Source organism: Anas acuta, chromosome 9 (genome assembly GCF_963932015.1).
Source record: "Anas acuta chromosome 9, bAnaAcu1.1, whole genome shotgun sequence".
In the NCBI taxonomy this organism is placed as follows: domain Eukaryota; kingdom Metazoa; phylum Chordata; class Aves; order Anseriformes; family Anatidae; genus Anas; species Anas acuta.
The window spans coordinates 7,830,795-7,892,590 of record NC_088987.1 but is presented as its reverse complement, the minus strand read 5'-3'; the positions used below and the strand labels follow the sequence as shown (position 1 = coordinate 7,892,590).

Sequence of the window (61,796 nt, the reverse complement as noted above, 5' to 3'; positions counted from 1 at the left end):
GAAGAGTGTACTTGTCTAGGCCATGGGCAGCCATTTTCCTCAGGAGAATACAAAGCCATGTCAAAGGCTTTGCTGAAGTCTAAGTAGGCTACATCAACAGCCATTCCCTCAACTACCAGTCTGGTCACTCAATGATAGAAGGAGATGAGCTAGGACAAGCAGAACCTGCCTTTCATGAACCCGTGCTGGCTGGGCCTGCTCCCCTGGATGCTCGTCCTCCTGCCTTTCCTCACAGCAGTCCACCAAGAAGCAGAGTTCTTCCTACATGAAAACCAGATAACTTTACATGTTTTGGGAAAACTATAAACTTACAACATTGCAGACACATCATGATGTGACTGAACACGTGTTCGACTGATGCCAGCCTTGCAGCAGCACCTTTATCAAATAATCCTGTCAAGGCAGAACAACTGAAAGGGTTGTATACAAATTATTTATTGTCCATTATGTAGTCAACAGGATCGTGTTTTCCAGGCTTGGAAAATTTCAATTAATTCAATAAGTGAGTTGAAACTATTTCAGGACTATCCCTATGAAGTTTTTCTTTATCTGCAGGCCTGATTGTATGCCTGCTAGGCCTTGCAGCAATCTCCCTGCCTGAGCAAAAGCCTCCCTGGACTTTGCTGTGCTTCTTTCACTCCTTTCTTATCCTGCCTGCAGTCTTGAATCTTCTCTCGAAATGTCACCAGCTGCTTTTAAAGAAAAGGAACAAACTCCTCCTTCTGGAAGGTTCCACCTAACTCAGTGATTCTGTGTAGTGGAACATAAAAACCAAACGCAAAACACAAAACCAGCGCTGCCCATTACTGCTTCCATCACCCGTACCTGTGCATTACAGTTTCAGATTCAAATTTCAACCTCATCACCACCACCAAAGCTGCAAAACCCTCCATAATCTCCTCAGAAGAACACTTAATGCCTAGAGAAAGCTTCTTATAAGCCATGGGTGAGGAGTGCTGTTACAGCCTCCTCCAGCGCCCATAGCTGTCTCCTTCCTCCTCTGCTGCCTTCCGTGCTCTGCACTGCTCAAGTTTTCCTTCCTGGCTGATAACACTGACACTTCAGTTGTCATCTTTAGGTAGGAGTTAGGATGCACAACTGAACCCACAGTGTATAAAGGGACCAAGGCCTATCTGACAGGCAGATGGTTTAGGCCTTGATCCTGTGATAATCTCCAAGTGGGGGAAACCAAAGATCAAGACCTTCATTGTGAGGAGATACTGATCACTACAATTCATTAAGGCAGCGCAAATAAAGGCTTTACTCAATTTATTTGCCAAAAATGGCACGAGCTTGTTTTTGTAGTACTTAATAGAGCTTCACAGCACAGACACACACGTTTCAGCACCAATACTGGCAGAATACGTATTTCAAAAGGAAAGCTTGACAGTAATAATCAACACAAAACCAAAAATAATATAATGTCCCTGGTAAACACTTCAGTATTATCTCATTGCTTTTTCCCCTGTGGAGAAGCATATAGCAGGATACCATGCGTAAAAGATGGTAAGTATCAAACTTGACTTTAGAAACTTTTGAGAGAGAAAGTGCACATGTAGATGCTGCATTCCTTAGTTAATCTTCAGTGAATTTTGTGACTAATTTACTAACAATTACAGACCTTGCCTCTCCGTTGCTTTCCTACAACCTTGTCTGATTTTTAATTAAGCTGGGAAGCCAAATAATGCCACTGCAAGACAGATTCTCTTATGATTGTTGTGAACACAGATGTGCTACCAGCCACACATACACACTTCATAGCTGGTGTCGAATTACAGTGCAATCCTGCTTTGTTTGATTTTAAGAAGCCCATAACAATCCTTATCAAGTGAGTGAATCTCAGTTTGCAATTAGTGTCATCCACACTATGCTCTAATAATTATGATTATCAATTTAAAGACAAAGTGATGCTAAAAACATCAAGGTAATTTAGCCACAGGTGAGACAGCACAGCATTGTATTCTGGTACAGATGTTTAGGACACAAGAAATAATGCAATCTCAAAAAGGATAAACGAGAAAAAGAAAGGAGATGTGAAACATAACTGGCAGACTAGTATAGCCAAAGAAAGTAGAGAATGGGAAAAAAATAGAAAAAAAAAGCTTGGAGAAAAGAAAAGAAACAAGAATTTCTACCTATTTTTATTATAAGTATATATTAAAATATAAAAAAAAATTGCATTCTAAAACCAAAGAGGATAAAACATTTAAAAGCACCTAAGAAATTCTTCACCTCGGCGCCCCAGGGTGAGCCTCTGAACAGCTTGGTGCAGCCACAGCAAGCAGCACGGAATGGCTACAGCCTCAAGCAGCAGCAAAGTACAAGGATCAGCTGTGCAGAGGACAACAGCTGCAGCACATAACCTTGTTTTTCACTTACAAAAATGTTTAGCAGCCTTACATAGATGTTGAACAGGTATATCACAAACCTTCTTAATGCACTGCTATTTGACCTGCTGTCCAGTTTGTAGAAGGCATGGTTAAGTATTTATTACCAGGTTTCTGCAGAAATGGTCTATTTTAATTGAGAAGTTTGCTTATGTTCTATATGTGTCTGCTTTGGATGGTCCAATAAGATAAAGATTATAAAAGGAAAATCATCTTCTATCAGAAGGTATCTTAGCTGAGTGGAAAACCTTAAGACAGCACTAGGATGAAACTCTGGACAGAAGAAACCACAAAAGCTTCAGGGTTTCTCTGAAAAATATAAAGGAAGCAGTTTAGAAACACAGTAAGTGAAATAAAAAGTTGTATACTCCAGCTGGGAGGATATTTTTAAAAAACTCATTAGTTTTTCCTTCCTTCTGATTTCAAAAAACAAACAAATAAACAAACAACAGACATTCTTCAAAAGGGATAAAAACTGCAGTGTACTTATTTAATTTGTGCCCATTAGAACTTATTCCTTTTTCCCTGTGAATGATCCTCTGCACAACAGCACAAGGTTGACAGAGAGAAGACCTAGAGGAATAAGGTGCTATAAAATGAACCCATAAAGCAAACACAGCAGAATTCCTATTTCTAAATAAATGGAAATTCCAACGGCAAAAGAGAGCATTTCCAGCTCTGTTTGTGGAAAACAAGGTTCTATGAGGTTTTCTGCATTCTCTGCTTTTGTTTGATTGTGATACTCCTTATGATGCCTGCTTCCTAATTCCTAGAAATCAGCAGTAATAGCTGTGATTTCAGCAGCATGCCGCAGTGTCTATATGGCCACCAGCATGTCCATAAAGCTCTAGCTGTATGCTATATAGCTGTAGTAGTTTGAAGGACCAAGGCTTAAAATACACCAAGCTACCTGTTGTGTAACAAATCACCTTAATATTTATGTACAGAGCCTGCACAAAATCAAGTTTCAGCATTTGGCAAGACTTAAGACACCATTTGCCAACAGGGGCATCTAGACAAGTAGTTTCTGGAGAGTACAACCTATATTTAAATAAAAATTCATAAATCTTCCAGTTTCAGAAACAGGTCTGATCCTTCAAGCACTTGTTATCAAAAATATTCATACACACAAGGACTTACTGATTTTGTGTTTAAATGTGAACTGACAGCATTTAAACATCCAGTCCCTTACTGTACTTCACTCAGGTTTCCTGAGCAGCCAAGGAGGAAAATGAAACAGATCTGGACTAGCCTCAGAGCAGCTATTTGCAGACTTCTGCACAGAAGACTTCTTAACTCTGAGGCACATTCGGAAAGCTTAGTGGCAGCAGTTCGGTACCTTGGCCAGGACAGGGCTACAACAGCTGCCACCCGTGCCAAAGCAGTCTGGAGACAGGCAGTGCCAAGGAAGGGCAAGCAGTGGTTCTTCCTTTGGCTTCTCAGATGGAGAGGAGTATTTAATATATCCCGTACCACCTAGAGGCACGTGGCTGCTACAAAAGTCCAGAGAAGAGACCATATTCAGAAGGTGGCAGGAGGCGCCCCCCAGATATCATCTTCCATAGCAAATGTGGCATTTTGTATCGCTGGCTCTAAGTCTTCGTCCCATAAAACGTGCCCATGTGCCATCAGCTGGAACACCTCTAGCACTCTCTTTGGCTCTGATAGGGAACTCAGAACAGTGGGAAGAGATGAAGTTTGGATCCTCTCAGGGAGTAAAAACAGAATAGAAAGACCCAGTAGGTATAAACCTGCAACACCCCATCTGTGACCAGTTTCCAGTCCTTCCCAACATGAGCTGGGCAAAGTGAGGGAAGAAAGACAACAGCAGTCCCATTTGGGACAGCTTTCTCTCAAAAGCCACAAGGATCTGCACCCCACGAAAGGTTCTGTCACAACATGGAAACCAAACCTCATGTAATATATTACAGGAAAGGATTCCCACTCTCTTACTTGTTTTAGATGATAGGAAAAATGAAATCACTGGTAATGCCTCAAGAAAGCCACTAGCTTGCACTGCTCTACACCCTTTTTGGATAGAGAATGGACAAAAAGAGGATTTTAAAACCTAATTTTTTTCCCTATATGAAGAAACTCTAGTTGGCTACCAAGCCTGTAGTTGCCTACATCTTTTATCTTTTTCTGTTTTTGTTGTTTGTTTGTTTGCTTGTTTGTTTGTTTGTTTGTTTTTTAAATATATAAATATATATAAAGCAAACATCGAGATGTTTTTCAGTTGCTAGGTCCCTGTCCCATATTTGAAAAGTTTTCACAGCCTGGCAGGGGCCTTGTGCTCTGCAACAAGAGGACTCCATCACTTTATCAAAGTTTCCTTTTATTTCCATCTCATGAGAGTCTTAGAGATGCTTTGTGGAAGCACCTTATGCATCCAAAACCTTTTTTCTATCATCTTTAAAAGCGAGCAGATTATTTTAATGTATTGTTGCCTGAATAACAGGGAAGGGAGGAAATAGACCACCCCCAAACATCTCAGAAGACATTGTGTCAGGCACTTGAAATTTAAGTGAAAAAAACAATTCACACTCAAACTGAACTTACAATGTATTCAAAGTGCACTCAGCGCTCATAAGAGCTAAAATAGGAGAAGAAAAAATATTTTCCACTGCAAGAACCAGCAAGATTACAAGCGTCTTAACCAGTGACCAGCTCTTAGACGACACTGCAAATTCATTTCCCAGGTGCCTCTGAGAACACCAACACAGGAACTGAGGTAACACGAAAGCTTCTAATTCCTGCAAATTAAACACGAAACAGCTGTACTTAGAGCTGTGACCCATTTGAAAAAGCAGCTCAGTGCTGAAGGCTGGCATGTTCCTGCAGGCCAAGTTATTCCATTTCCAAAACCATGGCTTCTGACTGGAACTCCTGACAGACACTCTGCTACGTGCAGCGCTATGCTGTTAATACAGTGTCACCGTTATGTTATCAGTATTATTCAAATACAAGAACCAGATGTGCAGTTCACCCTCACTGTGTGGTAATCTTCAACAATCAGCCTAGTGAGATTGTCTGGAGCCAGGGCCTGCATTAATTTCCCCGGCTGTCCCCGTGGCCAGTCCTTCCCGTGCCAGCCCAGCAGGGCGAGCGCCATTTGAGTGGAATTGCCACGAATTTGGCGGCAATGCTCGGGGACCGAGAAGGAGCAGGCCGGAGCTCAGTGGGACGGACAGAAGACAAGGAAAATGGGACGGGGCACACGCTCCTCACAGGGACGGGCGATAAACCATGGGTTTTTGTAAAAAACGAGTCTGGCACACGTTATCTCGAGCACATCACCGCTCGTTTATACAAGAGCCGCCTGTCACCCTGCAGGGACAGCCCCTGCACCAGGCCCTGCCTCAGAGCCGCCATTCTCGGGCCGCCCTCGCCCCGCGGCCACCTCAGCGCCCGGCCCGGCCCCGGCGGGGCGGTCACCGCCGCCGCTCCGCCCCGCTTTACGACAGCCGGTGGCGGCTGTGCGGCGGGGCCCGCGGCCGAGCAACCAGCCTCGGCCCTCCGCCAGCTCGGCCCGGCCGTCGGAAGCGCTGAGGGGCCTAGGGCCGGGCGGCGGCCATGGTGAGTGCGGCGGGGGCCGGGCCCGGCCGCGCTGCGGGAGCCGCGGGGGCTCCGGCCCTTCCCGAGCCCCGGGAGGGCGGCCCGGCCTGCAGGGAGCCCGCTGCCCTCGGCACGGCCCTGGAGGATGGGTACGAGGGGCTGCGGCGCTGGGGATCACCCCCTGGATCCCTCCCGGCCCCGCTGCCCCCGTCCCGGCTCCCCGCGGAGCCCCGCCGCAGCCCTGCCCGGCGGCTGTGGGCTGATGGTGCCCGCTTCCAGAGACAGCCTTTTTTTTTGTGTTTTTATGTTGTCTTGTTTCGCTTTCTTTGGTAAACAAAGACTTTTGTTTCCTGTGTAGGCCGGTACCATGGTGGCGGTTGGCCTGACCATCGCAGCAGCTGGATTTGCAGGTTTGTGGATGTGTTCAACTCCTGCTTCAGCGCCAGTGCACTGTAACACCTGGTACTGGACACTGCCGAGAGCCTATAATGAAAAATATGGCAGTAGTTAAACAAAAAATAAAATTTCTTCAATTTTTTTTGTCCAAAAAAATCCTTATTCCATATTTTAATCCATAAGTTACTAGTCAAACTGAATTGCCAGGCCTTTATGAAACACCATACTTAGTCTTGTTCAACGCTAATTTCTTTCAGGTCGTTATGCACTAAAAGCTATGAAGCAAATGGAGCCCCAAGTAAAACAAGCACTTCAGAATCTACCGAAACCTGTAAGTTTTTATCAATGGCATCTTTTTATTTGAAAGTGTACTCAATGAAGTAGCTGCACTGTTGTCTCTGTATAGTATTGCATCTTCTAAAATTAAACATAATTTTGTCACTAATAACAATCTGTGATTCTGATGGTAGTTCACTAATAGAGGTTATTCTGGCAAGTTTAAGTATTAATTTAAGTTACAGTACTCTGCTTCACCTAAATTTCTTATTGCAAATGCAAAGGAAGCTTCACAAAAAGCTCAGCAGCTGCTAAGGCAATCATGAGTTGTTTTAGCTGATGTAGTTAAGCTTACATAATCATTGTATTCTAAACTAACACACTTTTCCTTCCAGGACTTCCGTGGTTATTACAGAGGTGGATTTGAACCCAAAATGACTAAACGAGAAGCAGCTTTAATACTAGGAGTGAGGTAAAAGGAAATTTGTTATAAATGAAAGGTAAAAAGGAGGATGCTCAGTGCTCAAGACTGTCCTATGCCATTTCCCCTAGAAATGTCACTGTCAAGCCAGGAAATACGGAGTGTCTTCTCAGGACTTCTTGTACTTATTTGCGATTCTCTGCTGCATGGTAGTGTGCTTCAAGCTAACTCTAATTAGACTTCCATACATCTGTAAATCCCAAGCAGAACATTCAATTTCCACTTTGAAGCCGTTTTCATGAAGACCTGGGGCTGATTCTGTGTGGGGAACAGGGTTGTGCTGCTCACTTGTGGTTGCTGTCACTTCCGTTAAATTTCAGATCCTGTGTGAAAGTGCTGCACACCTACTTCCTGCGTGTAAATTCATCACTTATTCTAGAATGTCTGAGAGAGGAGTAGCTTTCCCTGCCAAAACTTAGAGTCTAAGACCAAATACACAAGTTTATCTAGTAAGAGAGCAAGTAAGAATCATTTCTCTTTGAAGGCAACTTTCAGCTGGGAGGTTTATACACAAATAGTTAAAAACAATCAATTAAGTTTTTCCTTTGTTCAAGAGCCCTCTATGAAATTTGACCCTATAAAAATGTTACAATGTAGTTTTGCTCCTTTCTGATTGAATATTGAGTTCAAATTCACACAGGCATTTGAGAGAGCCATATCTGGGACATACACTGTAAGATTTTGAGGTGGCTAGCTACTTCTACAAGATAGTGTAATTCTACTAGATTTCAGTGGGAGCTAAATAGCAAAATACACTTTTAAGTACTGCTGTGTCAGTATAAATGCTGGTAACTTGGTTGTTACCAAAATATTCTTGAAAATTTGCCCCTATTTTTATTTGTTTCATCTCCAGATATGTGTGGATGTCTTTATAGCATGTCTTCTTGAGCATGCAATATATTGGAAAAAAAAAAAAAAAAACCCTGCCCAGAACTTAAATGTTATATGTAATAATAGGAAAAGAAAAAGTGTACATGTAAATCAAAGATTTCTTTGGGCAAGGCAGAGTGCTTATTGTTCTGAGATACCTTTTTAATCTGGGGGATTTTGTGAGGTTACCTCAAGTTAGTTTTTCTTTGTCTTTTAAACTAGCCCTACAGCAAACAGAAGTAAAATTAGAGAAGCTCATAGACGCATCATGCTTCTAAATCATCCAGATAAAGGTAAGTAAAAATAATTCACGTTGATCAACTAACACATATTTTTACCCATGAACTGAACTGTGTGGGAAGTGACATTTCAATACGCTGGCTACTAAAAGGAAAAAAAAAAAGTGAAAACAGATTTTAAGAGTGCCCAAATTCATGCAGTTTTGGAACATATTCTTGTGTTTGAATGGTTTAAAGCAAGCAGACAGATTCAGCAAGTCAACTGATGCTTGCACTTTCCTGTGTGTATCTGATTAAAATAAGACTTGTTAAACTGAGACTTAAAATCACCTTAATTTTAGGTGAAAGACCAGAGTATTTTGTGTACTTTATATTTAGCATGTGAGTTTGAGTTGATTCATTGGAAATTGGTCCTATATAGCAAGAACTGAGCCTTCTGCTTCTGTCGAAGACTAAACTACAAAACACTGCTGCCTGTGGCATTCTGAAGGCTCAGAATCTAGTTATGCTTAAAGTAGGCACCTCTGCCTATTCTGAATTCTGTGTTCTTCATTGAGTCAGAATTGTTTGTTACTGCTTGGCATTTAACATTTTAATCCCTCGCTTAAAAGGTGAAATGGCCTCCTTGAAAGTGACTTCATTATTTGTTGTATGCACCAAAACCCAAAATACTTGTTTCATCTAGTGTGACATGAGGTTATCTTTCTTCTAGGTGGTTCACCATATGTAGCAGCCAAAATCAATGAAGCTAAAGATTTACTGGAAGACCAAGCTAAAAAATGAATTGGAGATTAAAGTCATAGGGTTTGTTTGTTCAAGTGATTTTTTTTTCTTTTATAAACAGCTTAAGGCAAGTTCTGATGTCAGTCTTTGACTTGACACAAATGAGGCTTGAAAAATGAATGTGGGGAGGTATTTCCCTCCCTGATCAATTCTTAGTTGCTTTTTGGGAAACGTCTGAGGGAGTGAGGCTTAAAGGTTTTCCAAAGCTGTTCATTAGTATGTGGTAGAAGCTGCCACTGATGTGGTTTGGCCAAAATTTCTTGCATGTTACTGGATGCTGACATGCCATTACCTAATTTTTGTTAATCTAGTTATGTTTAAAATTCATGCTGCTGTTCTTTCATATGCCAAAGTTAGCATGATGAAAACAGTCTAGGGAGAGGGTGGAAAAAAACAGGAGGAATTATTTGACAGGAAGATACAGGACAGATACGTGGTTGTTTCTAATTGAAGAAATAAAGTTGAAGAAACTGAATGTACTCAGTTGTTTTGCCTTGTGAAAAACAAGGTTGGTTCAGCTCTTAAGTGTTACTGATGGATCTGGAAGATCCCAGATTTTTTGTTAGTTTCCAACTTTTAATGGATTTTATGGCAATAAATTACAAATCTGTAACAAGTACTATAGTTTTACACATTATTAACTACAAAGTTATGGTTCATGTGATAAAGTTTGCATTTGTCACGTAAGGAAAAAGGATGTTTACATCACTGGTATTGACCCTGCTAATGACCACTAGGGCTGGTTCTGTTTGATGTTTTTATCAGTGATCTGGATACAGAAATTGAATGCCCCCTTGGCAATTTTGCTGGTGATACTCATCTGGGAGGTGGCTGGAGGGAGGAGAGGCCTTGCAGTGGATCTCGGTATGTCTGCACATTGGACTGCCATCAACACCTTGACGTTCATGGAAGATGAAAGCCAGGTGCTGCACAGGGCAGAGCAATGCCAGGCACAGGCTGGGAGACAAGTGGCTGGAGAACAGCTCAGCAGGAAGGGACCTGGGGGTGCTGGTGGCAGCAGGCTCAGTGAGAGCCAGCAGCTGCCCTGGCAGCCAGGAGGGCAAGTCACACTTGGGGTGCATTAAGCACACCACTGCTGGCCTAAAGAGGCGACTCTCCGACTGTGTTTAGTGTTGATGCAGCCTCACCCCAAATATTGTTCTTGAGAGCATCCAGAGGAGGGCAGCAAAGCTGGTAGAAGGGCTGCAGGGCAGGTCTGTGAGGGGAGGCTGAGGACACTCAGGTCCTCTTCTCTGGAGAAGAGGCTGGGAGGCGACCTCACTGCTCTCTGCCACGTCCCGAGGAGGGGAAGCGCAGAGGCAGGCACTGGTCTCTGCTCCCTGGTCACTGAGGACAAGGGTGCATGGGAATGGTACGAATCTGCACCAGGGGGGTCAGACAGGACCTTAGAGAAAACATCCTTACCAAGAGGGTGGTCAAACACTGGAACAGGCTTCCTAGAGAGGTGGTCGATGCCCCAGGCCTGTCAGCATGCAAGAAGCATTTGGATTGGGCTCTTAAAAAGAGCCCATGCTCCAACTCTGATGTGGTCAGGCAGTTGGACTAGATTGCTGTAGGTCCTGTCTCACAGAACTATTCTAGTCCAATTACATAAAACCAGGATACCTGAGCTGGATTTACCAGGCTACATGAAGCCAAACGTACTAGCAGCTGTCTTATGTATCTGAATTGGGGCCAAAGAGTTCTGTCACGCTCCAGGAATCTTTCCAGCCTTTCTGCAACTACGGTAAAACTGCTGTACAACATATGTAATCATTAACACCATCTGCTCATAAATATACAGTGGAATGTGGAGCTTTCATTTTTTCCAGAACCATGCCCCTATTTCAATGAGGGGTGTTAAGTAGTCTCACATCCTCTGCCTGAACTTTGGCTACTCTGTAGCTGTATTGCTCTACACTACTTCTAGGCCACTTTGTAATACCAGAACACCACTACAGAAAGATTGTACATTTTTAAAACAGAGGCTCAAGATCAGTAAGGGAAGAGTATGAAAAAGAAAATGTTTGGAACTTAAAGTAACAGAAAAGGATATTTTGCTTTACTATAGAACTTAAAGCAGGGTTAAAAAAAAAAAAGGAAACCACCACACACACACAGCTGGAACATTGCCATGCAGCAGCTTCACAATTTGCATCTGTCAAGGCCTACAAAGAATGAAAGCTACTTCAGTTCTCTCGTGCCAAGTAACATTGACTGTTTTTAAACAGCTTTTTTTTCCCCTCTCATTTGTTTTCCACTCTTGTGGCTGCTATCATTGAGGACTCTTCTGTTTACTTTAGAGTTCTAACACTTTGTTCTCCAGGAGGGAACACTCTTGACAAGTCAACACTAAGTCATACTAAAACTATATATCCTTAAATGAAGTAAATACCTAAGCCTAGTTAGTACAACTCTGCTCTAGCTGTACGAAGTACAGCAGCTGGAAGCATGTACTGTGCAAAGTGTTTGTTTTTTTTCCTTTCTCACTTTTAGCCAAATCAGGTAAAAGAATTTTCCTTTCAAATAAGTATAGCTTCAGCAGTGCTCTCTCTGGCTTCTTACAACTCCATTGCTTCCCAGATTTTTTTCTGCTTCTGGTTTCTACATTATTGCTCTTGCTCATGCACCTGAAAAGATTTGTTAGCATATCATGCTTCTAGCTTCTCAAAAACTACACCTATGTTAGCTCCTATGTTAGTCATGCTAAGCAATTCTTAAGGTAAGTTATTTTAGATACATTAACTGATGTTTTACATCATCTTAATGCAAGGTTAGCATGTTAGAAAGCTTTTTTTTTTTGGTAAGAATTAAAGGTTCAAGCTGCCTGACAGGTAAGTTTCAACAGTTAGTGTTAACAGCTTGAAAACCTTAAGTCAATAGCAATTTAAATTTCTGATAGAAACAGTCCACAGATGGAAGATCAAAGTTTATTTTCTTTTACTACCAGCATACAAAAAAAACATATTGCACATCAAACAACCAAAACAAAAATAAAAATACTCTACTAAGGACTAACATATGTAGTTTATACAGAATAAACTTTCTGGAAATTGATCTTTTCAGTAGTTCAGGTTATGTCTTAATGGACATGACTAATTCAGCTTAGTGTTAACTAAAGCTATGTTTGATTTTTAAATACTGTACAGTTTAATAAATAAACCAAACAAAGCCTCAATGTAGAACAGTCACTGCCAATGTCACCCAGTATCCCTGCAGAGTATGAGAATTTAACAAATGTATTCCAGTGGTCTGCAGATTTTTCCTCTACATACAGCATTTAAAAAACATGTATTAAAACAGACCAGTTTCCAGACTAAACTAATGGAGAAATTACATTTCAGTGCAAAATATTTTAGACTGCATTTCTTTCTAGTATTCCTCAGGTGAAGAAGTGGTTGCATATTATTAAAAATGTAACAAAAGCAGCTAATGCTTTCATAAAGAGTATTATGTTAGGGATCCCCCTCACATCTCTGCCGTATTTTGAAAACAAAATAACATTTCCTATAGCCAGCAATTTTGTTTATTTAAATGTTACATATACTATCTCAAGGCACATCTGATGATATATTTATAACACAGTAGGTGTCAAAGTATGTTTAACATATGATTTCTTCAGGATCCCTCCCCTTTCTGTATTCCAAAATGGAGGAACTGAAAGTGCGGTGTCAAGACTGGCGATCCATATTCTATCTTTGGCAAGCTTATACAAGCACTATTTTAAATGTAATGTAGAAGAACTGTAAACTAGGAACTTCAGTTTATGAAACACCATTCAGCACTGCTTCTTCCTGATTATTTCCCTCCTCTTGAACAGTAACTTTCTTTTCATCAGGACTGTGCTGTAATTTAGAAGGCTCATCCCCAGCAGTTGTAGCAGGACCATTCACTGCCTTTTCGGAAGGGCAGTTTTCATCAATTGCGTCTTTTGCCTTAAAGAATAAAAACAGGATATTAAAAATTCAGTAAAAACACAATACAACATCAAAATAAAGTGTTAATTTCCCTCTGACTCACAGCAAACTTGCAACAGGAATGTTTGCATTTTATCATGCAATGCTACTTTAGTAAATATAGTATTTTAGAATACCTAAGTCCTTTAATTTGAACACTAAAACAGTTACTCAAGTCTCCTCTGCTTTCTGCAAATTAACACTATATTCTGTGAGCTACTGCTTGATTCTGTTCACTCTCAACCTTTCCATGATGTATTCTTGAACTCAGAGTACTCTAACGGAAATGACCTAAATCGAGCATTCTTTACTGTTTCACTGCAAGGAAAAAAAAAAGGAAGTAAAGGAAGTGTACATTTAAAATCCTCTTACCGCTTCTTTCTTGGTTTTGGCTAGCGTCTCCTTCGGGGGGTTTCTCTGTCTACTTTGAGATTCAGCTCGCGATATATAGTCAGCTACTGTTACTGTACAAGGAAAAAAAATTAGTGACGCTCATATTAGAAATTTAACTTAGCATTAAGCTTCATATCTTTTTTCTGCACAAGTTACGCTATAACTGGGAGATATCTCACAAAAGGCCTTCACTCTTACAGGTTATCAACTACATAGCAAGGATCAGTTCTTTTATGTTAATAAAGTTTTCAACAAAATCTGTGGTAGCTAGTTATTATCTGAAGGCAGAATCTTAAAATTAGAAGAACAGTAATTTTGGCCTGATGGCGTAAAAAGAAGGGATTTCTATACCCATCTTCAAGAGATCAAAACTGCAGGCTCTTTAACTATAGACAGTTTATTATTGGGATTTAACTATCTTCACTAGTGAAAAATTTCACAGTAATAAAAATTAAGGTAGGTTAAAATACAAAAAGAATTAGGGGAGGTTTAGAATATTGCATCACTTACGATAAAAGTAGCATTCAAATCCTTGTTACTTTCATGAAGCCACTGGCAAGAGAACTCACCCTCCTGGTACTCAAAAGGCAATCCACACTGTCAACTCTGGCTTGTGGGTGGGTGGATTAACTGTGATGTGCGTACAGGCACTCGAATAGCTCTGTATGAGCGAGCCTGTACCCAGCAGCAGGACAGCCATGCTTACACTGCTATGGCTACACTTACTGGATGCTGGCCAGGGGCTTTCTGACCTCTTTTCTTCTTACCACCTCAGCACATGTTCTTGTAGCTTGGTTTTGTCTTATCCCGCCCTCTCGTAACCACAACAATTGAGAGTCAACTCTATTTTTAGAATACACAGTACTACAAATTTAAATATGCATTTGTATCTTTGATGAACTAAAGCATATTAAGAGTTGGCAAGCATTATCTACTGAACAGTAGTCAATTATATTTAGTATACCATGCATTCAGGTGAACTATTTTCCTGGGTTTAGCAATGACTGTGTAAGAAACAAATTATCAGCACAGGAAGTGTAACACACAGGTTTTCTGTTACATTAACTGGACTTTTCACAACTGGGTCCCTGCGTAACTGTTGAGACCAAGTGAGTTTACACACAAGGGGACTCATTTCTCTAAAATGATGTTCCGTACCCAACTCCTCTAATATAAAGAGGAAGCATGTTTTTACACACAGTGTAAGAGGCCATTTAATAATAATAATCTTAATAATTATGTACATAGTAGGAACCCAAGAAGTATAGTGACATAAATAACACAACTGAATGACTGAAGTCCGCTGTTAGTATTTAGGAGGAGTAATTCCTTCTCTCAATTTCACTCACTATACACTTATTGAGTATTTATGAAGAGATTAAATTATTAGAGCATTTTCCAAGGAGTATAACTACCAATGCTCTTAAGGTTGTTTTCAAAAATATTTATTATGGAAATTGGAAGTGGTATTTTGAACAAAGAAATCAACAGGAAAAAAAAAGTGAGAAAACTTTGGGGATTTGGTTTTGTTTGTGGGATACTTTCATTTCAAGAAAAATACTAGAGGTTTTTGTAGAGATGACCAGCATCTCTTCCACCCCTTTATAAACTATCATTTTTCAACAAAACTACAGAATGCTGAAAAATAAGGTTATTTTTTTCTTAAAGTTTTAATTATTAGAAGAAAAAATGTTGTTGCTTTACAAGTCAAATATTGAATGAGCACCACAGATATACAGAAAACAAATATGGGTGAAGTTTTGAGCCTGTCAGTCTAGAAGACCTTCTGTTACTACCTTATGGCACAGATGTACAAGCATTTTCTGAACAGGGCATTATACTGAGAATTAGCTAGTTCACCTTTAACATTTCAAGTGTTAGTACACACAAAAGTGCAACAAGCCACAACAACAAAAAAAATTGAAAACATGCAACTTCATTTAAATTCCTCCTCCTTCCCACCCTCAATTTGTGGATGATTTACAATGTTCACAAAAGCTGAAGACTGATAGCAGAAGTCTGAATTAAGCTCTGGACTGGCAGATACCATGTAGGTTCCCTCACAGTGCCTTGCCAGGGCACCTACAACCTGCCATTCCAACTCTGCTTCTCAGCCAGTGCTGAAAAGGTTGTGTCACATTCAATGCAAGTGCGCAAATGCAAGTGAGTGCAGATCATGAACTTTTTATATGTCTTGATCCTGGACCACTGAAGTCAACAGAAGTTTGGCTATTGACTTCAATGAGAACTGGATCAGAAGCATAAATTGTATTTCCAAGCAAAACGTTAGACATTATAAATTAGTTTCATTAGACAGATTAAGAACTTTATAAAAGTTCTCCTAGTGTAAGAAATGTTTTTCATCTTTATCTAGTAGTCTTATTAGTTATTAACCTTTATATATTATGCAGCTATATGTAAAACAGCAGACACAACATTCTCTCATGCTTTTGACCTGAGAATACCCACAGCTTCACTCGAATTACCTGGCTGTCTATCTTCTGCCTGACCCCTGAAGCGACGCCTGCGGCTACGATTGCGTCGCTGGGGTTTTTTGTCACTATCATCTGCAATTGCAAAGTTTACCATGAACTATTTCTGACGAAAAAAATAAATTCTTCAGCAGTTTCAGCATGGGGCATTTCAAATTACTTCTGTTAAAAAAGACAGGCTAAGACAGTCTGAAAGAACAACAAATTTATACTGAAAGCACACACAATGAAGTAAATGCTAGATTTTACTTTTTGCTCCTGGCTCGTGAAAACATGTAGGCATATGTTTAATGACCTCATATTTCATTTATTAAATAACCGTATGTCAGATTTTAGCCACAACCATGAAGAATAGTTTTTTTTTCCACGCTATTAAGCAACAGATTATATTCTTGTCCCAGCGAGTATCAAGAGAATTTACTGAGGGAAAGTACTTAAGCAGAAGCTGGCTAGAGATAAATTAACTGCTTAAGTAGCTTTCCTACCCTGACAGTGAGGTTACCAAGGACAAAACAGAACACTGATCAGAGCACCATGTCTCTATGAAAACAGCATTACTAACTGAAATCAAAGTTAGTCTTTGGTATCTCCATCAGATACGTTTTACAAAAGAGGCATATGAAAGTACTACTGGAGCTCAGTAAACAAGAACTTTCATGGCAGAGCCATGGAAGTGGCAATATTCATTTAATCAGACAGCAACCTTTAACAGAACAATGACTCGCCACTAATAAAAATGAACAAGTATTTCACTGCACTTACACTGATAGCACACTTTTTTCTTCCAAAATTGTTCTGGGACTATCTAACTGTTTACATACCTAAACCATTCTCATTAACAGAAGCTGTATCAGACTCTGTCATTCCATCCATTAGGACAGCATCTTCATCAGTCCGTCGCCTGCGCGACCTCCTGCGGCGGTTACTACTGTGGTGAGATTCACTAGCATCGGTATCCACAGTCTGGTCTGACTCTGTATTATCAAGTAAGCTGTAAGGGTTGCTGTCCGGATCTTTAAGCACTAAACAAACAGAAAGTTTGGACTTAAGATACTGTAGTTACATTTAACCTCCAGGCTGACTTAAATCTATGCTTCAAAGCATTAAAACAATCTTATGAAAAGGTATAAATGCTATAGTTCTATGTATAATGGTTCCTCTCTGACTAATCCAACAACATATATTCTGAGGCATCACAATGTGGCACTTAAATTACTGCATCACAGAGATATCCAAGGTAATATTAAAGAACTTTTTTACTTTAAGCTGTTAAATGTGTAAAATATACCTATCACTTCATTAGCAGAATGGTACTTCTGTCACTACTGAAGTGTTGTGAATTATCTTACACAGTCAAATTCTGATAAAATGTAACTTCCTTTCTGTGAATTCTTCCAATTTCGTATCTAAACACAAGCTTAACTCAAAAGGCAACCACTGGTAGCATGCCCAAGATTTCTAAACTGTAATGTCATCATTATCTGTGTGTAGTAGAGGAAGGAAATGGAGATCATCATGACTAGAAGATGATGAACAGAATTCGATCAACAGCTTATGACAACAATACATCAAAGAGTCACAGAATGGCTTGGGTTGGAAGGGACAAAGATCATCTCATTCCAACCCCCTGCCACAGGCAGGGACACCTTCCACTGTTCCAGGTTGTGGAAAGCCCCATCCAGCCTGGCCTTAAATGCTTCCAGGGCATCCACAGCTTCTCCGGGCAATCTGTTCCAGTGCCTCATCACCCTCATAGTAAAGATTTTTTTCTACGTATCTGGTCTAAATCTACCCTCTATTACTTTAAAACAATTACTCCTTGCCCTATCACTATACTCCTTGGTAGAGTCCCTTTCCTGCTTTCTTGTGCATCACAAAACCCCCATGAAATACCAAAGTATTACAATTACAATGTAGAAGCAGAGTGTTTAGAAGTACTAAGAGGTCAGAGAGAAAATTGCAAGGAACAAAAACAGCTCAAAATACGTTTGAGACACACTACCAGAGCTAATAGATGACTTGCCACCACGAGGTCCACCACGTCCACGACCTCCAGATACACTGCGTCCTCGTCCTCCAGGACGTCGTCTATTGTCACGCTGATGTCTGCTTTCTCTGTCATCTTCTCCTGCCAAGGACCAGTCACTAAGTTCATCTTTTCTCTCAGACTCTGTTTCAGAGGGATTAGAGAGCTCAGAGTTTGTACCTTGTACAAGAAGGAAAAGAAAATTGGAAATGAGTAAGAAATGTGGATTGTATTCAGGTTTCAGATTGTTATTCTTCTGAAGTATCTGGCCTAGTTATATGTATTCTATGAATATATAGAAAAAACACAAGTTCAAAGTAAAAATTTATAGACACATCTTTATATAAATTTATATTAAAGCATTTGTGTGCACAAATAAAATATAGCGTAAGTTTCTATGATTCTTAAGTTTGTTTGCAATAATAACAGAAATAAGATCCAAGATTACTCAAACTGTAATTTATGTATGTGGATAAAATCAACAATTAAATACTACTTTCTCTTTGTGTGTACGCTGCAGGCATTTGATGCAGTCTCTAGGCAACTTCTCTGAAATTCCCAAGGACAACTTTGCCACCTTACAGCTAATGGCTGTCGCTAAGCAACCTCTTCTGGCTGCGGTAATGTGCTTGAAAAATTTAACTGTTTATATTAAATATTGCTCATAACTTCCCAGTGTTTCTGAGCTAACCAAACCTGCACAGCTTTTTATTACTAAAAAAATTGAACACCTACCATTTATGTTAAGCATCCAGGACCTGTCTGTACTAACAGTTTTGGAATAAAAGTGTTTACACTCCTATGGTTCTACCATGTGATTCTTGCCATGGACGAGTGAGGGGGGAACTTCCAAATGGAAGTCCAAACACAGTATGCATATAAACAAACTGAACATTCATTACTTTCAGTTGATTCAAACAATTCACCAGGAAAAAAGTAAAAAAGCAAAGTCATAAATGCTATTATTATCATCAGAACCTGATGAACATGCCATGATTGTCAAAGGTATCATCAGCATCAGGCCATGCAATTCAGAAGAACTGTCTGACTTCATGACACAAGTGAGCTACACAGAAACGATCAAGAGTAATTTACTGTTTTCAGTAATTTTCCCCCCTCGTTTACTAGAACACCTATGTATCTTTGTGAAGTATGTCTATATTGATGTGCAGACTTTACAACTGGGGGGATGCAGCTGAGTGAAAAGATGTGCACACTTCTACGAGGAATTGCTACTTAGTACCATAGAACACCTCACTACATCTAAAATAAATCCGGTTAGTTTTTACCCAAATACAAAAATGATTACGAAGAAGCTTTGTGCTACATCCATTTTAAGTTATTTTAGTTTTCACAAGTATGACCATGATCACAGACAAGCTCTTCTCAGCCAAATCAGGTAACACTATTTAAAAAAATAAGTCTCCTGAACAGTATCTGTACCTCTTGCACACACCATCACTTTCAATTTTGTCATACAACTGCTATCATTGGAAGCCAAGATTTTACCAGAGTTCAGTTTGGTCATTTTTTCAGTTTAAAATTTAACTTCAACAAGAAAATAACTAGGTTTTCTGAGCTTTGTGGAAAAAAGGCAATTCTGTATTTTTCAAGTCTACCTTCATTTTAACTACTCTGAACAAAAAGAAATCTAAGGAAAGCTATGGATTCAAAAGTATACTGAACATTCGTTCAGTAGCTGCTCTACAGTTGTAAAAAACACCACAAAAAACTCACCGTAACCTGATGTGTAATTGGGGCCTCTGCGGCCTCTCCCTCTTCCACTGTATGATCTGGAACCTTGTACTGAGGAGAGGGTACTCTCATCAGTCGTGTAACCCTTCTCTTTTTCTGGAACTCTAGCAGAGGAAGGTCTGAAGCCCATACCAATCTGACGCAATTGTTCATCAATCTGGAGCCGTTCCAGTCTTAGTTGCTCAACCTCCTACATAAAAAGGAAACAAGAAATTTCATATAAAGACACCTTACTTTTCCCCACAAAATACCATTGCCCATCCAGTCATGGGAAAAACTAACATTCCTTTAGGTGAGTTAATGCTACCTCCAAGTTGACTACAAGTAACAGGATTGATCTATGAGTTTTGCAATCCCAGCATTTTGGAAGCAATCTAAAACCTGTATTTTAAAAACACCACATTGAAAGGCTGTTGAGAGATAATCATCTTAAAAACAATGCTTCACTGTACTTTTTCTAGTCATTTTTAAAAAACCCTGACAGAGTAACAAGATCAAATTAATTAATTATTTCTGTGAAGTCACACCCTTAGTCCTACAAAGCCAACTAGTTTAGGTGGGTAATTGTTTTAAATACTACTTTGTATTAGAAATTCCATTCTACATCACCACAGTGTTAACCTCAGAACAATAACATGGAGAAAACAATTGCATATTACTACTCAAATGCCACTTAGAAGTGATGTTTAAAGTCCTGTTCTTTGAATACCAACAGTACTAAGCACTCACAATAAAGACCTACATGTAAATAGCTCTTACGTGCAATGGGAGGGTTCATAACCCCAAACCTTAGTTCACAGCCTACAAAGAGACTGTTCAGCAGTTGAAAAACCTACTGAAGTGTTACTCAAGTATTTTCTTACTTCAACAAAAGCTTCTTCTACAGCTTCTTTCTTCTAAAATACACTTACCTTTAGATACGCAATGTGGTATTCTAAAAGAACTTGGACATTTCCAATGCTCTCCTTAGTACCCACAAATACAAATGGTACCATTCCCTACAGAAACAAAATGCCAAATCTTACAATCAAGAAGAAAGTTATCAAAACTACACTTTAAATGATTAAAAATGTTTTAATTATAAAAACAATCAATGACAACTGAATCCTGGGCTGTAAAAAGGCACCAGAAATAGCTTAAAAGACTGAAACAAATACTAATTTGTTAAGAACTTCAGACTGTCTAGCATTCCAACATCCTATTCTACCAGTTGATGTAACTTAACATATACTGTCTACATTCCATTGTGTTGCCTATGCAACACAAGTGCTGAGTGTGTAAAGGCATCCAGAGATTCCTGAGAAGCGTGCAGTGGTTAATTAAACCAACTTTGCAAGATGAAGCACCTTCAGAAGATTTTATCATGTTCTCATATAGTTAAAATGTGTAAAACAATTTTAGGCTGACAGCATTAATAGTTATTCAGCTACAGTACATGAAGGAGAAAGCTTAAAAATAAGTCTGGCTTCAGTAGCAAAAACCCTTTCTTGAATCATCATTTCATACAAGATTCACTGCAAGATGCCAGTCTGAAAAAATAAATTTAAATTCATTTCTGTAGCCAACAAACAATGATAAAACTGGATTTATTACACAATCCACAAGCATGCCTCTATCCCATAGAACTATCCAAATCACAGTCACCGTGTTTTTATAACTTGAATATCACCACTGCTATAGGTTGGTCATGAAAAAACAAGGGCACACAGGCCAGCTGCCTAATGATGCAGAGATTAGCAATATTCCTGTTCTAATGCTGTAAGGTAGCATTTTAAGTCATTTAAGTCAAGCCCCAGAAATTTTCACCTTCTAGATGTTTTCCCCTATTTTCTTTGTTAAAGTATTCAAAATGGCTCATTTGTTAAGGTTTCTGTTTTCATAGGAAGAAAGAAGAAAGCACTTACATCTTCACGTGGCAGTTTATTTTCATTATCTCCTTCAATTCTCACCCTGACGACTCCAGACTTGTCTACAATCTCCTGAATCACTTTTCCATTTTTTCCAATGACTTTTCCTTTGAGGGACAAGAATGATTAAATTTGCACCAGTGTGCAAAATATTTTGAACAGCTTTTTGATAATTTACATACAACATAATTGTAACAACCCGATTCTTTTACCTTCTACTTCTTCCCCCCCCCCAAAGTTTTCTCCTACTTCACATTTGTAAACAGAACTGCGTTAGAAGGCCAAAAAATCTAAAATTATATTCAAACTGTATGCATGCATAGAATGGCTAGTAATTATGAGGATTATTCATGTAGTTTGAAAAGATTAAATTACTTTCTAATTAAATGGAAAAAATCAAACATTGTACTAGAAACTAAATTTTCTATGCATAGTCAGGCTTAGTAGGCTCTCTTTCCCCAGGTTTTCATATTTTAGCTGTATTACATACCAACGAGATTTCTGGGAACCTGAATAAAATCCTCCACAAATTCCAAATAACTTCTAGCCTTTTTCACTGCATCGGCAGTCTGAAAAACAAATTAAAAAAACATTTATTTCTGAATGCAGTACGATAAAGACAAAACCCTCCAGCAACATACACAAATCTTCCAAACGGCAAGCATTTTCAAAAAGAAGAGATGAGAGGCAAAATTAATCTATTTGTGAAATCAACATTAAAGAAACAACTCAGTGCTCAATTACAAGAAAACATACTGCACTAAGCAATGTGTTTTCATCAAGCATTAACCTGTACTTTGTAAGTAACAGAATCACAGAATCATCTAGGTTGGAAGAGACCTTAAGATCATCAAGTCCAACCTCTGACCTAACACTAACAAGTCCTCCACCAAACCATATCAAAACATTACAACCAAGACAATTTCCCTTTCAGAATGCTAGTTCTGGCCACAGTTATCAAGTTTTCTAAGATGACCAGAGAACTCTTTTAAGTCCTTCCTTATGGCTTCATTGTTAAGTGACAGAAATTAAATGACTGTTAATTGAATAATGAAAAAATGAAATGAAATGAAATGTAATGAAAAAATATACAGCTTAAAATTACCAACAGAAGCACAGAATGCATGAACGAGTGAGTGTCAGCAATGTTAACTTCTCATCATGCCTTCAAGCCCTGTCATCTGTCATATTTTCAGACAAACATGAAGGAAAAACATCACCACCTCCTGGACCTTTAAATAAAATTTTGGGGGAACTCCTAAACAAACAAGGAATTCACAAGCTTCTGGCAGAGGTCAAAATGCTGAGGGGAGAAACATGGGAGATAATGGATTTCAAGATGATGAAACAAGCAATAAAGCTTGGAAAAAAAAAAACAAACATGCAAACAGGAAGTGGTTGGTTGTAGAAAGCAGAGCTATGCTGCATACTCCAAGTAACAGATAAAATGATGCAAAGATCAACACACTCTAGCAGTTTTCACCTTCAATGAACTCTACAAGTAGGACATAATTAGAGAGTTCACAATGTCCTGCCTCAGAGGTATGTTTATCACTTCTTTCCCAAATAAAGAGGAAGGAACAGTGACTGCTGTCACACAAGCAGCATCAGAATGAGAAAGCAAACAGCTGCCAGGGACTTAAGCGCTCCAGCATACCCATATACATATCTGCACTCTGCCACAAGTACTCAGAAGTTTTGTGCGCATACAACCCATGTGACTCACACCCCAGCAGGAGATAGCATATAAAGCTGGCTTGGATAACGCATCTTCAGCTCCTTGCAGCCAGTAATTCAGAAAATGAAAATAATAACTATACATACATCAGGGGGGAAGTAAATTGAAAATGTCAGTGTGCACATGGATTAAACACCTCAACAAAAATCCAGTTACTAGTAATTATCTTTTTAAGTTTGAGTTCCAGTCTGTGCACCCATTCCTGCTTTGCTTACTGCATAGAATCAAGGTATGTCCAAGTTACTTGTAAAGTCTAATAGGAAGATTAAATGCAGGATGTTTCCCTAATCCCAGCATTAATCCTGCTATTTTTGCAGTTCTAAATGAGTGTGAAACACCTGTAGAATTGGTAGGACAGGTTAAACCCCTCAAGTAATGTTCTAACAGGGCCACAGTGACAGCAGCATTGCTGTTACACTGCTCTTCTGCCTCGTGAATGGATTATAGCTTTGATCCAAGGAACAGCAATGTTTTGAGGATCTCTCAAGATTTAGAACACCTCAGGTAAGAGGCACACAAATGAAATACAGCAGTATTTTGTCCAATCCATCATTAATTTGCTAAAAACAACAACAGCATTAAATTGCTACATTACAAAAAACATCTGCTTCTTTTCATCTAAGACTAATGTATTTGGCAAGGCCAGAGAACAGATACCACACATCAGGAAAAACCCCATGTGAACTATAGCAGGCTCAGGGCAAGGGGAGGGCACGAATAAGAACAACACAGGAAGTCTGAGAAAAAAAAACATCAAGCAAGATTACAGTAAACAATATCTCTCTCAGGTTGAGTGAGGTTTACAGTGCAGCCACCCTTGAATCTGTGCATCAGGAAAGAAACATCACATGGAGACAACCACTGCAGTGAAGTCTCTTATTTCACATACAAGATGCCACAGTGTGAATATGTTTACAGCCATTCAAAAAAAGGACTCTGTTCCTTCCCATAGTTAGTTCTGGGTACAGCTCTCACCGCCCTAAAAGCAGACAAAGTAAAATGCTTATCAGATTCACAAGAAGTTCCTCTCTTACCTCCCCATAGATTCTGAAAGTACCAGTATCTTCCTCAAGTTCAATTGCAGTAACTCCTGGAACCTTTCTGGCTTGTTGTATATTACTGCCATGTGTTCCTATAGCAAGTCCCATTAGATCTTCTCTGACTACAAACTCCTCATGAAATGCCGCAGCAAGCTGTTTTGTGCACTGAGGGGGAACAAAATAAGGCTCATTCACATGCACTCAATGTAAAGTACAGTTAATTATGTGCTTGGTTTCAAGCAACAAGAATTTCAACCTATGACTTACTTCTAAGTGTTTTGTAGCTTCTTCATTCCTTGACATAAGCATAAGTTTGGTACGAATGCTGCGCAAATGCATGTCACTCAGAATATTCACTCTCTTCACTGTTGCTTCACTGGCAGACTACAAAAAGAACAGTCATTTTTTAGAGAAATTCACACTGAAAGGACAGAAGTTATAAACGTGATCCGAATTTCCAGTATTTACAGATATTGTTCTTCCTCAAAACCAAGCACGAAAAATTCAGCACCACCTCTGCAAACCTACAGTTTTCTGTTCTAACTCAGAGCATATTTTACGCTAAAAATTTTGCTACCGATCTACATAGTAGCTCTTTCTCCTTCATATTCCCCAGATAAAAAAAAAATAAAAAAATCAATCAGTATCATTCTACCATATGCATACTTGTCACTCACCGACTCAGGGGGAGAGCTAAGGAAATAAGAAGGGAAAACACAAATCCCTAGAGTCAGATTTAAGTAGATAATACTACATAAACAGAACCATGCAAAAAAGCTACTGCTGGGAAAAGTCTATATACTGAGACAAAACAGGCACAGAAGAATGTAAGTGAACAATTCTTTAATGGCTGTATGTTTCTCTGCTTGGAAAAGCCATTTCATATTTGAAAAGACCAACCAAGCTATTTTTGCAAAAGCCACCTAGTATCCACCTAGTATCAAGCTTGGTCACTCCTTATGATCCAGGCTCTCAGAACCCTGGTAATCCACCCCATCTATTGGCCAGTTCACATCCAGGCTTCAACATGACGTGGACCGATGCAGTTCATGGGGAAACCTAACATCAGGTCAAAGGACAAAGTGTAATACCGTACAGGTAGACTCCACCATTCCAGAGCTCAGAAAGCTATAGGTAGCTTTAAGCAATCTGTACAAAATCACTGAAACACTCAGCCCAATGACAAAACCGTAAGATACAACGTTACTCCTAAATTTAGGCCAATCCCCTTCCAAAGGCCTACCCTATAAAAAGACATCTACCTATATTAAAAACACCAACAACTGACATAGCTGGACAAGTTCAACCGCATTCAATGCAAGCACACAGATAACTACATATGTAACATAAATAACATACTGAAAATTCATGCAAAATCCACATCAAAATAGTTACTTACCAGTATTATTAGTTGAGCAGTTTCAGCATGATAGAAGATTCGACATGCTCCTACAGCTTTCTTGAAATCTTTATGTGCATTTTCATTAGCACATCTGAGGAGATAAACGATCGTTAAAATATTTTAAGATGTGTGAAAACAGAACTTGTAATATGATTACTAGTTTATAGCAAAGTATATTCAGAAATTAGAAAAATTCTCTCATTACACATTTCCAGAGCTCTCTGTGGACTGTATGTCATCACAGTTCTCAGGCAAATCTCAGCAGCTGAAACTCACTGTGAGTTTATCAGCTACTCAAGCTGAAAGCAAGACCTGAAGATCCCACCTCAGCACTTGCTTTTTGTCTCCCCATCCCAAGGATTCAGCACAGAGCCCAGCCTGCAGTTTCTAGCCCATATACAGCAGCCACTATCAAGGTTCGTAATGGACCTGTAAATTGTCCTTTAAGATATTCCCCCAACACCACCCCAATACTTCTCAGTTAATTAACCATCGTATTATGAAAGGGTGCATAGCTACTCACGCATCTCTCAGATCTTCAGGGACATCCACTGTGCATTTGAAAAAGGTGTTCTTTTTGACAGTTTTATTTTGATTCACAGGTCGGAGTCTTTCGTAAGTGACTATTTCATTGTAAGTGGCATCACAAGCAGCATATTCAATGACATAAAACTATGGAAGAATTTTTTTTTTCAAACGTTAACATCAGTTGGAAGCAGACATTCTGACATTACCAACACCAAGCGAGTACAAAATGTGAATATCTAGACTAAGAGTCCTCCAAAACAGGTATCTAATTTTGTGAACAGGTAGAACTTACTACAGTATCAGGAAAGAGTAAATCACTAACGTTGTGACATACGTTTCCATGTGCTCGTTTCTGATTTTAAGTTTTAAATCCGGCACAACACAGTTTTATAGCTTAACTGATTTGACAATGCTCTGTGAAAGTACCAGTCTTCAGAGAACAAAATATAATTTTTTCCTGTCAATACTAGATAATTACGAATTGGAAAAAAAAAATCAATTCAGGATTAAGTGTTTCTTTTACTACTCTGAGACCATACAGAGTACGAATATTGCTTAAAAGTCAAAGTTTCTAACCTAGCAAGACAGCAAAGTAACTGACAGTACAACCCCAAGTTTCTGTGTAATGTAAGAGAAGTAGACTAGCCCCAAATTAAGAACACAGTAATTTAAATCAGTTTAACTCTTTTTTTAAAAAAAAAAAGTTCATCCACAAGGGTAAGAAACAGCATCCTCCTTTGATAACTGTTTACTTATAATTTAATTCTATTTCAATTATCACCACACCATTAAAGAATTCAGTAACAGTTACTACTTGTTGACAGTTGTTTAAAATAGTTTTGGAAGTTCGGCAAATTTTTTTTCTCAACCCTGTTCTCCTCAGTTTTGGGGACCTAACAAGAAGCGCAGGGCCTTTCCTATTATGAAGCTGAATTCTCTTGCATTCATTTCAAAAAGTAAAGCTTTCACGATATGATACCAGACATCACCATTGCTCCGTGCATTTTTTTTCACCTGAATATACAAGCTGTTTTGCAGGTGCAACTATAACAGCCAGTGGCAAAATACAAGGTTGACATATGTAAAAAAAAGTGTTTTTACGCTACACTCAATGGAAATACACATGCCAAAAAGAAACCACAAGAACGCACATTCACAGATACAGTGTGATTAATTACCAGAATTAGATATGGACTTTAAACAGTGTCTTTAACTGCAGGTAAAGGGTATTACCTTACTAAGTTCTTAGCACCAAGTTCAATTCACAAATTATGTTTGTTAGAACCAATATTATTATGCACACATACAGTTCTCCAAGCAATTAAACTACTAATAATCAAAGTGGTTTACTCAGATACAAAAACACAACTCTCAGTTGCATGAATGCAGCATAGGTCATTTCAAAGTCATCTCAGCTTAGAATTCTGTTTTGATGTGTGTTTGTACTGGTAGTAGTTTATTTTTTTTTTTGTGTCATAAACAGTTTTCATATTTACTGTTATTTAATATAGCAACATGAAAGTAACAACAGGAGAGCACTAAGTTTTAAAATAGCTTACCTCTCCTTTCATCATTCGAACTTTGGCCAGCCACCAGCCACAAGGTTCTTGATCATTTGCTCTGGAATAAACCTGGGAATGGAAGTAGTTAAAAAAGAGACAGACTTTAACAAAAACGTTTAAAGCAAATATGGACATAATTCAGTTGCCTAGATGTGCAATGAAGAAAGAACATCTCCACTTTTCTAATTTTCATGAAAATGAACATTATGCTACACAGAAGTAATTTCTGTATTAATTTTTTTTACTGTTCCGTGCTCCTTGCACAAATTTTCATTCTTCTGCATTGCCAGGATTATGAACAGACTAGATTACTAGCCTTAAACTACAATGGTATCCCAAAGTCACTTCCATTCTAAGAACAAGCAAATACTGAAGACACTACAATAAGCCAGGGATAGAACATTTACCTTCTATTTCACAGTTTAATCTGTAACTTCTAAATAACGCTGCTTCTCTGTGAAATAGTATAATTTACGCTACTTTCTGCAAGATATTTTCATACTAGATATTTCGTCTAGGCTGAAACTTTGATTATTGGAAGAGCATTATTACATTTCCACATTACAACATTTCCAACTGTTACACACAAGATGAAAAATGAACATTAGTTGATTTGATTTTTAATTTTGAAACACACTATTTTAAAAATTTTGATCAAGTTCCAGTGGTAATTTTCAGTGAACTACATGATTACTTCCCACAGTTTCACTGGAAGACAGAAGGTTTTGCTTCCTAAGTACTAAGAGAAAAATCAAAACATTTTTTATTTACTGGCTTAATAAATCCATTACTAGAGACATGTTCCATTTTAAATCTTTACATCACTCATGTACTTAAAATCATCGTCGCCATCTTGAACATCAGTTGTGTAACAGAACAGTTCAAAAGGAAAGGAAACATACAGATCAACTCACCTCCACTTCATCTCCTTCACCAATTTCTTTCTTGATATCAGGGGGTGGGGGTAATCTGACTTCGTTGAAGGGTACCTGGCGCTCCGGTTGCCAACTGAAAGTTGAAGAGACATTGTATATTAACTCCATTTTTTTTTATTTTAAAAAAGCTTTGCTTTTCAACTAAGAGTTTAGTTAAATCACTCTTTCTATATAATCAGGTCTGCTCACCCATTGCTAGAGAGTTAGCGGTATAAGCAAAGTATCAAAATAACCCTGTTGAGACCAAAATAATATCTGGGAATATATTTAATGACAGAACAATTCTTGAATTACCTTTAAATAAATTAAAATTGTATGGGTTCACTAACCTGATTTCATAAGCCCTCCGTGAAAAGATTATGATGTACTTAGACTTTTTAAAACAACAACAAAAAAAGGAAGATTACCTTCCAACTTCAAAAGCTATTTGCATTTTTGCCACAGTGTTATTTAAACCTCATTCTATTTCTGAAAAACAGCAGTATGCTGGAAAAAAAATTACTTGTAATTCAATTATCCTTGTAACTATAACTGCCATTAATCTCAGGGTGGGGGTTCTCCCTGCCCCCTTTGTGAAGTTTTTACTCTCACAGATGCAACAGCAAATAATAAGACTTGAAGACAAAAATGCATTCCCTATAGTACAGGGTACATAAAACTTCAGTTTGGAAACAGTATGAGCAAAATAATCATAACTGAACAACAGGATACAAATTGCTGTAAACAACTGAGCAGCTTAAAGTTCTCTTGAGAATTTCAACTGTGCCTTGTACTTTCAGAATCTAGCAAATGAGAGCTTACAGAAAGTTATAAATTGGTTATAAATTGTCCATAATGAGATGCTGTAACTGAAGAGACCTTGCATCTTCAATAAAATCTACTTAAAATTGTAGTGAGCTAGTTTTGCTTCCATCTCTAATCACATAGACAAACTCCGTTCACTTTAAGTAGATGGGCCAGTAATGACTTACCCATTTCAGCAGCAAGATCTTTTTTTTTTTTTTTTTTATAAAACAGTGGAAAAGTACACAGAAGGCTCAGTTTCCAGAATACAAGTTTTGATGGCAAGAAGTCCAGAACTGGGGCAACTCACTAATGCAATGCCAAGGAAAGATGTTCTTGAGAAATGACCTGTGACTAGCTACAAATTGCCTACTAAGAGAATCAGACAGAATACCTGGTGCAAATCATGAGAAAAAAAGAGGTTGGTGCTTGCTTCCTACAACACAGTCTTTCCTCTGATAGGGCTGCTCAAATTCCCACAGGCCTATGTGAAACTGCACCTGAATATCTAATTTTTAGTTGTATGCAACAATAAAGGTTTCAGTTTCCTGAAGCTTCTTTGTTCATTCCCTGCCTTTTCCTAAAATGTTTCCTAAAAGAAATCAGTACCTGCCCATAGATTAATTATTGCTATGGCCACAAAATCATCATTAGCAAGTTGCGCTGTAAACAAACTTCGGGTACCTTACGATAGCTGTAGGTAAAGACTGGCTAACAACAGACAAAATTTGAACTGACTGCCCTTAGCAGTGTATGCTTGCTTACTTCATTAGCACTGATCACTATCACAGCAGAATCACACATTCAGGACCCTACACTCTTGCCAATTTCAATTCTATTAAAGCCCTTATGAATTTAACTCAGTAAGACGGGTAATAACGTATCAAATTTACATCACAGCATGACTCGAGCAGTCTACATACTTCCCGATAGGATCTATTTCTGGTCAACAAAGCACCTGACATTACATTGCAGCCCATCCTTTATGGAACACGGCTGCTGCCACACATTGAAACACATTGATTACACGGATATAAAACAGCTGAAATGTGTTTGTCAATAATTAGACATCTGCTATGAACCACAGGCACTTCCTTTAGCTTACTTAGTTTGTCACATGCAAGTGTGCCTTGAAGGCAAAGAGCCTCTAACCTTAAATAGAAAGGCAACCTGGATGCTGAATATGAAACTGAAGATGGGCCACATCTCCTCAGATCAACAACAGGATGAAATTGTGTTTTTGAGGGGTGGGAAATGAGCGGTGCCGATATGAAAACCAAGGAGACAGTAACAGCCTCCATAATCTCCCTCATGAAGTGTTAGCACAAATTATGCTGCCACTTCTATCTTCTAACCATTATTCATTAAAGAAGGGCTAGAAAATACAGGATAGAAAGAATCAAAGACTGGACTTGGCAGAAAAAACCCTAGGATTACCTTTTCCTCCCTAAAGATTTTTCATATGCGTGAATATATACATACATGTAACACACATCCTTATATAGAGCAATATTTTATGTTTATTCAATATTATATGATATATATTTTATGAACATTCACATTAAACATTATGTAGTACTGTGCACACACAAATGCATACTCTCTAGTACTACATTTGTTACCCCCCAGCCTTTAAGAATGGCTCAGACTAATGTACAGGTTGATGTGGGCAGAGCTTACTAACAATTTTCACACCAAAGGATACCACATTTTTATGATCTCCACCTAGCAACTGGAAGGGAAACAGCAAAGAGGATGTGACTCCACAAATATCCTAAATTATGTTGGAAACTCTCAGGTAATCCACAGTGTTATCAGTCTGAATGCCTAACAAGCATTCATTTGTAGTTTACCATCCCGTGGATTATCTTTGACTTGCTGCTATAGGTCCCTAGTGGTGCTGCTGTGCTTATACAGTAAATGAAGAGGGCAGCATGCATTATTTTTTCTCCAGTGCTTTCAGATTTGCACTTTTCCACACCAAACAAATAAAATTTGACTTCAGATTCAATGTGTGTACATGTACTCTGCAACAGTTTAAAAAAAAATCACTATCAATCACTATCAGAATACTTGTATTGTTTCTTCTGGTTGATAATGCTGACAAGCATTCACTAGGTTACACATAATCAAATGCTTAGTAAGTAGAGATTCTTATATATAGAGCAAAGAAGGATGGAAAATACCGAAGAAAAGCAGGCAACTGCCACCAATTATTCTCTAATTAAAATTAGCTGACACATCTATGGGAATTACTGAAATATATAAAAAAAAAAAAGGAAAGGAATGCCTAACTGACTTGCTCATTTATGATACCACAGCTAATCAAGAAATCATGGAGACTGAATAACAGTGAGCCTTCATTTCTAGAAGGACACCTTTGTAATGAAGCCCACTTCCTTTTAATATCAAAACAATACATAAATGATTTTTTTTAAAAATAAAACACTTACTTGTTTTCAAATACAACTGTGAGTGAATCCTCATGAACATCTTTGATAAATCCCTAAAACAAAAACAGTTTTTGTTATAAGAAGGCACATGAAATGAAAACAAGGCAGCAATTTCAATACAGCCTGAAATTAACCCGAACAGCTGAGCATCACCAGTATTTAGGGAAGAATTTAGGGAATTTAGGGAGTTCTCAAACACAATCCCACTGCTTGCATGAGGTTGATGATATACTTAACCATCTATTCTAAGAAATGTATTGAACACAGGGCAACTTCCCTTCAAAATGGCATGACAGCGAACTTGACTAAAAATTGGTCATACAGGCTGCTATATGGCTAGACACTGCACCACCTTTCAAATACAGAATTGGGGACAGCATGAGGTAAAATACCTGCAGGACCCCATAGAAAAATGAAGCAAATGTTTCCTACCATTGTGTGTCACATTATTATTACGATCTCAGGAACAACAGAGAAAACCCTGCCTTTTTTTTTTTCCTTTTGAAAAAAGGCATTCTTAAGGATGCACTGATTATGTCAAAAACCTCAAGATGAAGAACAACCTGATTCAGTTGTACTTATACACCCATGCGGAAATTAAGTTCCTCCATCTCTTGGTTAAGGAAGGAAGGCATGGTGCAAAAAAAAAAAAAAGAAAACCACATGACAAAACAACAGAAAAAAATATCTAACTACTCCCACTTTTTGCCATAGCTTGGTATTTGCCCTAGCACAGGAGAGCAAGAAGGAACCTGCAGCTTCAGATGAGTAAGAGTCACATAGCTCTGTTCAGATAGGTTCCAGGAAACCTGCTGAATGGATTATATCCACTTGAGATACTGGCAACTGAGGAGGATGAAGAACGTATCAGCTGTGCGAGGAGTAACGAGCCCACAGAGGTATCATGTGTCTGCTCTGGGAAAGAAATTTCAGCACAGGATCGCTCAGTCTAATCAGGGACAGTGAAGAACGCCGCACTGACAGCTGGCTGCAAGGGGCCTGCAGGAATAAAGCTCCTTTTACCTGAACTTGGGCAATCTTAACCAAGAGCAGGATTCACTGAACAACCTCCTTTCCTGCACCCTAAGCAAGCAGCACTCAAAACCATCTGCCAGCAGCACAGAAGACTGGTTCTGGCACAAAGCAGACCAGTGATCCCGAGCATACCAGGTCACCAGAAATTGAAGTCACCTTGTTGAGCCACCTACCATGCTCCTCCTAAAATCAACCCTTTGAAAGGGCACCTTGCCACTGCAAGGCGAGGAAGGCAAACCTCTTTGAGATGTAGGAAACTGCAGCAGTTGGTGGCAAAGATGCACACCATCAGGGACTTTTCAATTTCAAGAAAGCTTCTGTACAGATAAGCTGGACAGAAATACTGAAGCTATGTCTGTTTAAAGAAGCGAAGAGCATAAAGTGCATAGAAAATGTTACTGCTTCAAGTACCTATTAGCTAACAGAGGTAAAGCACAACTTCTACTATTTATTTATGCCACCGATGTCCCTTTAAACATTCCTCAATGAGGGGATAAGTTACTGCAACACAAAGTGCAGGAAATAGTTGTTCTACAACAATTCATTCAGACTATCCAAAAATAAATAAAATCACTCAAGCCATGCTAGCATGAATCAAGTTTTATGCAGGCCAACATTTCGTCAGTGACAACTTACCAACAGATGTAACCCGCTACTACAGACGGCCTTTTATCTGCATTCCAAGAGCCTCTGATTCGATACTGGTCTTTGCCTCATTCCGCTGCTTTATGTCATAACTGACAACCTTACCCCTGATTTATTACATGCTTTCACAGTACTTAACATGGGGGATAATTTATTTAATTTTGAATGAATCCAAAACTTTTCTAAGATCAGTCTACAGTAGCCAAAAATTTATTTTGCAAATACAAATTGTTACCCTTCCTTTTGTTTAGAACAACTCCAGAATAAAGAGAGATTCAAAGCGAGATAGCACAAAACATCTGGGAAATATTCTGAATAATGCTCTGCAGAGTTTAAAACTCCTGAATTCACTGACTAGTTCCAGGTTTCATTAAAAAGACATCAGAAATGAAAGACAACGAATTCCAACCACGGTGCCAATCATTCCATTACTAGGTAAAGCCTGGCTTTCAGGTTAACAGCACAACCAGGTTTAATATTCACAACCAGCTTTCTGGTTATAGGATGTCCTGCCAAAGAAAGGGAAGCCAAACAATACTGCAGGTATGACCAGCAGCAGACTAACAGCCATCCATGCACAAACCGTAGCCACATTAAAAAAAAAGTAGTGCTTGGTGTTTGTGTTTAAGTACAATTCAGAGTACAAATTCCAACAAAGAACCTATAAATTTTACAACACTGCAAGTTTCAGGAACTCCTTCACACAAGGGAGTCTTTCAGTTCAAAGCACGTGTACTGCTCTTCCCATACCAGAACACTACACAGACTCAAGGCTAGCAGTACTATAGTAGCAGTACTACTAAACTATGACTAGAATTAGCTGAGTAATGTTTTCAGTTGGTACTCTCATTCTTAGTCCACAATATTCATACGATAAACACTCAAAACCAGATATTCTATCATCAGGTATCCACGGCAAGTAAAATATTAAAATAATTGTAATTATATTGTGAAGTCTGACAGAGTCTGATCGGACTCTAATTGTACAAATATAAGAAATAATGAGGGAGTAACATGCTAAGTCAAAAAATAGGTTTAATTCTTCCTATTATTGTCAGTTTCTCTACTACTGGTGGGAAGAAAACACGTTTACAGCAACTAAAACACAGCAGCCTGAGGTATACAGGGCAGACAATTCATTTGTAATACAACTAGTAGCATTCAGAATTCAATATAGGTTTTGAATATAGTTTAAGAAATTACTTGACAACTACCCAGAAACATGCCAGAAATATGGAAACATTTATCGAAAGTAAGAAGCCCTCCTTATTGGTTTCAACCTACAACCCTGACCTTTACTATAAGCACTATCAGCTGTCACTTAACTTCAAGATAAAAGCACAGAAACAGATTCCACATATGTCGTGACAAGGTTTAGTGTATTTTTTTAAAGCATATTCCAAGACCCTGGAGATGATTTTAAATTTTTATAAACATCTTCAATTTTGTCCAGAACTGCAGAAATTACAATATTTTGCAATTTCAAGTAAATTTATTTCTCACATAGAAGTTACATTAAATCCTACATATTTACTATTTTTTTCAGCAAGGGCCTGATGAACATTAAAAACCCATAGAACAGTAAATATCATGGTTTTCAACTAGGAATTTCAAAGTTCTTCATCAGTGAGGCAACCAATATAAATAGATTTGTACTCTAAATTTGCATTACTCACATCAGATAATGTATCAGAAATGTTTTCTACCAACTAAAGACACATCTTAACTTTTGCTTAAATGAACAAGTCACTCCACCACTGAAGTTTAATTTAGCAGTGATGGCTGAAGACAGGTAACACCAATATCTAAGCTTGCAGAGTTCTTCCTCAGCGTTCAGCGTGTCTTCATTCCAAACAGGTGATGAGGCTCAGCAAGCTAGGAGACCACCAAACACATCACCATTAGCAACTCTACTGGCTTCAAGAACACACAGCGAGGAATCTGTAGCAATCTGTAGCACCAGTAAGCCAGCCTACACGCAACATTTCTAAATGCGTTTTACACCACATACACAATTGCAGAGTGCAGCAATGGAAGACAAATAAATGTGACCTCACCTTGCCCCACCTCAGAGCCAAACTGTCCAGATTTTAGTGTCAGTCCCTCAGTTTATGCGGCAGGCTGGATCTCTGAAGCCCATGAACGCCCTGCTAGCTGCTCACGATGCAGCCAGGAGATTCTACTGTACGACTACGACGGGCTATTAATGGCACAGGGGCCCCCAGGCACTCTGACACCGACCTGTCTCTGCCACTCACTTGGCAGAAGCCAGGCTCCTGACACCAGCACCTGTAAGCTGAGGGGTAATATATACGGCTAGCACTCTCACCCAGGTGTGGGATCAGAGAGCCTGCAAGCCTAACACAGGGCCATGCTGTACAAAGTATGAACAAAAGGGCAGGAAACTATGAAAGGATCATTTGCCACCAAAATCACCACAGCTGAGACTTCACCTCACAACTACACACACACACACACACACACACACACACACAGAGTCTTTCCCTTTTACCTGGGCTTTGCTCACGGATTTAGGATTAGGACCTGCTGATAACATAAACGGATCAGGGCTTACCAAAGTGCCCTTACAGTGAACTATGTGCGTGTGCGTACACACACCCACATCTGCATTTATTTGTTTTTTACATTCAGTTCCAGGCAGTCACAAAACGTGTCAACAGCCAGATGCAATCTAAGTTCCCACTTCATCCTGCTTTCTTAAGATTAGCTGACCCCCAAATAGGACAGCCCAATCTAAAAATAAGGCTGTTAGCTTAGCTGCAGGCATTCCTTCCAGAGATGGCCAGCCACTGTGTTAGATTTTGAGTCACATACACCCGCACGCTAAAAACTATACTAAGATCACCGTACTCACTGCTGAGCAAATTTCAAACAGCAAACACTGGCATCTGGTACCATGGACTGCTTCTGAATCAGTGACATAAAGGTCAAGAAGCCTGTATCCCATTACCAATCCTTTCACTCCTGTCAGAACCAGGAACTGTTAGTATTTTAAATTAAGATTTACACACAACTGTTTCATGTAACAAATGCAAAATGTCCTACTTAATTATTGCTATTCCATACTGACCCTCAAAGAAAAAAATCAAAGCAAACACAGGAAGCTCATAAATACCCTTTTTTTTTTCCCAATGATTTGAACTTCAAAGTGTTATTTTCATTGGAAATGATTAGCTGCACCTGCTACAAGGAACTGATAAAAGAAAACAGACCAAGCATTACAAGCAAAGAGCAGGTAGGAAACAACCCTGAAATGCCATTTTATTTTTTCACATTACTACTTATTTCCATTCACAATCATAATTATCACACGTAAACTCATGGGTCCTTATGAGAGTCATGCAAGAACTTCAGCACTGAATCTCCTGGTTCAGGCTTATGAATAAAGCCTAAGGCACTCACATTATTATGCTGCATTCTTCATATGCATATTCCCAAAGGGCAAGACTTCCGAAAGACACCCTGTACTGATTATGTACATCAGAAATCAATAACCACTGCCTGTGGCATCTGCTTTTTATCAGGCTAAAAGGGTCAAGAAAATGGCTTTTCAATGGCAATGACTAGACATACTTCATACAACTATACAAGTTTCAAGAGAGCAGTAACAACCTTAAAATGTCGGATGTTTCCCACTCAATATGGAAAGATTTAATAAACACTGTCCATCAAAAGACAGTCAAAATCTTTACAGAAAAAAATTGCATTCCATTTACTGTAGTGTTTCCTGGTGTAATAATACGTGTGTAAGCTATCCTCTTAATGACAGTTATCTATTTTACTGTCATGCTAAGATGACATTCAGAAAACCTCACAGAGAACTTCTCAAAGCCACTAATTAAAACTTAAAAAAAAAAAGCCATTATATTTTTTTACATAAGCATTTTATTCCACAGAATTGCTCACCATGCTTCGGCATTCTACATGTGAAGAAATACTGTGCACTTCTCTCTCACCACCATTTTCTTTAGCAGAATTTTGGCTATTCTCTACCTTAAGGCCAGCTTCTAACAGATCTATGGTTACGGCTGCTACTAGAACAACTGCACCTCCTGAAAGAGGCACCAAGGATGAGCTTTAGAACCTATAAATTGAAGGTGAAGGGTTTAATTCTACTTTCATTTTTATCACATTATATCCTTGCACATAATTTGGACAGCTACTATCTAGAACAGGAAGACTGCAAAGGCATCCAACACTAGAGATGGCTCTTCAGCACGTGGAAGTCCCTACAACGATGAATGCAACAGATCTTTAGTTATTCAGATGTCACTGAAGGATTCCACAGAGTAAGCTATCTAGTGTTCAGTTTATGTACTTCGGTGTCATTTTACTGCAAGACCCAAATTTGCATGTATGCAAATGGCTACGGGAGATCCTGGGCAGAACAGAAGTGTTCATCTCAGTCTCTCCAACGCACCCTTCACAGCTGGCAGGACAAAAGGCAACGGGCACACATGGGAACCCAAGAGCTTCCATCTGAGCACCAGAAAACATTTAACTGTGTGGGTGACTCAGCTGTCCAGAGAGGCTGTGGATCCTCACTCCTGGAAGATGCTCAAAAACCACGTGGACAGGGGCCTGGGCAAGGAGCTATAGATGGCCCCGCTGGACTGGAGGTGTTGGACAGTTGACCTTCAGAGGTTCCCGCCAACCTCAACAAGGCTATGACTTGGTGAATTTCTCAGTGATCTATGTAGCAGCATGACATCACGAAAAGAGTTCCCAGCTCCACACAGCGAGTGCCACGCAGAGAACACTGCAGTCAGGCCAAGACGAGGCTGGGAATATTCAAAAGTTTCACTCCAATCCACTTCGAGCCCATGAAATCCAGGTTTGTTTGGACATACCCCATCAAAAACAAACAAAACCCCACCCTAACACCAAGAAATCCACAGCTGTTCTGATCTTACAATCAACAGAACCCTAAGAGATGCTACTGCTGACTTGTACAGCCTGTCAACTCTGTCCACTCTCTTCCTGTTCCACAACACCAACCTCACCTTTTCCACAAGACAATAACCACTTTAGAGAAAAGATGGCACCGATGGAGCTCAGAGACAACGGATGCTCAATGTTAAGATGGATACAAAATCTTCTGAGCTGCAGGAAATGGCTAAACATACTCTGTTGCCTACTAGTTGAGAATTCAGGATAAAATACAACATAAATACTGTCCTGTTCTGCAGACCATATTAGTCACTTAAAGCAGTTTAAAAAAGCATAAAATTAGATTGGAGATTTATAAACAGAAGGTGAAATTTATATCATATATTTTTTGTACAAAATATCTTGGGGTATCTATGTCAGTCTCCATTGACTTACGCATCAAGAACAACATTGATTTTTCACCTAATGTTAATAAGGAGCATTGTTTTTCTGATTATTTTGTAGAATTTCATCTATCATCGTCATATCTCTAATAGCTACTAAAACAGATTTAATCACCGCTGCCACTACAGCTGAATTGCAGATCGTATTAACAACTCATTAAAAAAAATCTGTCATGTAATTGTTTACATAATTACTCCTTTTTTTTTTTTTTTTTATCTCTGTTGGCATAGCAGGATCCTTCTCATCTCATTTACCAGGAGGTATGCTGTGATAATGAATCTAAATTCAGATTGTTCTGACTGCAAACCTCAAACTTCATCCCCTTTTAACCTTACAAATGCTAACATCAATGCTATCAGTGTCCAAAGCAGGATACTTTCTCCATGAGCCTAATAGTTCTCCTTCGCTTCCCAAACTTTGAAGAGGAAGTTTTGTTCCTTAGCTCCAAACGGGTCCATCATCTGCCTACTTCAACAGTAAGATTCACAAAATGGAGCCAAGCATACAGATTTCACTACAAAAATAATCCTTTAAAATCATGTTTCTATTTGCTTTATTGCATTTTGGGGTGGATTTTTGCACATTAACAATGACTATTTCGAGTTGGGGCTTCCATTACCATGGGTCCAAGCACTCTAACCTGACCATTCACCATGATGAAGTGAATGGCTCCATCGCTGGACCTAACCGCCATTTCACTAACCTGAAATCCATTAAATGACATTTTTAAGTAAAACTTCTCCTCATTAAGCACCGTCCACAGGGCCAAACACACGATGGTACTAATGCAAGCCTGACAATTCTCACTGACTTAGAAGGAGACGTCATTATTGCAGATTTTAAATCAGGCTTATTGTAGTAAGTGCTGTGGCAGGAGACTCCCCTCAGTCCAAAAATTTGGTATACCTCCTAATGCTCCTATTAGTCTCACACCCCCCTTAATCAGAAGTATGAGCTAGTTGTTTCTTTTTGATTTGTCCAAGATCATAACGTGGACAATGAAAAGCTAAGAAATGCATCTCCAAATTCTTGGCTTTCTAATGGACAGGGAAAAAAAAATCAATTCTGTTTTAGGAGTATCCTGTTCTAAATACAAATACTTTTGATGTGCATTTCTTTGTGGTTATTTATAAACCACCTAAATATATGCCTAATTCACATTTTTTTATCTACTGATTTTGGTAATAATTTAAGAGGAATACATATCAAGGGCATAGTTTACACCATTAAATTATTTCCTTATATGATTATCTCCTGTTCGACTCTTTTAATAGATAACCAGTTGGAAAAAAAAGCCTAACTCCTGAAGTCAGCTGGTTACAGTCCTTTGACCAACTGCCTTTACATACTGTACAGTCACCAAATGACTTCCAAGCCAAATCCACAGCTGCAAACAGGAAATTCAGAGGGGAAAAAAAAAAGAGGACACTCCCCCCCAGCCTCAACTGGGATAATGCATGTGCAATTCCACACCGTGTATGCGGTTAGGCTTAATAGCTAAAGAGAGACCTGAGATTAAGCGCTCCCAGGGCACGGCTACCCAAGTGCTCACAATGCTGGCTGGAAGCAGCCCTCCTGGAAAGGAAGACAGAGGGCTCTTGCCATAAAAAGCGCTGGGATTCTTAAACATCTGAAGCCGGGCTTAGGGGGAATGACTGACGGGCAACAGCTGAGGGGACTCTGCATTGATCCTGCAACATCCTGACATTCCGGGGAGGGTGATGGCGAAGGAAGCGTTCTGACGACATAAATAAACTCGAGATCGTTAAAGAATTATTTCCAGATTATGATTGCTGGCTCAGCTCCCCCCATCCCACCCCGAGGCCCTCACTCCTTCCCAACACCACCCCCACACGCCCCCCGTTCCCCCCCCCCGGCCCCGAGCACCCCCCTCACCCCCCCATCCCCCCCCCACCGGCCCCTCTCCCTCAGGCGCCCTCCGCGGCCCCCCCGCCCCCGCCACACCCCGACACCTTCCCCCGCTCCCCCTTTCCCCCCTCCCATCCTTTTCCCTTCCCTTTAGGGCCAGGACTCTCCCCACCGGCCGCCCCCGGGTCCCCACAGAGCGGGGGCAGCCGCGGGAAGCCGCCGCCCTCCGGCTGCCGGTACCTTGTAGAAGGCCCCGTTGGAGCCGCGCACTTCCACCGTCAGCTCCTCCATGTTGCGAGCGCAAAGGCCGCCGGGACGTGCTTCTAGAAACTGTCACCGCCGGGGGGGGCGCTGCCCGCCCGCCCCGCCCCCGCGCACCGCCGCCGGCCTGCCCCACGCCGAGCCGCGGGGGGGGACCCGCGGCCGCCGAGCGGGGAGCTCCCTGCGGGAAGGGCGGGCGGCTCCCGCCTTTCCCCCCCTGCCCTCCCCCGAGGGAGTGGGAGCGGCCGAGAAGCGGCCGCTGCGAGGCCGCCCCCTGAGGCGGCCGGGCTGAGGGGGCCGCGGCCGGGCCCGCCCTGAGGCGCAGGTGGCGCCGCGCCCCGCCCTGCTGCCGCCGCGGGGAAATGGCGGCCGCGCTGCGGGGCCGCAGGGAAATGCGGCGTTTTGTTGTTGCCAGCCGCCTTATTATTATTATGTATGTATTTTAAGGCTTGCCGCCCCCGCAGTGCACCGGGAGGCTATAAGGGGGTGGGCTCCGGTGTCCCCAGCGCTCTGCTGCAGGAAAGATTAAAAAAAAATAAAAATAAAATAAAATAAATAAAAGCCAGCGGGCTGCCTGCCGGTGCTGCCCTGGGACCCGCACGCCGCAGTCAGGCCCGAGTTTGGCCGCGAGCTCGGTGCCGCACGGCAGCTTAGTCATGCCGGGCTCGGGGACGGGCCCGCAGCCCTGCCAAGCGCCTGTGGTTCCTACAGCAGTTGTGAATATCGATAACAGCTTTAAAAGGGCCTTTCTGCTGGTCATTCCTGTTGGAAGTCAACCTCAGATAAACACAAGCACACGATAGATAGCATTTTGCCTGTGAAAAGCATTAATTTTTAGGTGCTCTGCATTAATCTCCCCCTGTAGCTTTTTGCCAGCTTTTACCCTGTCTGTCAGGGGTGAGGATTTCAGGTAGCACATGCCTAGAAATACTGGGCCAGTCAGCTGCTGGTTAAAGAGAATCCAACGTGCCCCACTGAGGGGGAGAGATCAAAAGTTTGGCAGCATCTGCACGGCTTTCAGCAAGGTCCTGGCTGACCCACCAGGTGCCAGGCCGCTGTAGCATCCCTCAGACCGCTCGTACCCTGTGGTTGTGGCACTGGGAGTCCCTTGGGGGCATGGGGATAAGCTGAGAGGGTTGGGCTGGAGGTGGTAGGTGCAGTTCAAGTCGTAGGCTCTACCTACGTAGAGCTTTGGGTTGCTGTAATGAAGCATGAAGGGAAATGATACACAAATGAGTGCGGAAATAACCAACAAGCAAAAAGGTTCTGCTAGTTCCTGACCACACCATGCTTCTTCCACTCTAACTCATATCTTTGTTTGGGTATGAGGTACTGCTATGAAAACAAAACAAAACAAAAACAGTATTATCTTGGATATGAGGTAATGCTAAGAAAAAAAACACAACTATATTCTCTACTCTTCTCCCATTCCATATGCCTGATTATTCTCATTATTACATCGTATTTCTTCCAAGGAATGTTGAAGAGTACTTTTTATTATAAATATTTGTAACATCTTTAAAAATTGCCCACAATTTATTTTGTTAATGGTGCCTAGACCATGCATAGGTAAGAGAGCCCTTCATGCAAAATGCTAAGCACCGTCTTTCCTCTGGGTAGAGGGCACTCAGGACTTTCCAGGATAAGCTATGAGAGCTGATAATATGAAGCAAACAGTTGTCCTGCAAAAATTCTATGGCAAAAGTTTTAATTGCCCCAAGATCAGATAGCCTGAGATTAGTTTACTCAGTTTCCAAGGGACAGTCTTTTAATGTCAGCTGTTAGAAAAGGTTGTTTTGTTTTTAAACAAAACACAACAAAACAAACAAAAAATACCCAAGAACTTCCTGAGGTGCTTGGGTATCCATATTTGCAAAGCGGGGTACAGTTCTGGTCAGTAATGATAACAAGAACTGGCTTGAGCCAAATGCAATCTGCATCTGAATTTGCCTGATAAAATTTGTTTTTCTGAAAGCGTGCGCATGGCAGCAGTTAAAGTGACAGGGTTATTTACAGGTTAATACTGAAGCAGATTGCTACAATTAAGTGAAAATTGGGGTAGAAGAGTTATTAGGTTGTGGGCCATAATAGTTTGGAGCACATCAACCATGTTGTAGAGGACGAAGATGCTTTGAGTTCAGTTTTCACTTAAAATAAATAAGATGTAACTACTAAATTAAATTACTTTATTTACTGAGATATTGAAAGGAAGGACCTATAGCTATTACAACTTTTTTCAAAAGATTACAGAAGATGATTTTTTTGTTTGTTTTCCTTTTTCAACACTCACAATGAAACTGCCACCTATCTTTTATAGAAGAATTCTCATCAGGGAGCAGAAAAATATTTTTTTTGTCACCTCCCATTGAAACATCTTGTCCATGATGTTGTGAAGAACTCTGAACCAACCTCTGCTGAAACTATGCTGCAATGTAAGGAGCAAGCTTCATCATGCCAAAAGGACAGCAAACAAGGAGCAGCAGCATTCCCTGCCTTGGTGGGTATGGCTGGAAAAAGGAGAAAAAGGTTTGGTTTGTTTAAGTGAGCAAAAGAAAGGGTGACGGATTAGAGACTGAGGGATGATTGTTGTCTTCAAATACATCAAGGCACACAGGGAGGGTAACCACCAAAGAGAGACTAAGGCAATACAAGATGGAAAACAAGACTACCAAAAAGATTCCCAAGCAAGTATTGACCATTAATAAATTTGGAAATTAGAGGTAAACATGGGAGATTGAGAAAGGTTCTAGAACAGTTTTTCAAAGTAAAATGATAAAATTTAAGAAAGCAGCCTAGTTTTAGGATGGAAAAAACATTTGTGATGGTGATGTATCATGAGCAATGTAAACTGTAGTTTCATAATAGAAGATTTTGAAAGTATTGATCCCAACAGACACAACCCCCTTTCCAATTTCTCCCAAAGGCCATTGGCTGAAGTTCAGGAAATATGATGACAAACTGAACTGGAGAGTTCAAGAAAAACAAAACAAAACAAAACAAAACAAAACAAAACAAAAAAAAAAAAAAAACAAAAAAAAAACACCACCGATAACAACAACAAAATACCCAAGGATTAAAAACACAACTCACACTGAAACAGTACTGAAGTAGAGTTTTAATTACTCTGTAAGAATTTTTTTTTTTTGGCCACAAGCTGCAAGTACCCAGGTAGGAGGGCAAAGTAATAAAGGGTTCTTTAGATTCTTGTCACTAGCAATTTTAAAATCACAATTAGCTATGCTCTAGTTCATACAAAAATGAATTCATGGAAATCCTGTCATCTGTGAAACTAAAGGTCAGAATAGAATTGTCATTCTGGGACCTTCTGACATGAGAATGTTACATGTTCATCTTACCCAAAAGCAGAAAAATTGTAGCCATGCTCAGTGACCCTGGCAAGATTGAGACAACTATGAAATCAACAACATAACATCTCAGAACAGTGATCTTTAAACTAAGATTATATTTACTTGCGAAGAGATATGCAAATTGATAGCCCTATTAAACTACAAGTTGGTTGATGGTTAAATTTTGTGATTGTTTTTTGTAGACTCAACTAATCACTTATTTCTGTGCCAATTAACTATAGTGTCTTTGCTGTTAGGAAAACAAGGGGTATTGCCATGTTTTTCTGCACATATTCCTTACCGCCAATAAAATAAAACCCCCTAAAGCATGCCTTTTTAGCAGATTTTGTGAAAAAATAGCTAGGCAAAAGTCAAGGTCAAATTAATTTGGACTTGTACCTTTATTTACAAAACCAGAGTGTAGAACCTGGGTTGTACATTCCATTCAGTGAGGGAAGATGCTGACATTTAACTTCTGCCATAAAAATAAATAAATAAATAAATAAATAAAACATCTAGCTTCAAGTTTAAGTGGATAAAAAGCTCTCCAGTTTAGTTACTCTTTCTGAAATTTTGGCAGAAGGCTGATACCTATGAGAGACGTAGAGAGACTTCCAGAGACTTCCAGCCTCAGCAGAAGCTTAGGCAGCTGGCAGCACTTAGATCCTCTGTAAACTACCTCAGTGGAGACAAGCAACACAAATGAGTATTTGAAGGATATTATAAGATCATATTGGCTTTTTACATTTTACCAAATGACAAAACTACATTACAACTCAGAAAAAGTCTTGGAGAAGTTCTTCTGAAAAATGGTTTGCTTCCAAGTGTGGGGGGGTTTATGATTTCTTTGTTCCACGTAATGTTTTTGGATATCATGAGTAAATTTGGGAGACATGTAAATTCAGCTCCACTAGACCCATGCAATTACATCAGAGGATCTAATATTTCACAGCACAAAACTTGTGCACATTGTCTCAACACAGATTATCCTACTGGGCTGCAGCTGTATAAGGGGCCAGCGTTTGCTATAAAAATTGAAAGAAAACAGAAAAAAACTTGTGTTTTGTTTGCTTTTGTCCTTCTCTGTGATTTTTGCACTATTTGAATTATTGAGCTGAAGAGGAATCTACCAATTTTTAGCAGCCTTTTACAAATGCATTCCTGACCTTTGCAAATGAATGAATATTTGTCTGGAGGTTAGCTGGACTGCATGTGCCATGCCCAGATACATCTGCAAGTACTGTAAGCAGACACCGCTTCTGAAAATAGGATCCACAAAAGGTGTTGCTAAGTGAGTGTATGTAAAAACATTTTTGTGTAGTGCAGTTTCAAAAGCTCTGTCTGGTAGAGAAAACAGAGAAAGGAGAAATAAGAAGTGTTCCTGTTGTCGTAAATAAGCGTTCATACTTACCTTAAAAGGGAGAGTTTTTGGAGCTAGTTTATTTTGTGTGTTTTGCAACTGATAGCACTCACATTTATCTTGCTGTGTCTAGACACAGTGAAATTAAAATGTCCCAAAGATATAGCATTTAAAACCCTCCATGTTTGGTAGGATGAAACATGTTAATAATTCACAGAATGCAGTGGGTATTTACTGTTACATTCTGCTTTGTCACTGCAGTCAAAAAAAGAAAAGTCACTAAACTAATTAAATTATATAAGGAAGACATCAAGAAACAATGCTAGAAGGGAATCATTTTTGACTGCAGTCTGTATTTATGATGAAGTAATGATGAGTAAATATGACTCAGGTTTCATTTGTTCAGAATCCACAAGATAATATGCATGCTCAGCAAAAGAAATATATAAATCCAGGCAACAGAGTACTATGTGAAAAGTCATTTTACACTGAATTACAACATATCAACCTTGTTTTTTTTTCACGCTGGATGAGCGTCTGTCTTACCATTGCTTGGCTGATTTTCATATTTTTGGTCAGTGGCAGCACAGGAAAGCAAGCAGAATAGAACTAAAAGTTTGATGTCATTTTAAAAGCAAAGAGAAGCACTAGACAATGCTGTAAGCACAGTGTTCATCCTGGCACAGTGCAAAGAAAATGCAAAATCACTTCACTGAAATTTTAATGAACTCAGATGAGAACATGGCTGTTTAATGGACTTTATGCAGTGGTCTGAAGCTCATCCATTCACAGAGCAACTTTTCATGGGGTTGGCTTGGTTTGGTAATTTTCATTATCACTCGGGTTCTGCTGCTTTTGAATGCTAGTCTGAATGCAACTGATCAAAAATAACCTGGCTTGTGCTTGACTTTGTTCCAAGCCATGAAGTGAAGTGCACTTAGTACCAGAGAGGTACCGCTGTAGTCATGTGAGGTCATGGTGAAGTAACGGTGTGGACAGGCCTGTCATATCATGAGCTTTCATATTATGAGCTTTAGATATCCAAGCCTGGAAGTTCTGATCTCCAAGCGTGAAGCATTTTATTCTCCCTATCACTGTAGTTACCCACATGAACACAAATGAAATCATTTTTGTCTCCTGAATATTTTCAATAGAAACCGGGAAAGGAAAACACTATTTTTACTCTATTCTTGGTACAATTTTGGTTCTTTAACCTCAGACAAGTCTGCTGATAGACTGCATCTGTTTTGACTCAACATGAGGACCAGCTTTGAGTTTAGTGTGAGTGTTGTGTAAATAGAGGTCTGCATTCTGGTGCTGGACTGAACTAGAGCAGGGTTTCAGGTAACGTAACTTGAGGTTACATCACTTACTACCTGTGTCTTTCAAACATCAAAATATGCACATTTCATCTCTTGTTCTGAGTATTAGTATTTAATTTCTTAAAGTCAGCATCTACACTGAGAAGAAGGCAATGAAGTCCTGAGCAAGCTTTGCATGAGACAGTGGACACTAAGCATGTTGCTATCATAACGATCATAAATACATGATCTGAGGTATAAGAACGTAATGCCACGGGACACCAAAAAAGGAAACACCAGCATTCAGACAACGCTGTACCTGGTCCTGTAGGATTACTTGATGTAATCTAAATCACAAAATCATTTTAAGAACAGACTGGTTCACAGCTCAAAGTACTCTGCTCTTGAGAGTTCCAGAAGCAGGTTTCTGTCTTGCCATGCTTTAATTTTTGAAGGCCCCAGCACAGACAATCACATAGACAGGTACTTTATTTAGTATCTGTTTCACTTCCCATAAATACCTTTGTGCTAACAGAGCTACAGAGTGTGAGAACGCCACTTTAGATTTTAACCCAGTGAACCTTGCATACCAATAGCAATCACAATACAAAGCCTTTTTTTGTATAACACGTTGTGCTTATCCAAATCAGATTGCAGGACTGGAAATGTTGACAAAATTCACAAGTTCCACTGTATGGAACCATTTTGAACAACTTTTTATTCACATGATGAATGTTTTAAGAACCAAACATTTTCATCATTAAAGGGCATTTTATTTAAATTAAAATACGTTTTCTAAATGCATAACAATAAAGCCTGATGTCTTAGCTACCCATACTTGTTCCTCTGAAAAAAGAAAGTCTCAAATACCCTAAATTCCACATTCTGGAGCAATTTAGGTCTCCTTAAAGATCACAGTTTGAACTACAAATGCAATAAGGGCTGCATCCTGCTGTAACTGAAATCCTTCCTAAGTCTACTTCTGCTTTTCAATCTCTCTAATTTTTCATTAGATCAAGAGTCACACATTTTTGTTGGCAGTAAAGAAATTCCAATTTGAACTGCCTTCTGTCTTCAATAGGAATTCTCCCAAAGTACAGAAATAAAAATGTAAAACTTTGCTGTGTTTCATTACTTTCATTCTTTTGAAAATTGCTTCTCTGAAAGCTCTGTGTGAAATTATTAGAAGACAGGTTTTGAAATGCTTGTGAAAGTAGATGCATATATGGGACTCAAAGGGCCTTATTTAAAAAAGAAATTTGCCAGTTACCCAGATCTCTGGTTGGTTATGCCCATTCAAGAATACAGAATCCATCATTCGTATGATTATTTTTACATCTGAACTTTTTTTATACTAGATAGACTTGAAACTTTCAGGGTCATTTGCCCAGCATGTAGTTGAATGTCCTGTGCTATAGATTCCAATTAGCAAGACCATGTTCAATGGTCCTACACCACCAATGCTGTCTAACTGCTTTCCACTTGGCTTTATATGTTTCTTCTTTGTTGCAGCTGCAACCAGGTCTATCTATCCTTTGATAGAAAAATTTCAATTACCCCAGGGAGAAGCTTTTAGCTTTATTAAGCATTGAAGTCTACACATTTGTTCTTCTGTTGAAGAGCAGTTCAAAAGGAGACTTTCCGAGGAAGTAATCTGAAAAATTAGGATAAATCTTGTGGACTTTCATTGCTAATGTTTTTTTTTTCCTGTAATCCGAGCCTAAGAATCTGCCAACTCAATGCACGGTTAAGCATTTCTTTAACACTTTTAGCCTCTGACAGATGTTTCTTATACTTTACAACTAAATGGCTTTTCAGTGGTTTTTGAGACTGCTGTGCTCTCAGCATAAAATTGATGTCACAGGAGGCTGGATAGCTACACTCTAGCCTTGACAGATAGTGACAGAAAACTGTTCCCAACTGGTAGCTTCATATTGGCCTTCTGAGTAAACTAATGGTTTCCTTTCTTAGATGATGGGTGTCAACTCATCATCTCCTTGTTGCCAAGAGTAACTTTAGTTATCCAAGAAAAAGCAAGGATTGCATACACCAGATCTCTAATCTGCACTCACTTTGTTGTGGTTGCCCTCTCAGGGTCATGAGGTGGTCAAGTATCATGGAAGAGAGCTAGTAATAACACCGTTGTAAGTCACATCTCTTTTGTAGATAAAAAGGAGCTTCTCTTCCTAATGCTGTCAATCTTGTATTTTACTTCATTGGTGGGTTCATTTACGCAAGTAAATAAGGCTGTCATTTACTCTTTTTAATGTTTGAAAATTCCACAAAAGTTTCACGTCAGTGGTTTGAAATGGAATCTTTCATTATTGTCTCTATCTCGCAAATTAATTTATTACTCTATTTGAAGTCCTAAATGCCTCTTGAGAGAGCTGAACATACAGTCTAACAATCTACCCATAAAGAGCAAACATGAGTTACACATTTAAAGAAGATAATCTTTCAGTTGTATGGAAATCCTGTCACTCTTGCTTTTCTGTTTAAGCTTCACATAATAAAGCCTTTCTTTTTGCTTTCAGAAAAGTTTTGATTCTTCCTCACTCATCCCTCTTCTGTGTGGCAGAGAAAAATGACACATTAAATTGAGTCTGTGAAAAGGGCACACACCTAAATAAGATTAATATCGCTGAATCAGAGGAACACTAGAGTTCTTGGGTGGAAAGTATTTTTCTGGGAATCTTCAGAGAAGAGCGAGGAAGAAACAAATAACTGTGGATACAGTCTTTCAGATACACAGTCCTCCATCTAAAGCTGCTGCATGCCTTTTTTTAAATAAAGTAAAAAAAAACAAACAAACAAAAAAAACCAAACACTATTAAGTAACAGCCACTATCAGTTTCAAACACAGACAGTAGAATTTACATAAGCAAAGCTCACCTGGCTAATTACTGCCCTATATACGTACATATAATCAGCTATTAACACACAAGATTATATTGTGATAACACATCAAAGTATTACAACTGGGGGTTTTGAGTGAATTACTACTCATCCATCTTGTGCATCCCTCATATGGCCAATATGCCACCTACATCTCTCTTAGAGACACACATCTTCTACCATCTTTCTAGACAGAGGCATTGCACTTTTTCATAGTAACTCAACTAACAGCAAATAACCCTACTAAAACAAAAAAAAATAATAAAAAAAAAAAAGAAAAGAAAATCCCTGAACTGCTTGCTGTCTCTTAGGAAAACACTATTTCATGATGCAATACAAATAATAAATAATAATAAAACAGTGGAAAAATAATTAAGATTACAGAAATTAATTATATATCAAAGTCCACAGATGGACTCCTGTTGACATCAAAGCTTCGGCTTCTCTTTGATAATGAGATTACATGATACTTGAATTTCGACACGTTCTTCTCTGCAGAGTAGACTTATTACCACTGTCTGTCAATGAGTCTGCACAAAATTTGATCAGTTTAAAAGCAAAGGTTTTGTTTTTTGTACCACTGGGTTTGGAAAACCTGCAACTCTACAGCTGGCACCAGCAACTGGAACTGTAGTCAGGACTTGTGTTTCCACTGTTTCATCACGTTATACGTGCATAATGTTTTAGGCTTTCACTTCCAGTCAGTGCCTCTGCCTTTAAAATTTCTATTTGTATCATCTATCCAGATTCATTCAGTACATGTTTACATATGGAACTTACTAAGCAATTCTGTTGACAGGACAAAAAAAAAAAAAAAAAAAAAAAGAGGAAAAAATGCTGTCTTACTCTCTCACCCAGGTCTGGAAAAATTAGCTAAAGTAAAATGCAGTTAAAAGATGGTAGATAAGATTGAACATAATGAAAGAGTTAACTTTTTTATGGAAAAAAGCATGCACCTGCCTACTCCCTTATCAGAATAGAAATGGTATCATAAAACAAATACCAAATCTTGCTTTGATACTGTCCATTTGCTAAAAAGCCTGGGAATATAGTCTGGTGACCTTTTGACACGTAACCTTTTAAGAGAAGATTGGGTATGCTGTAAGGGAGCGCAGTCCTTTTCGAGCTGTATTGGGCTGAGGTGCCAAGTCACTGTTCTAAAGTTCAAGGTACACGTTGCTGAATCCGTCATTGCTAACGCTGATGTATACAGCATGAAGATGGAGAAAATACTGGAGGAAAGTCTAGCAGGTGGCAGACAGAGAGACATTTATATTAAGACTTATGCTGAATTGTTAATTTTTAGTTATCAGCAAAACCAAACTAAGAAACTGCGTGCTCAGCTGAGAGCATTACTGGTGCAGCTTGTTCATGCTTCAAAGATAACATTTGCTTTCAGTATGAAATGCTGAGGGTTTTTTTCCTTTTTTTTTTTTTTTTCCCTCCTAGGTTTGAGCTCTTTGGTTCAAAATACATTGCTCAAAGTTAGTTACTAAATAAGCAACATTTTGTCCTCATCCCTGTCCAAACTTTTTGCCTACTTCCTCCTCTGTCATGTAGCAGCCTCCTACAGAAGTTAGGTCTAGCAGCAGGTACTTCCAGACACTGTGAAAGCAAATTGAGAGGTAAAGAGGATAACTGCTTACACAGTGGAGGTGATGGTAGATTGTTTAGAAGATGAGTTGACAAGGGAAGACCAACCAACGTCATCTACCTCGACTTCTGTAAGATCTGCAACACGGTCCCACATGACATCGTGATATCCAACCTGAAGAGAAGAAGGGTGGATCAAGGACCTGGATAAGGCATTCACTTGAAGGCTGCACCCAGGGAGTTGTGGACAATGGCTCCATGTCCAGCTGGAGTATGGTGACAAGTGGTGTTTCCATCAGGGGTCTGTCCTGGGACCAGCATAGGCAATGGGATCAAGTGCACCCTCAGCAAGTTTGCAGACAACATCAAGAGAAGGAGGGGATGCCAGCCAAAGGGACCTGGTCAAGCTTGGGAAGTGTGCTCGTGTGAACCTGGTGAGGTTCAACAAGGCCAGGTGCAAGGTGCTGCACCTGGGTGGGGGCAATCCCAGACATGAGCTGAGAGCAGCCCCGGGGAGAAGGACTTAGGGGTTGTAGCAGACAAAAAGCTTGACATGAGCTCCCTTAACAGAGCTGCTGCCTGTTGAAGCGGTGAAGGTGGAGTTGACTGCTGTATGAAACAGGGTGACAGCTGCTTGGTGGAAGAGGGAACACCATCAGTGGCTGCTGTAGACAGGAGGAGGAGCTGTGGGTTACAGGGCTTTGTAAAGCAGAGATCCAGCTCTCACAGCTAACAAGGCTGTACATCTCTGGTTTGCATTACCACTGTGACAGCAAAAAACAGGTGAAGTCATCTTCAAATGAGCTGAATGCCTCCACTACGTCAGAAATTTCATACTGATCAGTATGTAGGATTGTTTGGATACAGTGCTTTCATCTAAAAGGTACTTTCTATTCCGCATACAATTTCGAACAACTTTTATTTCATGGACTTCAAATTAAAGATCCTGTCATAATCTTCTATACTGGGGAACCATTTATATCTCCTACACAGAAGTCCTCCTCATTACACAACCTCCACGTTCTGTTAAGCAAAGATCCTTTTATTAATCAAATATTAGTTGGAGAATTTCCCTGCTGTTAGCAATATTTCCAGAGCAACAAGCTTAGAGAATGTACACTGGAGGCCAATCAAAGTGCTGGTGAATCACTTTCTTTAGGATTTATGAGTAATCAGTTTAGCCTACAAGGTAAGACTGTGAATGGGGGTACCTCTGTGCTTGAGAAATGCAGAAATGATCTGCAAAGCGTAAGGGGAAAAAAAAAGTTTTTCAACAGTGCTGGAGAAAACTTCAAAGAAGCCAGCTTGTGCCACAAGGATACTGTGACAATCTCAGTAAGTGCTTTTCAAAATCTTCAGTCATTGTCTCATTTCTGTACATTAGGACACCTCTATGCTCGATCATTATAGTAGTTCACAAAGTAAGGAGTAATTTATGTCTCTCTGGCTAACAACAGTTCCTCACAGGCTGAGAGGACCACTTCAATGAAGTGGCATTGTATCAGAGAGCTGGGCACTCGTGCACAGCAAATGTTTATGTCTTAATGCATTTTTTTGCTCTCAAAAGAAAACATACATTTTATAGCCTTCTTGTATCATCTCTCTTCCTGCATTACTCCACTTCAAGATACTTTCCAGAACATGTCTTCAGTACTTTCCACGTAAAACTAAACAGGAGGTCAGACAGTATGTAAGTATATTATAGTCTCGGGCACAGGAACTCCCCTCTAAAGAAATAGTCAAAAAGTCAGTGCAATAAAACCAGAAACAGACAAAACAATTAGCCGATTAGCCTCTTGCAGTACGTAGCTGCTGTTCAACTGACAAATTAAATGGTGGGTAGAAAATAACACTACTACTATTACTATATCGCTATTACTATGGAGAAGGCAGCAGCAGTCCTTGCCCTCATCCCATCAGCAACATTAGCTGGCACCAGCTAATGGGATGTCTACCATCAAGAGTTGTCCAAGCCTTTAAAGAATCTATTCAAAGCAGAGAAAGAACAGAGATGTTACCCAGGTGAAGGATGCAACGCCCTTTCTTTCACTGTGCTTTTTCATCCCACCGGTAGAACGGCTTTGTCTGTGAACCTGGCTACAGCATGGAGGGAGTAGAAGAGAGAATGCGCATATACATTTTGCAAAATTAACACAGCAGTGTTAAGTTCAATGGGAATCTCATTTTAATAGGAAAAAACACTATATCCATGGAATCACTGTCTCCCCGGAACAGCTCCCCCAGCAGGTACTTGTACCTACAGGACAAGTGGCTAAGCAGTGCCTAATCCTCAGAAGACTCTGATCTCATGGACTACACCGATTTGCAACCATGAAGTTATACAGGACCTCAAAAGAAATAAAGCTTCACAGTCCAAGTGGCACCTGGTATTCACCAGAAAACAGAAACCTCAGCACATTTAATTGCAGAGCTTCAAGGCAGTCTCTGCAGCCCTGGGCACAGGCTTCTTTTTGCATTCTGAAGAAAGCCTGGTAATGAGAAGCACAGTCCCAACACCACCACTTGGTTCTAGGATAACTTCACCTTGTATTTCAAGAGACTATAAAACCAGAGAACAGAAGAGTTGTAATTTTTTTTTTTTTTTTTTAAGGCTTCAATATGTTTTCTTTTATCTACCTTTTCCGCTGCTTTTCCTTGGTGAGGAACATCCAAAATATTTCTAATTTAATTTTAGGATTTGAAATGCAGTTAGGCCTGTTCATTATAAGCACCTGTAGTTTATCTGGGAAAAGTGCCAAAAAAACTTTATAATACTTTCAAGTAGTCTAGAGCAATAGTCTGATAAGCTTACTTTTGAGAAAAGGAATGCATTAGCCACCACAAAAGAAACGAAATGAAAGGAGACCATATTTTTCTCCAAAAGTTTTGTTCAGGTGCTATTTTTTTCATTTCTGTGTTAAAGTATTAACCATTTCTGAGTTACAGATTCAGCAGATGAAATTGTTCAGGGTTTATAATCAGAGAGCACATAATGAATTCTGCAGAGTTTACAGTCAGATTGTGGTCCAGGTAATTGTGTGATTTCATCACAATCCAATATCTCAATAGCTAACAAACATCTATTTAATATAACAAAATACTACAGTTAGTATTCATTCAGTAAGTTTACTGCCTTAGCTTTCATTTTAGCTTAATACTAGTTATACCAGATCAATTTTCCATCTTTTTTTTTGTTTGTTTTTTTAAAGAGACTTAATATTAAAGACAAAATAAGACACTAGTGATTTTTTTTTTCTGATTAGCAGCATAGATTAAAAACCTTTCCCGATTGAGCAACTATTAAGTGCTCAAAGAAAACAAACAAACTGGTGGGACCCCAATTAGTGTTTGGGTCTCTCCTATATCCTACTCACCCCAATCACATCACATCTCACTCAGTATACAAATTTGTACATTTGAACAATGGACACTCCCAAAGGATGTCAGTGGAATCATCTCCATAGTTTGACCCTGTTATGGCATTGAGCAACAACCTGTGGTTGACACAAACCGCTCCTAACACAATTAAATCTGGACCAGACAATACTCTAATTAACCCTCAGGAAGCTTCTGTGACTGAGGCTAATACTCCAGCCAGCTAGAGAAAGTGTCCCATTTTGCCTAAGTCCATCCTCTGTCTCAGCAGTAAAATCTGTTTTTCCTGCCATTTGAAGAGAACCCCTTCATACACCGGATATGCCTTAGTATTCAGCGCTTACATGTGGTGATGCATTACACTGCCTATCATGCAATTGCTGGTGGATACTTGGTTCTTTGGCCATAATAGCATTAAAATACATAGGATAGACACCCACAACAATAGAAATAACAAACTCTCTATACTTAAATCATTCTCCATAGAATTTGGCACGACCACACCTGGCAGGAACACAAAAGTATTCCTAGATTGCTGAAGTTTTACATCTACCCTCTATCAGGAGAGGAAAAAGCAGTGGAGCTGAGATCATGTAGCTCCACTGCCAGTCCCTCCCACTTCTACCTCCCAATCAGCTTTCTGTTGTGCTGGCACCTGCAATGCTTCCTACTTAAACAATATTCAAAATGGGTTTTACCAAAAATTTGTATAACCTACAGTAAATGCCTTCTTTTTTTTTGCTTCAAGATTCTTTGACCCATACTAAAATATATGAATTCCTTCTGAACTGATGCATACAAAACCTTCCAATTTTAAAGACTGAATACCTGCTATGATTACTGTTACTCTCTTCTCTGGGGAAAAAAAATAATAATAAAAAATAATCTTAACAAACAAAAGCAAGATCCTTGACAGATATTCACAGGTGCAGATGTTTAAGGATCAGTTTACTACACCCAGCTGGAGGGTGCTGTCATTTATATTTTCTGCACATCAGTTCCTCATTAGCAAAAATGTTCTAAGAGTGATAAAAATGTAGCCTTACTTCACAAGTGATGTATCTCTAGTGCTATCTGATATTTTACAATTACTGTTAGTTTCTTCTTCTTTTGTAGTGTAAAAATGCCTACAGGAAATATGTATTTCATCCTCTCCAACTTTAATCTCCACAAACTTGTACAGGATGGGTAGTTGAACTTAGCATGAATACAACGAATCTTGTTCCTCTGTATTTTGTGGTGCTGCTGCCATCTAGAGTATGAACGTAATACTGTGTCAAGAAATAGCAGCAGCAGTATTTAATTAATGGATTTTGTATTAACAGTGAGCAAGTATAATCATAATCATACATTTTCTCTATTTTGTTCTACTGCTGCCACCTAGAGTTAAAAAAATGTACGGTATTTTTCTAACTACAGATACTTAATTAGTGGCTATTCATATTTGTGGGCAATATCTTACTTTTCCATAATTTTCTCATTGCTTTGGCTTGTCTCTTTGTCCTGAATGTCAGTATTGCACAAGTATTATATCTAATACTCCCTTTTAAAAGACTTATGAAAGTAGTTAAGCCAAGTCTTTAATTTGTTGTGATTTTAGGCTTTTAAAGGTAATCTTTAAAGAAGACTTTAGTCTTCTGTATATAGAAAATATCCCAGCTCAACCTGACATTTTTTGTCCTGGTCAGAAGACACTGTTCATCATGAAAACAGGATTTAATATTCATATAAGAACCTATGATCAGAACTAATAAGGAAAAAAAATAGGCTGCCATTGTCATTACTGACAATCACTGTTACTCCTGTTAAAAATAAAATATAAGGTATATAAAATAAATCAAAAATTGTATACAACTTGTGTGTGTGTGTGAGTGACACAGCAAACAACACACATGCCTTGGAACTGTAAAACAATCAATAAAAGAAAATAATGAATAATAGGTTACCAAATCTGCAGTCACTAGCGCATGTGACCTCCTTGTATATTTGAAGGTTCAAAAGAAGTATCCTTTGATGCCTAGTAGGTAACTACAGAAATTCCTGGAAGAAATCCTAGGCATTCTTGTTCTTTTAGCCTATTTAATTTTTAGACAGCTTTGGATGACTGCACTGGAGGTAACAGCAACCCTCCAAGATCAAACATCCACCAACTCTTTACCTGGATTGTTCCTTCCTCTTTGCTGATGTAATCACTTTCATTATCCCTCTTCAGGTGGCCTCGACAGCTTACTTTGTTGGGAATCCTTAGCTTGTCATGTCTAGTGGAAACAGTGGCACTTTCTGTATCTTTGTTTGACAGCTCTATTACAGTGCCTCAAAACTCGGGAATTAAATACATAGGCCTCCTCAATATCTCTAATGGTGAATTTCATAAAAAATAAAATAAAATAAAACCTTTTCTTGGATATTGATCACAGGACTTTCTCCAGCTGGCTGTTCTTGGTTCCTAGCTTGTCTAGCTGTGCCCCTTGCCTTCTTTCACCTACCTGTGAAGTAAAGCCGATGTCCTGGTTTTGTCTTTTCAAACTGTCTTTATGAAACCAGCCCCAGCTCTTGTCACAATGGCTTCACCTTCACAGCAACATGAAAGCCACACCTGCTTCTGTATACCCTGCAAATAGCTCGCCCCAGGAAGGCCTCTGCAGATAACATAGGTAGTCAAATGAAGCAAGGTTTTATTCTCAGGGTGGTGGCGTTTGTCTTTTTGGTTGGAACGTGGAAACTTGAGAATAATACATCCAATCAGTTCTACAATTTCTCAAAGAATGCCCTAGGCATAAATGCATAGCTATTTACAGATTTAGGTAGAATTGAATTAAAAAGAAAGCTAAACAGGGAATATAGGGAGCTCCAGATACAGAGCTGGCAGAACCAGAAGCTTCAGTATGTCCTGTAATTGTCTGCAGATCAAAGCTATTAACAGCATGTGGTATAACAACAAAATACCTCATCTCTGCTTGTCTTCTCATTGTGGAAATGAGAGAAGTAACAGCGGAGTGAAAGATTGGTCTGGAAGAAAGAGTCACGAGAGTCCAGTGCGTGTAAAGGACAAAGAGAGAATGGTATGGGGGTGGAAAGAGCCCCCATGAGGGTGGAAAGAAGGACACAGACCTGGTGATGTCCAGGCACTAGGAGAGCACATGCAGCCTCTCACACAGTAAAGGGGGGAGCTTCGGGGAGCTCCTAAATACCTGACAGGATTAGGAAAGTGGTGGACAACAACTTTGAAAGCTGTATAGATGGATATAAAAACTGCTTCATGTAAGGAATGAGACTGGCCTAAAAAGCAGTATCCTGAAGAATTCCTCATGATGAATAGCGATTACCGTATAAATTATGGGAGAAAAATAATCCCAAACAGGTTTAGCCTTTGTATTAAAGTACGACAAAAGTGTTGGCAATAGTCTGTTATCTCCTAACCTCACTAACGTCAGCGATATCTGAGTAATGAGGAGAAAGAACGAAAAAAAAAAAAAAAAAAAAAAAAAAAAAGCAAAACAAAACAAACAAACGAAAAAGAAAAAAAGAAAGCAAAATAAAAGTTGTGTAAACTATATAATCACTGCTTCTAGTACCTATTATCACTTCTTTGTCATAGTGTCTGTGTCTTCTTAGGGTACCCTGAGTTTTGTCTAAGGAGCTTCTGTTCTTTCTATAATATTGACCCAGGAGTGAACAATAATACATGATTTTAATCAGAATGAGCTATCCGTTATCTTCCTGGGTTAGCAACCACTTTCTGAAATTTATCTTTTTCAGTTTGAAAAGGGGTTCTTCTGCTGTCATGTTGTGTTTGGTCTGCAGTGGCTCAATCATTTTAGTGCCTCTTGTTTTTTTTAGGTATTGGTGACATTTGGCTTTCCTTTGGCCTCAAAACCGGTAATTCTAATGTCTGTTACTTTCAGATTAAGAAAAAGGTATTATGTTGTTGACACTTTTTTTTTTTTAATTTAAATCAATGTCTCTGGTTTTTATGCTGATATTTCTTCTAATATTTGTGACTATAAGGGACACAGTATATTAAACTTCTACTGATATAACAGAGAATAGCAAAAATGAAGCAATTGTAACATGTAAGCCTTTATCTATGAACTTGAATAGAATCCCATCTTAGCCAAATTATGATAAGCCTTTGTTATTTGTCATATTCTATTATAACTCAATATTTAAAATACAAATGAGAATCAGTAGATTGTACCACTGGGTGATCATCTAGCAGAAAGATTCATCCTGCATAAGCTTCTTGAAGGTTTTTTCCCACTGTTAGACTTAAAAAAAAAAATCAAGAATTCGTTTCTGTAACTTCTGTAATTTTTCTCCCTGTGCCAGTTATCCATCGTACTGTCCTTAAGCTTCAGCCTGAGTGGAACATGCAACTGGTCACTGCCAAGTACCTCAGCACATAACTGTCCTTTATAAGGCTCACCTTGTTTTGTGCAACTCTCCCTTCCTTTTGGTGCTCTGACAAATTTGGCATGAGTACATCTTTCACAGGGCTAGTTTAATTCTTTTCTGACATTTGGTCTTTCTTCTACATAGTACATTCTGTCTCTCAAGTATGGGACTAAGTAGTTTTACCTCAAAGAAGCAGTCTAAGGATAATTACTTATTCTCTTTCTAGGACCCTGAAAGATTCAGCTCATGGCATTTTCATGGCTCTTAATTTCTGGGACAGGTTTAAGGATATGGAGGAAATTTGGAAAGAGATATCTACTAGAATCAGATATAATACTTCTCAAAATAATGGTGTGTTTTTTTTTTTTCTTTTTTCTTTTTTTTCCCCCCAAAATAAAAATATATCTGTATTTCAAAATTCACTTCTGGTAATACCTGCCACTATCTTTGGATCTGTAACTTTTATTCTCATCTCTATCTTGCTCTTTTTTTTTTTTTTTTTTTTTTAACAGTGAGCTTATTATTACCTTAGTAGATGTCTGAATTTACTCAGTAACTATTATTTTAACCACAGAACTTCCTTCCAGTGTTAATATTTCAGCACAATGGAACTTATATCAATGTGATATCTTTTGCTTAAAGCATATAAAGAACTTAACAAAGTTCTTAAGAGATTTAAGAAAAGCATTTTCATCCTGATCAGCAGACAAAGTATACCTAATAGTATGATAGCTGATAGTGCGATTCTGAAGCTTATTCTTCAATCCAAATTCACATGGGATCCCTGTTGAATTGTTTCAAGTGCTATTTTCATCTTCTTGTAATGTGATTCAAAATGGTTCAGACATAAGAGTTCCCATTCTGATTACATTATTAAACAAGCATAGCTTTTGCTTTTGACAGTAAATGGTCAGGCTCATAATGCCTCTAGTAATTATCTCTCACTGAATACCAATATTTATTTTGAAATTTACATCCAGGAACTAATCAGTCACAAAATCCTGCTTTGAAAATGTATTTACAGCCTCAGAGAGAACTGCTCCCCTGTGATCACAGCTTTGTCCTCAAGCTATTTGTTCATATATGTGTGTTTGCTCTTATAGCTTAACATTTTTTCTTGAGTGGTGCATGTTTGCATTGTACAAGCAAGTCATACAAAGTAGAGAAAGGCAGCACAGTTTATTAGACCAAATGCTGTAAATGGGAAAAAGACAAGCTTTCCAGTGCAAACCCCTGTCTTTAGGTTTCAAATAGACACAGCAAAATGAGATCTAAGGTTTATCACATTTATACCAGCATAGCTAGATGCAATATTGCATCCCTTTTCACAAAGCAGTTTTGAAATATTTTGTTGTTGAAATATTTTAGTTGTCCCATGTTTATGAAAAACATTTTGTCCTTTTTAACTCTTTGTCTAACTTTGTTTTCTGCAGTTGTGCCAAAGCATATATTTCTAATGAGTGCAGTTCAAGTCTGTAACTGCTTGCTAATGCTATTGTTTGGAAAGAAGATAGTATCTCTCAAAATATTCACAGACAATTTCCTGCAATAACTGTTTTGGCCTAGTTGTTAATTTTACCATAAACAGTTGGTCTGATCAACCTCACATTATGTAGACTCATTAACGAAGTCTGAAACATAATGAACAATGATCTTATCCAACTATTTATTATTAAAAAAAAAAAAAAAAAGGTACTTTTGCCAATTAATATTGTTGTTCAAAAGAGTGGTGAAATATATTCCCTTTAAAAGCTACTGTACAGCAAAAGACATGCACAACTCCCATCCCTGGAACAACTTCAGCACTTCATCCCTTACCTAAGTGTTGAATAAGACAGAGGCCTGGCTGCAATGGCCTGACATGTAACCTCTGAGCTAAGGAATTGCAACCATCCATACTTTCTCTGGCTCAGTAAATGTCTAAACTGCAATGGCCTCCACAGAAGAAACGTGCCCAGGTACTGCACGTGTCTGACCTGTGATTCAGCATAATGCAGAGGCTGAACTTCAGGCAGAACTTCAGACATTTGGGGTATGCACACCTCCAACACTAGGTGGCAACTACATGGAGCGTCTGAGTAGATCCATTAAATTCAGTTAACTAAGACCCGTTTTGAAAACACATCCATTCTACAGTGAATAGATAATAAAATCCACCTAAGATTTTTTATCAAAGTAATCACAGCTTGTACGGTGACTTGTATCAGAGTTGTATATCTTTGTTATTTAGTGCTGGGGTTTTCTTACAGAAAAGAGCAAAGTTTAACAGCAGGCAAACCAAACCAAACCAAACCAAACCAAACCAAACCAAACCAAACCAAACCAAACCAAACCAAACCAAACCAAACCAAACCAAACCCAAACCCAAACCCAAACCCAAACCCAAACAAACAAAAAAACTAACAACA

At 39.1% G+C, this 61,796-nt stretch overlaps 2 protein-coding genes across 4 annotated transcripts; one reads left to right on the top strand and one right to left on the bottom strand.

Annotated features, from left to right (window-relative positions):
* The first annotated feature begins 5,788 nt into the window (after positions 1–5,788).
* On the top strand, positions 5,789–9,606 carry DNAJC19 (DnaJ heat shock protein family (Hsp40) member C19). Its single transcript, XM_068691427.1, has 6 exons — positions 5,789–5,963; positions 6,301–6,352; positions 6,596–6,669; positions 7,010–7,086; positions 8,188–8,258; positions 8,917–9,606. The coding sequence occupies exons 1-6, from the start codon at positions 5,961–5,963 to the stop codon at positions 8,985–8,987; spliced, it is 348 nt and encodes a 115-aa protein (XP_068547528.1). The 5' UTR covers positions 5,789–5,960; the 3' UTR covers positions 8,988–9,606.
* Positions 9,607–11,903: 2,297 nt separating this feature from the next.
* On the bottom strand, positions 11,904–41,252 carry FXR1 (FMR1 autosomal homolog 1). Of its 3 annotated transcripts, none has more exons than XM_068691425.1 (17): positions 41,102–41,252; positions 31,958–32,010; positions 28,701–28,794; positions 27,784–27,855; positions 26,220–26,368; positions 25,694–25,787; positions 24,562–24,678; positions 24,289–24,459; positions 22,007–22,085; positions 21,514–21,623; positions 20,521–20,607; positions 19,592–19,799; positions 17,831–17,998; positions 16,650–16,850; positions 15,823–15,903; positions 13,316–13,407; positions 11,904–12,922 (listed from the first exon to the last, which is right to left on the bottom strand). In XM_068691425.1, the coding sequence occupies exons 1-17, from the start codon at positions 41,150–41,152 to the stop codon at positions 12,752–12,754; spliced, it is 1,998 nt and encodes a 665-aa protein (XP_068547526.1). In that variant the 5' UTR covers positions 41,153–41,252; the 3' UTR covers positions 11,904–12,751. The 3 variants fall into 3 exon arrangements, with proteins under 3 accessions (XP_068547526.1, XP_068547525.1, XP_068547527.1); XM_068691424.1 differs by having other exon boundaries at positions 17,831–18,034; positions 41,102–41,251; XM_068691426.1 differs by lacking the exon at positions 15,823–15,903 and having other exon boundaries at positions 17,831–18,034; positions 41,102–41,251.
* Positions 41,253–61,796: the final 20,544 nt, after the last annotated feature.

Excerpts from the sequence above, each read along its gene's own strand:
- DNAJC19 (XM_068691427.1), top strand. Across the intron at positions 6,670-7,009 it reads TTCAGAATCTACCGAAACCT|GACTTCCGTGGTTATTACAG; the intron begins GTAAGTTTTTAT and ends TTTTCCTTCCAG. Across the intron at positions 8,259-8,916 it reads TCTAAATCATCCAGATAAAG|GTGGTTCACCATATGTAGCA; the intron begins GTAAGTAAAAAT and ends TCTTTCTTCTAG.
- FXR1 (XM_068691424.1), bottom strand. The coding sequence starts at position 41,152 with ATGGAGGAGCTGACGGTGGAAGTGCGCGGCTCCAACGGGGCCTTCTAC. Across the intron at positions 28,795-31,957 it reads ACAGTTGTATTTGAAAACAA|TTGGCAACCGGAGCGCCAGG; the intron begins GTAAGTGTTTTA and ends TTCAACTTTCAG. Across the intron at positions 26,369-27,783 it reads TTCGAATGATGAAAGGAGAG|TTTTATGTCATTGAATATGC; the intron begins GTAAGCTATTTT and ends ATTCTTCCATAG.